The 71,317-nt window shown below is 49.0% G+C and overlaps 1 protein-coding gene across 1 annotated transcript; it reads right to left on the reverse strand.

The window, feature by feature from the left end:
- Positions 1–4,563: 4,563 nt before the first annotated feature.
- Positions 4,564–40,714, reverse strand: PHF24 (PHD finger protein 24). The gene is made up of 8 exons (XM_053408068.1): positions 39,923–40,714; positions 17,859–18,234; positions 16,114–16,299; positions 15,709–15,787; positions 13,613–13,803; positions 13,205–13,371; positions 11,918–12,010; positions 4,564–8,402 (listed from the first exon to the last, which is right to left on the reverse strand). The coding sequence occupies exons 2-8, from the start codon at positions 18,228–18,230 to the stop codon at positions 8,303–8,305; spliced, it is 1,188 nt and encodes a 395-aa protein (XP_053264043.1). The 5' UTR covers positions 18,231–18,234; positions 39,923–40,714; the 3' UTR covers positions 4,564–8,302.
- Positions 40,715–71,317: the final 30,603 nt, after the last annotated feature.

Below are 71,317 nucleotides of genomic sequence, written 5' to 3' on the forward strand. Positions count from 1 at the left end.
TGGGGAAGGGGCCCCTGGAAAAGTTTGGGGACCACTGAGCCAGAGGCTGTTTCATCACACCCCCACAGGCCACAAAAGCCTATGCTGCTATAAGTGAGTTAGTCCTGAAGGTGCCACAAGACAGATGGCCAAGCATGCAAAAGGAAGGGAGATAGTAGTAATGGGGGACTTCAATTACCCGGATATTTGTTGGATGTCAAACTCAGCCAAGAGCATAAGGTCAAACAGATTCCTCACTGGCCTTGCAGACAACTTCATTGTCCAGAAAGTGGGAGAAGCAACAAGAGGAACAGCCATTTTAGATCTGGTCCTAACCAATGTTGATGACCTGGTTAGTGGGGTAGAAGTGGAAGGATCATTAGGCGCGAGTGATCATGCTCTTCTGAAGTTTACTATACAGCGGAAAGGAGCAGCCAAGCATACTAAGACTCAATTTCTTGACTTTAAGAAAGCCGACTTCATAAAACTTAGGGAAGTGCTGGGTGAGATCCCATGGACAGTAATACTAAAAGGAAAGGGAGTTCATGATGGCTGGGAGTTTGTTAAGAGGGAGATAGTAAAAGCAATACCGATGAGACGGAAACATGGAAGGTGCCTAAAGAAGCCAGGGTGGCTATCTAAAGAACTTTTAACTGAGTTAAGATTAAAAAAGGATGTGTACAAAAAATGGAAAAGGGGGGAAACCACCAAAGAGGAATTCAAACAAATAGCCAGCATGTGTAGACACAAAGTCAGAAAAGCTAAAGCACAGAATGAACTCAGGCTTGCTAGAGAGGTTAAAAGCAACAAAAAAGGCTTTTATGGGTATGTTTGTAGCAAAAAGAAGAACAAAGAAACAGTGGGGTCACTCAGAGGAGAAGATGGTGAAATGCAAACAGGGGACACAAAAAGGGCTGAACTCCTCAATGCCTTCTTTGCCTCAGTCTTCTCCAATAAAGAAAACAATGCCCGACCTGAAGAATTTGGAGCAAATGATTCAGCAGAGGAAACACAGCCCAGAATAACTAAGGAGATAGTACAAGAATACTTGGCTAGTCTAGATGTATTCAAGTCTCCAGGGCCAGATGAACTGCATCCAAGAGTATTAAAAGAACTGGCAGATGTGATTTCAGAACCACTGGCAGTCATCTTTGAGAATTCCTGGAAAACAGGCGAAGTCCCGGCAGACTGGAGGAGGGCAAATGTTGTCCCTATTTTCAAAAAGGGGAAAAGAGAGGACCCAAATAATTACCGCCCAGTCAGTCTGACATCAATACCAGGGAAGATTCTGGAGCAGATCATTAAGCCAACAGTCTGTGAGCACCTAGAAAGGAATGCTGTGATCACCAATAGTCAGCATGGATTTCTGAAAAATAAGTCATGTCAGACTAACCTGATCTCGTTTTTTGACAGAATTACAAGCCTGGTAGATGAAGGGAACGCAGTGGATATAGCCTACCTTGATTTCAGCAAGGCATTTGACAAGGTGCCCCATGATATTCTTGTAAAGAAGCTGGTAAAATGCGGTCTTGACTATGCTACCACTCAGTGGATTTGTAACTGGCTGACTGACCGAACCCAAAGGGTGCTCATCAATGGTTCCTCTTCATCCTGGAGAAGAGTGACTAGTGGGGTGCCACAGGGTTCTGTCTTGGGCCCGGTCTTATTCAACATCTTTATCAACGACTTGGATGATGGACTCAAGGGCATCCTGATCAAATTTGCAGATGACACCAAACTGGGAGGGGTGGCTAACACCCCAGAGGACAGGATCACACTTCAAAATGACCTTGACAGATTAGAGAACTGGGCCAAAACAAACAAGATGAATTTTAACAGGGAGAAATGTAAAGTATTGCACTTGGGCAAAAAAAATGAGAGGCGCAAATACAAGATGGGTGACACCTGGCTTGAGAGCACTACATGTGAAAAGGATCTAGGAGTCTTGGTTGACCACAAACTTGACATGAGCCAACAGTGTGACGCGGCAGCTAAAAAAGCCAATGCAATTCTGGGCTGCATCAATAGGAGTATAGCATCTAGATCAAGAGAAGTAATAGTGCCACTGTATTCTGCTCTGGTAAGACCTCACCTGGAGTACTGTGTCCAGTTCTGGGCACCACAGTTCAAGAAGGACACTGACAAACTGGAACGTGTCCAGAGGAGGGCAACCAAAATGGTCAAAGGCCTGGAAACAATGCCTTATGAGGAACGGCTAAGGGAGCTGGGCATGTTTAGCCTGGAGAAGAGGAGGCTAAGGGGTGATATGATAGCCATGTTCAAATATATAAAAGGATGTCACATAGAGGAGGGAGAAAGGTTGTTTTCTGCTGCTCCAGAGAAGCGGACACGGAGCAATGGATCCAAACTACAAGAAAGAAGATTCCACCTAAACATTAGGAAGAACTTCCTGACAGTAAGATCTGTTTGACAGTGGAATTTGCTGCCAAGGAGTGTGGTGGAGTCTCCTTCTTTGGAGGTCTTTAAGCAGAGGCCTGACAACCATATGTCAGGAGTGCTCTGATGGTGTTTCCTGCTTGGCAGGGGGTTGGACTCGATGGCCCTTGTGGTCTCTTCCAACTCTATGATTCTATGATTCTATGTTTCCTCCTCCTCACACTGTACGTAACGTTATAGGCACGATATTGCTCTGAAATCAAGCAAACGTTGATATGGGGAACCCTCGCCACTTGAGTGAGCTTTCATCCCAGTCACCAAAGGCAGAGGGGAGACCTCTGCCACTATCCTAAAGGAGAAAGAGGCCCACGTCTCAACCAATAGCCCCCTTGGCAGGTCAGTTGTTCTCCAAAACCTAATCCCTGGTGTTCTGCATTCCTCTGGAAAAACCGCTTTCTGAATTGCAAAACCATGCATTCAGGCTAGAATTTGCTCAGTTCTGCTTCTGCCGGATGTTAATTTTTGCGTTTCTTCTCCAGACATCTGCTGCAAAGTCTCTTTCTGGCTGGGGGAGCTGCCCTATATTATCCTGCCTCTCTGAAGTGCCTTCTCAGGAAGGCCGCTGTTGAAATATTGACGTGTCTTCTGCAGCGCTTGAGAGTCCCTGGCGGGCCGTGATGGATGAGGCTGCCTTCCTGGTGCCCTCAATGGTCGTGCTTCTTGCTCGAAGGCTTTGGTGCCGGCCGGTCAAACCAGAAGCTCCCTTTCAGTCCTGAGTAGTGCCCCCCCCCGGGGTACGCATACCCCGAAACATTTTGTGAATCTAAGTTTGGCCTCATTGAGGGTGGTATTTCAATACGAGTAGGAAAATGAGAGTACCTCTAAACATTTTCCTTTTTTAAGAACAAAACCACTGGTCCTGAGCACGTGACATGGGATGTCAGGGAATAAATCTGGTTTCCCGGTGGAAGAAGGGGAGCCAACCGAGCTGTTTCTAGCTCTGGCTGTGCCTGAATTCGATATAGCCAAACAAAAACACCAGATGAGGGTGACTCCCAAGGGCCACATAAAGATGGTCAGAGGGCCTCATTTGAAGTTCTCAGCTTTCCCATGCCTGCTTTGGGTGCTCTCCACCCTTCCAGCAGGAGGGGTTGTGGGCCAGTTCTCAGGGCCAGTCCTACTGTTAGGCAGCTGCCTCAGGTGGCAGATGCTGAGAGATGGTGTGTGTGTGTGTGTGTGTGTGCTCGCTCGCTCGCTCACAACCTGTCCTGCACCCCCAGCCAGCCACCCATGTCCCACCACCCGCCTTGAAGTAATATTCAACTCAGCCACTTCCAGAACCATTCCCAGCTCTGTCTGCTGGCAGAGAGGAGAGTGTCAGGTTCTTTGTGGCCACAGGCTGGCGTTGCACATGAGTGTTCCTCTCTAGAGGATGACGGCGACGACATGAATGTGTGAATGAATCACGACAATGCCACCGCCTCAGACAGAGCTTCCTCGGCACCCATCATCACCTCAAATGCAAGGAGGCTGCCCCGTGGGGGCCAGTTCACACATTCGGCTGTGAGTCATCAAGCGATGAGCAATGGCGTGGGAGGTGCATTGATGTGGTGGTGCAGAGCTGCCTTTGGGAGGATGCTGGTCAGGAGCTGGCAAAAAGCTTTGGAGTGAGTCTGAAGATGGGACTCTTCGTGGAAGATCCTTGAGGGTGTGTGTGGGGAGAAATCACATCAGTCTGGACTGGAGTGGGGTGCATATTCTGCTCCCATGGGCAGAGGTCACAGCTGCACTGTGTGTCTGTCCATGTCTCAACTTCAGAGTTGCCTAGCACTGGGTATAAGGATTGCATGTGAGAATCACAGACCTGCATGCAAACCACACACACTTCAGAACAATGGTTATCTATCTCATCCAAATATCAATGTCCAAAATGTTAGCTTTCAAGTTTACCCTCCAATGCCAACTTTCTAGGCCTCATGGCAAGGAGAGGAGACTGAAAAGATATTGGGCCATACCAAGTGAAATCCCAGAAGCTGGAGGAGGGAGAGGATTTTTGGTGGTGGGCCAAAGTTTTGGATGGCTCCTACCCCACCAGAATAAATTGTGCAAAAACCCCTCAGGCTTAATGGTTCAACCCCCAGAATAACATTGCGAAAATCAGGAAAAACTATGCAAAAACCAAACGTGCTCAATGTACATCATTTATTCAGATCACAGAATTTGGGTTTCCTTGGTACAGAACTGAGCAGGAGCAGTGGGAGGGCAAAGGAAGAGAGAGGAGTCTAGACTTCCTGCAGTCCTGCTCATGGGTTTTCTCATCTTTGCAGAGTCCTCTGAAAAAGGCCCCCTAAAGATTATGGAACAAGTTTAAGAAACAGGTTCTGTGCAACTTGAGAGCTGTACGTCTGCACTGCACATGTTTGGCTGGTCCTTTGGCTTTGACCAATATGGCTACCTCTCTGGGATGCATTATGTGCAACATGGCAGATTCCTATCCTAAGGTGAGGCCATCCCCTCCAGTTGGCCTGGCCTGCTTTGGCTTGGGGAGGCTCTGCTGGGCAACCGTGGCAAAGTCCGAGTTGCCACCTTCTGTCAAGTGCAGAGGGGCCTCCTCTGCAGCCACTCTCTGTGGGAGACCCTCTCTCCCAATATTGGAACCCAACGGGGGCTCTCCATTCAACAAAACTGGAGGGCGTTGGGTTCAGAACAGACAAGAAAGACTTCTTCACACAACACAAAAGTTAAACCATGGATTTGGCTACCACAAGATGCAGCAATGGCCACCCACTTGGGTGGCCTTGAAAGCAGGTTGAGCAAATGAATGGAGGATAAGGCAATTGATGGCCACCAGTTCTGATAGTTCCCGATCCTGTATATAGATCACCTCCAGGATTAGAAGTCATCAGCCTCTGTCCCTTCCGCTGGGCTTCCTGTAATGGGCATCTGGTTGGTCGCTATGGGAGGACGATGGGGACTAGATGGGGCCCCCTTTGGCTTGATCCAGCTGCTCTTCTGAAGATGGAAGGGAGAGAGGCAGACACCTTGAGGGGTTTCATGCCCCAGGCCATATCTGGGTGCTGGGGGGGGGATTCAGGTGAGTTGGCCTGGAACAGCAGGAACGAGAGAGGGGCATCCCCAAAATACAGGGCAGATCCTCGTCACAAAAGGATGGGAAATCCTGGTCACTGTGCGTGTTGGATAAGGAGGGTTCTCTCTCAGTGGGTGCAGTTGCTTTGGCAGAGGGTGAAAGAGGGTGGGATGGGGGCCAAGGCTGACCACCTGTCTTGCTTTCCCCAAGGTACAGCACATTTCTCCAAGTGGGTGGGGAGACTGGGTTGGTTTAAAGCCCTTGCGAGACCGCTCCCTAGAGGGGGGAGGTCTCCCCCAGGCTCCTTCCTGGCGCTATTCAGCCATCGCTCTTCCACTGTAATCTACAAGTCATGTTGTGTTCTTGCTGCAAGTCTCTGCCCATGCTAGTAAGCCTGACTTGGCTGCTGTGTGAAGGGGTGGGGAAGGGCCAGGTCACCTGACCAGCCACTGAAGTGCAATGCACACTGGCTCTCACTTGGCAGGGATCCAGCAGGACCCTTCTTCCGGTCTTGCACGGCCAAGGATTGAGGCTGAGTTAAATAGGAACAGCCAACAGCGAGTCAACAACGTGATGCAGCAGCAGAAAAAGCGAATGCTGTTCTAGGCTGCATCTACAGAAGTCCAGTGTCCAGGTCAAGGGAAGTCACCGTCCTGTTCTATTCTGCCTCAGTCAGATCAGGCCACCCCTGGAGTCCTGTGTCCAACTCTGGGCACCACAATTTAAGAAGGATGTTGACAAGCTGGAAGGTGTGAAGAGCAGGGCAACCAGGGTGATTAAGGGGCTGGAAACCAAGCCTGATGAGGAACGGTTGAAAGAGCTGGGTATGTTTAGCCTGGAAAAGAGGAGACTGAGAGGAAACAGGATAGTCATCTTCAAATATCTCAAGGGCTGTCACATGGAGCAAGCTTGTTTTCTCCTGGTCTGGAGGGGAGGACCAGAAAGGATGGAATCAAGAGACAGGAAAGGAGATTCCGACTAAACATCAGGAAGAACTCCTTGACAGTGGAGTGGGCTTCCTCAGGAGGTGATGGAAGCTCCTTCATTGGAGGTAAAAGCAGAGGACAGGGCAGGATGGTCTCTTGTAAGGTTTCCCCAGAGGCCACTAGCTGCTCTAAGTTAACGGAGTACAAGAGCGGAAAATACATGGAGGCTCCACCTGCCTTCTGTTCTTACTTACTATCCCTCTGGGGAGCAGGCACAACCTGCCAGCTTCCTCCCTCTTCATCTCAGAGTTGCCCCTGTTAGAACTAGAATCAGCTACCTCTGGTGTCACCTGCTGTTGGTCCTCCTGCGTCCTGCCCTACCAGTCCCAATGGGCACCAATGGGCATCGCCGCTAGATGGACCCTCAGCCTGATGGACCCATGTCCCAGGTGGTTCATGTAATCTTCACTCTGTTCTCCAGGCTGAGCTATCAGGAGCCTTCCTGGGAGTAGAAATCACTCAAAAAGGGACAGGGGAAGCATGTTCAGCCTTGGCCAGAAGGTAGCTTCTCCCTGTTCTGCTGAAGTGCGCATCCTCTTCCTGGGGTCATCTCCTAGAGATGCAGAAATAGGTTTCTCTGGAATTCCCCTTGCAGGGTTCCAGGTCCTTAGGGGCCAGGATCCACCACAGTGGCTGTAAATATGATAAATTGGAAGGAGGGTGGTGGACAAAGAGTGGAGATTTGGGTTTGGCAAATGACTCTATTTTGTGGCAATGAGCCTGTGCTCTGTCTAGCTAGCACTTCCATTTGCAGTTTGCAAAGGCCACTACTGAGAGGTGAAACTGCAAGATCCTGCAGGCAGCCCATGAGCTCGGCACTCTCTCAGCTACTCAAGGGCCAAGTTGTCAGTTCCAGTTTCTCTCACTTTCTTGTTTTTCCAATCTTCTGTTCGGTTCGACACATTTCAAGAGCAGTTTGAGAATTGTTGACTTTCAGGCGTCCTCATGAAATTTCATCAGCATCAGCCTGCCTGCGCATATTACATGGCTGGGGAACTGCATGGCAAAAATTCAGAGAAGTGTGAATTTGGAGGAACAGCTGTCTTTTGATTCCTCATATTGTCTAGGAAAGCCAGGCAAGCTCAACTTTAAACGGGAACTGAACAGATTTCCTCCCTCCCTATTGAAAAACGAGTGTGTCCTCTGCCTGTAGCTGATTCCTCCCCTCCCCTTGCAATAGCTAATAACAAACTAGAATGCAACAGGGACTTTGTGGGGGGTTGGTTTGGATGACCCTTGGGGTACCAAGCCTACAATTCTATGATTCTGTGATTTCTTGACCAGGAGCCCAATGCTGAGGCTTTGATTTTGTCGGTGGCCATTCAGGAAGGTGCTGAGATGAGCAGATGCCCAGGAACCCTGGAACTTGGCTGCGATGCACAAGCTCTTTGGCCCTGCCTGCTGGATAATGAGAAGGCTGAGGAACGCTTGAGTTTTCTTTTGGCTCTAAGCAGGAGCTGTGAGGTGCAGCTGGAGGATCTGAACTGTTTTATGAACTGGCCAACCTGGAAGTGAAATGTCTACGTTTTAAACCGATTGATAAAAAAGGGGGTGTCCCTGCCCAATGATGTAGCCAGGGTCCTGCCTATAGGTCTCTGTGGGTGTGTGGGGAGAGATTCAGAGAAGGGGGTGAGGGGGGGGAAGTGATGGGCATAAGGGCCAAATGCTTTGCCCTCCATCATCACCAATCTCCTGGCTGTTTTCTGGCTTGTGTCGTTTGGCTGCTCCAGCAATCAAGAAGTTTTGCCCGTGTCAATCCAGATGGCTTGGCAGGAGTGTGGAGACTTTCCTGCTCTTCCCAGCGAGGCAAATCTGTTTGTCTCTGACCGCCCCCCCCTTGCCAAGCGTGCCCCTATGCCAACGGCTTCAGGTGGATGGCAGGGCTGTTGGGCCGGGCGGCAAGGATGTAGATGGTGCTCTCTCGCAGGAAAGTAGGCCAGTTGATGGTCCGGCTGTGAAGGAAACAGAGGGAGGGAAAAGCTTAGCAGGATGGAGCCCCCAGCAGATGCCGGCCCTAGAGCAAGGCTTAGCCTTCCCCTGGTCTGGTACCTCTGGCTGTTCTCAAAGACAGCTCCCAGCAGAAATTTAAAGAATATTTGGCTAAGTATTGTGATACAAGATAATTCGAAAATTCTTGGAAGTAAGAAATAGGCTTAGGGGTAGAATAAGAATATGTGGTAGTAAATATTAAGGATTAGAATATTAATAAAAGAGAGGAAGATAGTAAACGAAATGAGTGAATGTTATTAGAAATATGAATTTGGAGAACTGCTATACAGGGGTTATAATGAAATTCAGATAGAGGGGATTTGAGGAAGTCAGCTATCAATGTAACGAGAATTAGAGATTTGAAGTAAGAATTCTGTTTTGTGTGTTTTTCTTTTTCTTTTTCTTTTCTTGTTGTGTGTCTTGTAATGTTTTCTCTTTTTCTATGTGATAAATATGGAAACCAATAATTTATTTTTTTTAAAGACAGCTCCCAGAAGCCCCAGCCAGCATGGCTATATGATGCCGGGGATGATGGGAGTTGTGGTCCAAAATACTTGCCAGGCATGGGGAAGGCTGAGCCAGCGGCTTGGCTGGCCCAGAATGAAAAGGAGCTGGGCATGAGGCAGCCCAGTAAGCCAGCTTGCCCCCCAGGGCGGAGAGTCCAGTGCTGACCTCCTAGAGAAAGCCAAAGCCACGATTGCGTGACGTAACTGGTGTGGGGCAAGGGCTCCTGCCCACTCGGCTGTGAAGCTCACTGGGTGGCCCTGGGCCAGTCACCGCCTCTCAGCCTTACCTGCCTCGCAGGGTTGTTGTGGGGGGATTCTGGGAGGGTGGTGGGGAGTTTCCCTTTGACAAAGTGCAGGATCATGGCAATGAAAATAATGAATAGAGTTGGGGCAGTGACAGAACCCTGTTTAACACCTGATCCCACTGTGGATGGGTCACTTTGAGAGCCATTGTTATCTGCAGTAGAACTGGCCTCCATGGTCACTTACAGACTCATTGTTAAATCCGTGTTTATGGAAGGCAATCTTACTCGGCTATGAGTGACCGCAGAAGAAGAAGAAGAAGAAGAAGAAGAAGAAGAAGAAGAAGAAGAAGAAGAAGAAGAAGGAGAAGAAGGAGAAGAAGGAGAAGAAGAAGAAGAATGTGAGGATGGGGAGAACCATGTGCACCCCACTTTGAGCTCCTTGGAGGAAAAGGTGGGGCAGAAAGACAATTAAAAAAGAATAATAATGAAAGCCCCCAGCAAGGTGGGGCACCTTAACCTCCCTGGGGAGGGAGATGTGTGGCCACTGGCCTCTCAGCCAGCTCTTGTCTTCCCTCCTCTTTTTCCTCTTCCCATTTCCCCCCCCCCAATCATCCCAGTCCCGCCTCCCCCCCTCCCTTGACTCTCTCAGCAAGGAGAGAGTTGCTATTAAATTACTCTTCCCCTTCCACCCGTTTTCCCTTCAGAGGGTTCAAGGTGGCACACACGGTTCTCTGCCTTCCCATAGGACCCTCACGAGAACCCCGAGAGGCAGGCAGGCTGAGAGGCGGTGCCTGGCCCAAGGGAGCCAGCCTTATGTGGCTGAGTGGTGACTCAAACCCTGGGTTCTCTCTCGGGTTCTGTACTCATAGAATCAATCATAGGATTAGGTTGGAAGGGACCCTGAGGATCATCTAGTCCAGCCCCCTGCAATGCAGGAATGTGCAGCTGTCCCGTACGGGGATTGAACCCACAATGTTGATGTCATCAGCTCCAGGCTCTAAGCAACTGAGCTACTCTAGCCATTAGACCACACAGCCTTATTGTACTTTACTACCTCGCCCTACTCCAGGGAGGAGCGGTTCTTGAGAGTCAAGTTTGCTCGCCAGAGATGCCCGCCTTTGCTCTTATGCCAATCTGCTCCAGGCCTGAGTGACAGTACGTTGGCAGGCAGGCCTGGCGAGAGAGACGGCGACGGCAGAACCAGGCAGATGGCTGGGGAAACGTGTCGTTGCAGGATGGCTCCCCTCTCATTTTGGATCCCACCAAGGCCTCGGCTCACAAGCAGCCCCCCTCCCAGCTGCGCTTCTCCATCTCGCCCACCACTCCCCACCCGAACCGGGAGTCATCTCCCCCGAAACTGGAAGGATGCTTAGGGTTTGCCTTGCTGCCAACAGTCGCCATGGAAACCCGGGAGCCTGAGCGCGGCTCCTAATGAGGCAGAGCGATATTGCAAGTGTTGGCACATCTCTCCAACATTTAGGAAAGTCAGGAGTGACATTACGGCAGTGGAAACTGAGGCAGGAGTTGGCAGCAGCGATGCTTCCGAATACCAGTTGCTGGAAACAGCAGGAGGAGAGAGTTGTTCTTGTGCCTGGTTCCTGCTTGTGGGTTTTGCACATCTGGCTGGCCATTGTGAGAAAAAGTGGCTGGATTAGGTGGGCCAGTGGTCTGATCCTGCAGGCTCTTTCTAGGTTACTGTGTGAGGAGGGATCAGGCGAAGAACCTGGGGTGCCTGCAGAGAATTGCTCAAAGACTGGGGAACATAATCCAGGCTTCCTGAGCTCCAGAACCAGTATGTGACCCACAGACAGAGGATAATTCCTGGGTGCCGCCCCAGAGTCTGATGAGGAATGGCTGAAGGAATTGGGGATGTTTAGCCTGTAGAATAGAAGACTGAGAGGAGATATGATAGGTAAAGGGTAAAGGGACCCCTGACCATTAGGTCCAGTCGTGACCGACTCTGGGGTTGCAGCACTTATCTCGCTTTATTGGCAGAGGGAGCCGGCGTACAGCTTCCAGGTCATGTGGCCAGAATGACTAAGCCGCTTCTGGCGTACCAGAGCAGCGCACGGAAACGCCATTTACCTTCCCACTGAGCGGTACCTATTTATCTACTTGCACTTTGACGTGCTTTTGAACTGCTAGGCTGGCAGGGACCGAGCAATGGGAGCTCACCCCGTTGTGGGGATTCGAACCGCTGACCTTCTGATCGGCAAGTCCTAGGCTCAGTGGTTTAGACCCACAGCGCCACCCGCATCCCAGGAGATATGATAGCCATCTTCAAATATCTGAAGGGCTCTCATACGGAAGATGGAGCGAGGTGGTTTTCCCTTGCTCCAGAGTGGATCACCTGAACCAGTGGATTCAAATGAGAAGAAAGGAGATTCTGACTAAATATTAGGAAGAAATTTCTGGCGGCAAGAGCCAGTTGACAGTGGAATGGGCTCCCTTGGGAGGATGTAGAGGCTGAAGGGCCACCTCTCAGGGATTCTTTAGCTGCAATTCATGCATTTCAGGGGGTTGGACTAGATAGCCACTGGGGGGTCCCAGTACAGTTCTATAGATTCCTAGCCAGTGAGGCACCTGCAGTGGTTTCTTCATCTGAAACAGTCTAGTCTTAGCTGGACCCTGCCACATGGTTCTTCTGAACTTGCAGACTCTGCTGGAGGCCTCTCCCTGGCATCCTTTAAGGACAGACTACCTTTCTCTGTCAGGTAACCTGCTTACCTTGGTTCCTCTGGCTCTGGATTCAACAGCACCTGGTCCTGGCTTGTGTTGCTGGCTGGGCTGCTCTCTGAGATGGGGCCCACGTGGCTGATGCTGTAAGGGGGCAAAGGGCACCCCCAGGGTTACATCACCCTAATGAGCAGCCTGATGAAGGACTCTGGCCACAGGTGCCCCACAAACTGCACCCCAAGATCACCTGTGGCATTGCGAAGATCATTGCAAGGGTGGGGGAGGCCTGGCCCCTTCCCCCAGGCTGAGAAGACTTTGCAAAGGTGCCCCAAACTCCCAACAGGTTGGAGAAAAACTAGGCAGATGCCCAGAATTCTCAGGCCAAGGGGAAGAGCTTCTGCTTAATAATAATAATAATAATAATAATAATAATAATAATAATAATTTATTTTATCCCGCTCTCCCTGGCCAGAGCCAGGCTCAGGGCGGCTAACACCAGTAAAATTATAGTACAGTGGTACCTCTGGTTGTGAACGGGATCCGTTCCAGAGGCCCGTTCGCAACCTGAAAGGAACACAACCCACGTCTGCGGGTCGCGATTCACCGCTTCTGCGCATGTGCAAGCTGCGAAACCAGGAAGTAACCCTTTCCGGTACTTCCGGATTGTCGCAGGATGCAACCTGAATACGCTCAACCTGAAGCAAAGGTAACATGAGGTATGACTGTAAAAACATAATGGGGGGGGGAACCAATTTAAAATACAGGTTAAAATGCAATTTAAAATGCAGCCTCATTTTTTTTCTTTTCACGATGCATAATTTTTGCTTTAATTCTGTAGCATAGGGCAGCAAGATGAGAAAGCCAAACAGAGCCAAATTGGGAAGGGGATGAATTTGCCATCTCAAATATTCAATGCAGCCTCATTTTAAAAGTAGCCCATAAATCAAGACCATAAGGGGAGGGAAACATAAGGGTCAGACTGAGTCCAAGCCAAAGGCCAGGCGGAATACCTCTGTCTTGCAGGCCCTGCGGAAAGATGTCAAGTCCCGCAGGGCCCCAGTCTCTTGGGACAGAGCGTTCCACCAAGTCGGGGCCAGTGCTGAAAAGGCCCTGACCCTAGTTGAAACCAATGTAACCACCTTGCGACCTGGGACCTCCCAAATGTTGTCATTTATGGACCTCTCTGCAGGGCATACCAGGAGAGGCGGTCCCGTAGGTACGTGGGTCCTAGGCCCCATAGGGCTTTAAATGTGCCCATGTGCCCAGTGGCAAACGCAGGAGGGTTCCCAGCCAAGCCAGGGAGGCTGTGGCTCAGAGTGGGCAGGTGAGGACCTTTACCTGACGTTGCAAGAGGGCACCTCCTTGTGCCGCTTACGGAACCACGTGTGTTGGCTGCGCCGACTCTCTGCCTCGCTGATGAGCCCGTCCCCGTGCTGGTCCAGCGACAAGAAAGTGGATCGTGCCCGCTCTCTCTCCTTGCCCGTCAGCAGGCGCAGCAGGGCGTTCTGTGGGGGGGAAGCAGAGGAGGAGCGTGTGATTAGAGCAACGTCTTCGAAGGGGCTTTGGCTGTGAGGGGTGTGGAAGGGGCTTTGCACTCCTGAACTGGCTACCACAGCACTCAGGACTGATGCAATGTCTTGCCAGGGCTCAGAGAGTTGCTGCCAGCTGGGCTGGAGGCACCCATGGACTGAGTGACTCAACAGAAGGCACCTTCCTAGGTTCCTCATGGGAGTCACCTTCACCCACCTGTGTCCGTGATCTCTGCAGCTGCAGGACGGACTCGTGGGAGAGGAAATCCACCCATTCAACACGGCCTTTCTTCTCTGGATCCAGCGCTGAAAACTGCAGGGCGTCCTGGTCTTCCTGCTCCTCGCTGCTGGGCTGCTGGTTCGACAGCCGCTTGTAGCCCAAGAAGACATTCAAGGTCAGCGCACTGTCTGTGGAGCCACCAGATGGGAAAAGTCAGTGCCTGCTCCCTCTCTCTCTCTCTCTCTCTCTCTCTCTCTCTCTCTCTCTCTCTGCAGCGCCTTAACCCCTTGAGCTGTTAGCGCTGCCTGGCTCCCCTCATAAGAATACAAAAAGAGCCTGCAGGATCAGGCCAGTGGCCAACTAGTCCAGCATCCTGCTCTCACGGTGCCTGCAAGAAACCAGGAAGCAGGATTTGAGGGGTTTCCAGCAACTGAGACTCAGAAGCCTTGCTTCCTCCAGCTGTGGAGGCAGAGCAGTCATTGAAAGCCCTCTACTCCTCCATGCATTTGCCAAATCCTTTTTTAAAAGCCATCTAGTTTGGTGGCCATCACTGTGGCAGGGAGTTCCACAGTTTAACTAGGCGCTGTGTGAAGAAGGACTTGCTTTTCTCTGTGCTGAATCTTCCAACTTTCATGTCCGTGAGTTCTAGATTTCTAGTGGGGAGAAGGGAGAAGAACATTTCTCTGTCCACCCGCTCCATGCCATGTATAATTTTTATAAACATCTACCATGTCCATTTTTGCCTGCCTTTTCTCTAAACTAAAAAGTCCCAAATGCTGCAACCTTTCTTCAGCCGCTCAGCTGTTTCTGTTGCCCTTCTCTGAACTCCAACTCTGCAATATCCTTTTTGAGATGAGGCAACCAGAACTGGACCCAGTACTCCAAATGCGGTTGCACCACAGGTTTCCATAATGGCGTTACGATATGGCCAGTTTTTGTTTAGTTCCTTTCCTAATGATCCCTAGCGTGGAATTTGCCCCTCTTTTTTGCAGCTGCTTCACCCTCTCAGAGGGAGGGCCCCCAGTTAAGGGGAGGCCTCATCCTTGAACCCAGCGACGCACCTAGTCCCGCTCAAGACCCCCAGAATCACAGATGGCCCAAGACATTTTGCCGCCCGAGGCGAACTTCCCTCCTGGCTGTGTCTCATTCCCACAAACAACAACCCGGCTTTTGTTTCACAGGCACCCTCACTGAAGGGCTGGGCAGGACATGTGTGCAGTGGCAGAGCAAGCCGACTGGGCACCTGGGGCGGGGCCACCTGCTGGCGGGGGTAGGGCGAGCTGGTGTAGAACGCTCCCTGGGGCCTCCTCCCACTCAGTCGCCCTACAGCTGGGGGGGGGGAGCAGTGGGCAGACTGTTTGGGGCAGTGCGGAGCCTGCGGGCCCCCAAGCCGCCGTGTCACTCCCAGGAGAGACCCGTGGCTCAGGCACGCTGCAAGCCCCGCGGTGAGTGCCACCCTGCATTTTGTCACCCCCCCTCAGTGGTGACACCCACCCCCTTCCTCCACCCCTGCATGTGCGGAGTGGCAATTTAGGAGAATGCACCAGCAGCTAAATTAGGGGCAGGAGGGTGCAGAAAGCACAGCCAAGAGAACAGGTGTGGGGTTGTTTGGCGACCCCTTTTGGGGCCGCCAATTGCCTCTCCAGCAAGGGAAGTGAGCTAGGACCCGGATCCCAACCTGCCACCCTCTCCCATTCTGCCACCGAGGTGCCCACTCACTTATAGAGCCAGCCCTGCCCACAGCAGCCTCCTCTTCCGCTTGCTACCACGGCCCACCAGGCTCCCTCACCATTGCTTCGCCTTCCTCCATGGGGTGGTACGGAGGTCTGGAGTGGCCTCCTGCCCCCACAATGAAAGGCAAGACTCCCAAGACTAGGTCATGGCGAAGGCAAGGCCTGGTGGTGGTGGGATCATGGCCACTGGCCCTACTCCTTGCTCTCCAGGCATTCCCTGTCCAAAGTGCACTCTGCTCCCGCGGTTTGGGTGAAGGGGGCGAGAGACTGGCTGGCATGGGTCCTTCGCTTCACCCCTCTTTGCATGGATGGGTGCATGACCCAGGAGTCGAGTGTGGGTCCGCAGCACAGGAGGCTTACCTGGGGCGACCTTGCCTTGCTGGAAGGCCTGGAAGAGGCTGCTCATCTCCTCCTCAGTGAGGAGCAAGTTGAGATTGTCCTGGGGTGGGGGGAAGAAAGGAGGGTGGGTCAGTTGCTGGGAGGCTCCCAGGACCCAACTGGGTGGATTTGCAGATTCAGAGCCCCCTCCCCAATGCCCCCACTCCTTCAGTGCATGGTCCTCAAAGGTAGACTGCATTCAGAAATGGAGGCTTCCTTTCACCATCATGGTTATCTTTTCCCTTTCTGCATGGGTGCAATCCTCTCTTGGAAAGGGGAGGGTAAGTGACCGCCCCTCAGGCTAGGGACCCCCAGTTCTTCACACTGGAAGGGAAGATGTCTCCCTCCCCCTTCCCCAGCACCCCAGGGCCCCCACCCGCTGCTTACGCAAGAGTAGCAGCTCCAGCCGGTCTCCGAATGGGCCGCCTCAATGACCTCGCTGGTGTTGTCCTGGGGCAGGAAGCCCATCCGGCGGAGGCAGCCGTCGTGGTAGACCCTCGTGCAGACGCGGCAGGGCAGGAGGCTGTCCGCTGTCCACACTTCGCACACCTCGCACGTCTCGTCGTTGGTCACCTGCGTGGGGAGGGGAGGAAAGGCTGAAGCCCTGAGCAGCTGCAGGGACCCCCAGGAGAAGGAGGTCACCCTCAATATGCCCTCCTCAGTTCAGGAGAACCCATGGCATTGTCGACTTCTTCCCTACTCTTGCAGCAGCAGAAGAGGGTGGGCATCTGCCAGGGATCCTTTAGCTGTGATTCCTGCATTGCAGGAAATTGGACTTGATGACCCTTGGGTCCAGGGCAGCTGTTTACCAGCTCCATCTGGTACGCAGGATGAGACCCTACCTACCCTCGGACTGTTTCGTCAGAGTGGTGCATGCTCTAGTTATCTCTCTCTTGGACTCCTGCAATGCACTCTACCTGGGGCTACCTTTGAAGGTGACCCAGAAACTGCAACTAATCCAGAATGCAGCAGCTAGACTAGGGATTGGGAGTGACCGCCAAGACCATATAACACCAGTCTTGAAAGACCTACATTGGTTCCCAGTACGTTTCCGAGCACAATTCAAAGTGTTGGTGCTGACCTTTAAAGCCCTAAATGGCCTCAGCCCAGTATACCTGAAGGAGCGTCTCCACTCCCATCATTCTGCCCGGACACTGAGGTCCAGCTCCGAGGGCCTTCTGGCGGTTCCCTCTCTGCGAGAAGCCAAGTTACAGGGAACCAGGCAGAGAGCCTTCTTGGTGGTGGCACCCGCCCTGTGGAACGCCCTCCCACCAGATGTCAAAGAGAAAAACAACTACCAGACTTTTAGAAGACATCTAAAGGCAGCCCTGTTTAGGGATGTTTTTAATGTTTAATGCTGTATTGCATTTTTAATATTCGGTTGGGAGCTGCCCAGAGTGGCTGGGGAAACCCAGCCAGATGGGTGGGGTATAAATAATAAATTATTATTTTTATTGGGGCCCCTTCCTGGGGAGGATCTGCAGCCAAATCACAAATGCATGATTGCTAGAAAGTCACAAGCAGGTGACTCTATGATGTTATATCCTCTAAGCTTTTGTGGTAGAAGGGAGAACAAAAGGAACCTAATCTTTTTTCTGTCGCTGCTCCTTCTTCTTCTTACCTGCAATGGGCAGGGTTCGCTGTGAGCTCTCCTCCAGGGAGCGCCCTCCATTTTGAACTGGACTATGGACGTTTGTAACTTTTAAGGATTATCGCCTGCTTGATTTCCATCACTGAACATGCTGAATCCTGGCAAGACCTTTAAGTGAGTATATATTTTCCTGGTTTACTCAAACAGTTTGAGAGTGATTTCTTTGTTAAGAAGGAACCAGGAGATGACCCAAGTCTGCCTAAACAACCTTGGATAGTAAAGCTGCTCTAGAAAGTTGCGCAACCGTGTCCTAAAAGCTTCTAGAGATAAGCTGCCCACAGATGGTGGTATTACTCTGCTGAAATAGGTATTTGCATTCTACACCCGTGAGAAAAAGAGGAAGGATAATTAATAAGTAAAATATCCTCTCCTGCTCATCTAAATCCATCCAACGCGCCCAACTTTATTATTTGTCACGCCCCTCTGGTTTTCTTGCCCCTGCCCAGGGTGCTTCTGTTCCAGGGGTTTATCTTGTGCCCACCTGCTCCCTCTGCTCCAGGCTGATCTCAATGGGCTCGTCATCCTGCTCCCTCCGAGTGGGCCGGGCAAAGGCTGGCGGCGTGAAGAAGGTGGTGCGGTCAAACTCTTCGGGCTCCACCCCTCGCCCGTCCCGCAGCCTCTCCCAGGCCGCCCTGCGGAAGCGGGTCTCCTCTTTCTGCTGGAGCCCCGCCGAAGACCCTGCTTCCGACGCCTCCTCTTCTCTGAGTTCCTGCACCGTGTCCTCGATGGTGCCCCTCCGGCTGGTGCTGCCCTCCGACTTGCGTTCTCGCAGCCCGTCCTTGAAGGCCGACACAGCCAGGCTGACCTTCTGGACCTGCTCCACGGTCTGCCGCCTGGACATCAGCACCCCCATGGCTCTGAAAGAGAGGCAGCCGTGAGAAGGGCTTGGTACCAATTAGGGTTCTATGAGAGGGGCTAGCGAGGGGAGAGCTAGCTCACCCATGCAATAAACGAAAATCTGCCCTTATTCCCTTATGGAGGACAAAAGAGCCCTTTCAGGGTCCTTTGCAGGTTCTCCATCACTTGGAGAGAATAACAGAGGCCAACCAGAGAAAATTGAGAAGCAAAGCAGCTCATAAGCCTGATCTTTGTTGAACTGTTGCAACAGGGTGCTCCCCTCACTCGCAGGAAAAGAAGAGGAACCCAGAACCTAGGTGTGCCCGCCCTGGAGTCCAAGACCACACCCAGAAACATCATACCTACATCACAGAAAGGGCGGTCTACAACAGAAATTAGAGTGATTTCCTTACCTCCTGTCTGGCAAGTTACCTGTTAATGCTCCCTTGATTGGATACCCTGGGGAACCTGGCCAGTCTTTTGTAATGATAAATACTTACCGTATTTTTTGCTCTATAAGACGCACCCGACCATAACACGCACGTAGTTTTTAGTAGGCATGCCACCCGTAGGCATTCCCTCCATAACACGCACATACATTTCCCCTTACTTTCTAGGAGGAAAAAAGTGAGTGTTATGGTGCAAAAAATACGGTACTTCCTGAGCCAGGTCACAGGCTCACCCGATTCATACATAGACATACCCTTAAGACAGGAATTGTGAATGAAAAGACAATAGGGAGGACTTTCCATTTTCCTTTGACCTTTCAGAGAAAACATTTGGTCAGTCTGGGAGCCAAAATGGTTCCAGGACTGCTTTCCTGCGCTGCTTCAGACATGTGGTTTATACATTTATGTATGTGTTTGCTTGGTACATTTATGAACATTTATTATATATATAAAACCTTCATTTATTTATTTCACCCAGCAGGCAGGTGGGTGACTGTGGGGGAGAGGTGGGGCAGCTGTACATGCAAGCTCCTCTGGGGGGAAGAGGCGGAGGATATCACTGCCTCCATACCCCAATCCCAGAAATCCTAGAGTTGGAAGGCGCCACCAGGGTCATCTAGTCCAACCCCCTGCAACACAGAAATCTTTTGCCCAGTGTGGGACTCGAACCCATGACCTTGAGATTAAGAGTCACGAATGGATTATCTCAGAAGATGGTAGTCTCTCTTTTTTAAATGAAGGTTGAGTGGCTATCTGTCAGGGATTCTGTAGCTGTAATTTCTGCACTTAAGCAGCTTGGACTAGATGACCCTTGGGTACCTTCCAGCTGTGCCATTCTTAATATTCTAATGGGGCCAAAGACCTGGCTGAGTGCTGTGAGAACAGGATGCTGGACTAGGTGGGCCACTGGCCTGATCCAGAAGGCTCTTCTTACATTATCACGCTCTCTTTCAGTGGAAAACACCAGATAGCAGAATCGGGCCTCGGATACTGGTTGCAGAGTTCCCTTTGCATCCAGCAAGCTATCATTTGTGATTCCTTGGGGTCCTTTCCAACTCTACAGTTCTATGAGTCTATAAAGTTATATCAGCAGCTGCCTTCAGTCATAGTCCAGCGACTGCCCCCATTATCCCAACACAAGGGAGTCTTCTGGCATTTTAAAGACTTAGCGGATTTAAATCTCCTTTCCAATCGGCTGAAGGCGACTCTTATCCACAAAATCTGAGGCCGCAGTCGTCTGCTCGTCTTGCAGGTGCCACAAGGCTCTTGCTTGTTATTGAAGCAACACAGCTGATGTCTCCCTGCAAGGTCTTATCTTCCTGGCAAGGCAATTCCCTACAGCAAGGCTTGCTCTTTTGCAACTTCGCGTCCCTGTGACCTTAGAGGTCACCCCTGAATCCAGAGGACAATGCAGGCCCTGAGATATTCTCTGCTCAGCGCTGCCATCATCTCATGTTCCCTACTTCTTGAAACAAACAAACAAACAAACAAACGCCTTAAAAATTAAACAAGGAGTTCCTTCTCCAGACAATAGCAGCGTCACCCTAACCTGTTTTCGTTTTTGCCAAAATCACTGTCTTTGCTTTCAAAAGATCTGAGCATTGCCGTGACTCTATTCTTTTATGAAAAATTCCGAAAGGTGGGGGAAAGTCTAGTTTCTCACTAAACGACTGGGCAGAATTGTGGCCGAATGTTCTTCCCTGTACTTTGAATGCCACAAGGCCTAGAGAATTGGTTTTCTAAATGAAAGCAATTTATAAATTAATCCAATTTATTTATTGCATTTATACCCCACTTTTCCCTCCATGGAGCTCAGGATGCCAATAGTAATAATAATAATAATAATAATAATAATAATAATAATTTATACACCACCCTCCCCAGCCAAAACTGGGCTCAGAGTGGCTCTCCCACTCCTCTTTCAACCCCCACAACAGCCCTGTGAGGTAGGTTAGGCTAGGAGACAGTGACTTGCCCCCAAAGTTACCAAGTTGAAGAAATGATTGCCGTGTGTGGAGCACACTTCCGCCCTCAGACAAAGCCACAGCTGTCTGAACATCATGACCTTTGTTTCCTTTGTCATACATTGTGCAAGGGGAAAATGACGTGGTGGAAACAGGTACCAAAATAACTTTGTACCACCCCACGATCTCAGGATTGGAGGATGTGTAAAGTTCACAGTCCAAAATGGATCTGACTGGTTTTGAATATTGTGCTAATAAAAGGAGCCTCTACAGAGCTGGCCGGCAGCTTGTCTTGGAGCACACTTGCCAGCGTGCTTCTGCACAGCTCACCTGCATCCAACCTCCTGTCATCCTCCGTTATTCCTACACCAAGTGAGCTTCTTCGCAAGTGGGGATTCGAACACTGGTCTCCCACACCCTAGTCCAGCAACCATTATGCCACACTGGCTCTCTGGTTAGGATGGATCCTCCAGTTATTATGGGTCATTCAGAGGGGCAAGTGTCTCCCCTTTCCCCCTCCAGACACATGCTACAAGCCTGTCCCAGTCTCATCCCCCCTCCTTTTGGGTCTTTTTACTTCTAATTTAGTCATGAACTGGACATGACATGGACTTCTGTTCTTCTCTCCCCCCCCCATTCCAAGGCCACGGGGTGTGGGGCATGGACAAAACAAGGACAATGATCTTTGGGATACCAGAAAATAAGTTCTGTCCTTCCGATGGTGCAATGGCTCAGCGCATCCGGCAGTTAGCCAGAAGGTTGGGGGTTTGAGCCCACCAGGGATGGCTGTGGGCAGGATTACTGCAGGGCACGGGGTGGAACTAGATGCCCCTCGGGAATCCCTTTCAATTCTACAATTCTATGGTTCTATGAAATAGGGTGAATTATGGTGAATTCTGGTGCTGGAGGAGACTCTTGAGAGTCCCATGGACTGCAAGAAGATCCAACCTCTCCATTCTGAAGGAAATCAGCCCTGAGTGCTCACTGGAAGGACAGATCCTGAAGCTGAGGCTCCAGTACTTTGGCCACCTCATGAGAAGAGAAGACTCCCTGGAAAAGACCCTGATGCTGGGAAAGATGGCGGGCACAAGGAGAAGGGGGCGGCAGAGAACGAGATGGTGGGACAGTGTTCTCAAAGCTACCAGCATGAGGGAGGCAGTGGAAGACAGGAGTGCCTGGCGTGCTCTGGTCCAGGGGGTCATGAAGAGGAGGACACGACTAAACGATGCCTTATGAGGAACGGCTAAGGGAGCTGGGCATGTTTAGCTTGGAGAAAAGGAGGTTAAGGGGTGATATGATAGCCATGTTCAAATATATAAAAGGATGTCACATAGAGGAGGGAGAAAGGTTGTTTTCTGCTGCTCCAGAGAAGCGGACACAGAGCAATGGATCCAAACTACAAGAAAGAAGATTCCACCTAAACATTAGGAAGAACTTCCTGACAGTAAGAGCTGTTCGACAGTGGAATTTGCTGCCAAGGAGTGTGGTGGAGTCTCCTTCTTTGGAGGTCTTTAAACAGAGGCTTGACAACCATATGTCAGGAGTGCTCCGATGGTGTTTCCTGCTTGGCAGGGGGTTGGACTCGATGGCCCTTGTGGTCTCTTCCAACTCTATGATTCTATGATTCTATTCTATGACTAAACAACAACAACAACAACAACAATGAAATAGGGGTGGCTCTCCTGCCCAGCAAGGCACTGAAACCTGAAAACGGTGGTCCTCATTTGCTTGATGGCTCCCTGCCCTCCTTCCCATCATCGAGCTGGGATCGATCACACACACACACAAACACACCCAAGTGCAGGAGACACTTCCAATGATGGGAATAAAATCCGCATGGTTTAGGGTCCAATGCCAGGAAGCAGCTATCTTCCTGGTTAATGATCCACGATCGACCTGCCAATACGCAAATATACACCACACGCCAAACAAGGATGCATTTTGTGTTTTTGCTCTTGCTGGTTCCAGCCTTTCCCCCTCCTGGACTCTCATGCAAACCTGCAGAACTTCCACAGCACCCCCACCCCAACGGCAGCCTTATGGAAAGTTTCCGGGCTGAAATACTCCTCGATTCATTTGCAATCATGCAAACAGCTTGCACAAGATGCCCCTCCCACATTTGGCATTCCCAGACCCTCCCCACCCCCTCCTTCTCTGCTAGCTGCCTTGCATTTGGGTGTTATTGATTCCATCTCCTGTTGCCAGGGTAACCCCGGATCCCACCCCCGGGATTTGACAGGTGAACCATATGCCAGCTCTTGTCTCTGCTAAAAACCGCACCCCCTCCCCATTTATTATTATTATTATTATTATTGGGAGCTGATGCCTGTTATCGATCACTGGGGGAGCAAGGCAAACTCTCTGGCCTGATTCACCTGATTCAGCTGTGCATTTGCTGTCTGGCTTTGCCTTCCCTGTCTGGAACACAACCGACTTTCAACATGACCAGTGCCTTGTTCCAAAATGTCATGGAAAGTGAAAATGAGGTTGTAGATTAAACTCTCTCTCTCTGTCTCTCTCACTGCAAAGTCTACAATGGAGCTCCCAATAAATTGCACGATATTGTTTAAAAATCCTTGATCCTTGAACACTATTATACTGTTGTGGGTTTTGGAAGGGGGTCAGTCTGGATGATGCCCCGAGTCCCCTCCAATTCTTGGAGTCCTGTACCCAAGGAGGGTTAGAATCAAACAGAGGAAGGTGCCGAACTGCTCAGACCAATTTCTTTGTGAAGCATTGTAAGACAAATGACCTTAGCCCGCGACTTAGGTGTACTCATCACCATCACAAAAGTTTAAGCAAGAGTTACAACTAAATGGCAGTTTCCTCCAGGTGAATGGCAGGAATGGGCTTTCCTCCATCCCCATCTCCTAACTGCCAGGTAGGAGAACATTAGCCAGGGTGGGGTGTGAGAGCTGAGCTGGAAACAGGCTGGAAGCTGGAGACACTGAGACATGCTTGATCTCTGGTGGATCTGCTGGAGAAGATCTGCTGCAGTACTAATGCTGTGATCTCCTCCATCGGAGGATAGCTCAGATGTTAGAGCATGAGACTTAATCTCATGGGTCATGGGTTCGAGTCCCAACTTGGGCAACCCTCCCTGCATTTCATGGGGTTGGACTAGATGACCCACATGGTCCCTTTCAACTCTATGATTCTATTCTATTTTATGCTCAGATGGCACTGTGGGTTAAACCACAGGGCCTAGGACTTGCCGATCAGAAGGTCAGTGGTTTGAATCCCCACGACGGGGTGAGCTCCCGTTGCTCAGTCCCAGCTCCTGCCAACCTAGCAGTTCGAAAGCACACCAGTGCAAGTAGATAAATAGGTACCGCTCCGGCAGGAAGGTAAACGGCATTTCTGTGCATTGCTCTGGTTTGCCAGAAGCGGCTTAGTCCTGCTGGCCACATGACCCGGAAGCTGTACGCCGGCTTCCTCGGCCAATAAAGCGAGATGAGCGCCACAACCCCAGAGTCGGCCACGACTGGACCTAATGGTCAGGGGTCCCTTTACCTTTACCTTTTTAACTATGCATCTTAAAGACACCACAGTCTCTGCTGACCTTCATTCCAAGGAAACAGAGCCCAGGTAAGTGCCTGGAACACCTGAAGATTGAGGTGGTATGCAACAAGATTATTTCAGAACTCCAAACACCCTAAGAAAATTCCATATTTCTCATGCTAGTCTGACAATAAACAACCACAGTCAAAGCCAGATCAATGAAGTGAGTAGGTAGACAGGCTCCCCCCCCCCACGGAGTTGCTTACGGAGTAAATCTTACTTACTCAGATGCCAGCCCCGCTGTGTTCAGCGGGATTTACCCCATGGTAAAGGAATTGCAACTGCGGAGCGTTTCCATCACAGGCAGGAATGCAGGTGAACCACCAGTTGGAGGGTTTGCAAAGGATACAGGTGATGCTGAAACGGCAGGGCTGCTAGGCAAACTGAGCCGTGGGGGGGAGGGGGGGAGAATCTGGGCGGGTCCTGCCTGTGACTGGTGACTGTGCCTGCCAATCAAGTGAAGAGCTCCTCCCCTTGCTCCCAGGTTGGTTATAGAAAGAGAGGATGAAATCCACCCAAATGGAAACTGGGTAAGTGATGGCTGCTTTCATCAGTGCTCTCTACTTCGAAGGAGGGTGCTTTACTTAAGTGGCCCCAACAAGAACGTCTGGCACAGAAGATGGGAAAGTGTCACAGCACTGGGGGATTAGGAGAAAGGGGAATCAGAGGGAACATGATAGATGTTCTTGGAATTGGGCAAGGCATGGAATAGGTGGACAGAAAAGATTTTTCCTCTCCTAACACTAGAACTGGAGAACACCCAATGAAACGGAATGTTGGAAGATTCAGGACAGATGGAAGAACGTCCTGCATTAACTCAGCACATAGCTAACCTATGGAACTCCCTGCCACAAGAGGAAGGGACGCCCACCAATTGGATTTCAAAGAGGAAATTCGTGGAAGTAAAGTCTATCACTAAGGGTGGCTGTGTTCTGCTTCCGTGGTCGGTGGGAGGAAGCACTGCTTCTGAATACCAGTGGCTGGTAACCACCAGAGGGGAGAGTCCCGCTTTTGTGTTCGAATCCTGCTTGTGGGTTTCCCTTTGGGGCACCTGGAGGACCACGGTGAGAGCAGGAGGCTGGACTAGATGGGCTACAGGCCTGATCCAGCAGCCTCTGCTTATGTTCTTAAGTGGGAACCTCGCAGAAAAGCCTTGCAGGCAAACACTTACTTATTCATTTATTGCGTTGTAATTATACGCCGCTTGATTGTAAGAAAAGAAAAACCAACTCAAAGCGGTTTACAGAAAGATAAAACAAGAAAGAAAAGAAAAATTTACAAGATACTATAAAACATACAAAAAATATGAATAAATACAATAAGATACTGAAACAGATCAAAATTACCGCAGCTTTCTAAATGTCTGGGTAAGGTAAAGGGTAAACGGATCATTGACCATTAGGTCCAGTCGTGGACGACTCTGGGGTTGTGGCGCTCATCTCGCTTTGCTGGCCGAGGGAGCCGGTGTCCAGCTTCCGGGTCATGTGGCCAGCATGACTAAGCCACTTCTGGTGAACCAGAGCAGCGCACGGAAACGTCGTTTACCTTCCCGCCAGAGCGGTACCTATTTATCTACTTGAACTCTGACATGCTTTTGAACCACTAGGTTGGCAGGAGCAGGGACCGAGCAATGGGAGCTCACCCCGTCGCTGGGATTCGAACCTCCGACCTTCTGATCGGCAAGTACTAGGCTCTGTGGTTTAACCCACAGGTAGGCTTGTCTAAATAGGAAAGATTTTAGCAGGTGCCAGGAATCCAGTGAAGGCGCCTGCCTGATATCAAGTGGCAGGGAGTTCCAAAGTGCATGCTTACAAATGCAGAATGGGTATGATGTTATTATCACCTGTAGTAGTGCCAGTTCCTCCCATGCTCTTAAAAAACACTGCCTCCCCTCACTCTAAACCATGCCTGCAGCTTGCTTGGGTGGCTTCTGATCCCTTCCTATATTGGGGAAATGGGTGGCTGCAGAAGATGGAATAGATGTGTGCCAATTTTGGTGGAGGCATGGAAAGGCAGAAGTTTAGGCAGCTAGAAGAAGAAGAAGAGTTTGGATTTGATATCCCACTTTATCACTACCCTAGGGAGTCTCAAAGCGGCTAACATTCTCCTTTCCCTTCCTCCCCCACAACAAACATTCTGTGAGGTGAGTGGGGCTGAGAGACTTCAGAGAAGTGTGACTGGCCCAAGGTCACCCAGCAGCTGCACGTGGAGGAGTGGGGAATCGAACCCGGTTCACCAGATTATGAGTCTACCGCTCTTAACCACTACACCACACTGGCTCTCATTGCCATGCATTGAGAGATGCCAGGGAGCATTGGGGAAAGAAGCCCCCTTGCCAAGGAACCCAAGGGGCTGCAGCTCAGGGCCAGAGCACCCGCTTTGCAAGCTGAAGGATCCAGGTTCAGCCCCTTAAAGATGGAATTGTGAGGGGTGGACTAGATGGCCCCTGGGGTCCCTTCCAATTCTACGATTCTGTGATTGACTTCAGAGAAAGACCCTCCTCCGCCTGAGACCCTGGGGAGCTGCTGCCAGCCAGGGTAGACAACATTGGGCTGGATGAGCAAGGACTCTGAACCGGAGTAATCCAGGTCCCTGCGGGGTTGTTGCTCTGCCATCTCACAAAACCATGCGCTTCCAACCAGTTCATATAAGAACAGAAGCTTAGTTAAGTTGGGTGATGGATTCATATAGCATGTAAATCTAATTTCTCACCATTATAATCACAAGAGCATAAGGAGAGGCTGCTGGAACGGGCCAATGACTCGTCTAGTCCAGTATCCTGTTCTCACAGTGACCAAACAGATGCCTCTGGGAAACCCACAAGCAGGATTCGAACTCAAGAGCAACTCTCCCCTCCTGTGGTTTCCAGAAACTGGGAATCAGAAGCATCACTGCCTCGGGCAATAGTGCGCGTTGGAGCCGTGAGCGGACTCAAGACCCTTATCTTTCCCCAGCGCACAAAAAGTCAGCTGGAGGATTTTTGGGGGGCGAGTTTCTCATTCTCTGCTGGACCCCTATGAGCCCCACTCTGCCATGGGGTTTTTTTTGGGGGTGCGCTGAGCCCTGGCGATCACCCCTAAAGCTCTATTTGCCAGAACCGTGTCGCCCCTTAAGCAGACGGCACACAGCTCGCCGCCATAGCCTCTGCAGCGAACCAGAAGTTGCCTAATTCTCTTTTAAATCTATCCAAGATGGTGGCCCTTGCTGCCTCTTGTGGGAGGGAGTTCCGCAGTTTAATGACGCACTGCACGAAGAACTTTCTTTGTCCTAAATCTTCCAACACTCAGCTTCATTGATCTAGGACAAACTTCATTTTCCAGCTGTTTTTGGACTGCAATTCTCATCATCCCTGGAAACTGGTCCTGCTAGCTAGGGATGATGGAACTGTCTCCCTCAGAAGGTGGTGTCCTCTCCTTCCTTGGAGGTTGGATGGCCATCCGTCCCGGATGCTTTAGCTAACTTGACATGAGCCAACAGTGTGACGCGGCAGCTAAAAACGCCAATGCAATTCTGGGCTGCATCAATAGGAGTATAGCATCTAGATCAAGGGAAGTAATAGTGCCACTGTATTCTGCTCTGGTCAGACCTCACCTGGAGTACTGTGTCCAGTTCTGGGCACCACAGTTCAAGAAGGACACTGACAAACTGGAACGTGTCCAGAGGAGGGCAACCAAAATGGTCAAAGGCCTGGAAACAATGCCTTATGAGGAACGGCTAAGGGAGCTGGGCATGTTTAGCCTCGAGAAGAGGAGGCTAAGGGGTGATATGATAGCCATGTTCAAATATATAAAAGGATGTCACATAGAGGAGGGAAAAAGGTTGTTTTCTGCTGCTCCAGAGAAGCGGACACGGAGCAATGGATCCAAACTACAAGAAAGAAGATTCCACTTAAACATTAGGAAGAACTTCCTGACAGTAAGAGCTGTTCAACAGTGGAATTTGCTGCCAAGGAGTGTGGTGGAGTCTCCTTCTTTGGAGGTCTTTAAGCAGAGGCTTGACAACCATATGTCAGGAGTGCTCTGATGGTGTTTCCTGCTTGGCAGGGGGTTGGACTCGATGGCCCTTGTGGTCTCTTCCAACTCTATGATTCTATGATTCTATGATTCTAAGATTGCTGCATTTCGGGGGGGTTGGACTAGATGACCCTCAGGGTCCCTTCCAGCTCTCCAATTCTATGATTCTATAATTCACTGGATGTCCACATGCACTGCTGTTGAGAGCAAGCAAAGCTCTTCTCTCTCCAGTCGGTGCACAATTTTATAAACTTCTATCATATTGTCTCTTATTCAGCTCTAAAAGGCACTTCGGTTCAACATCACACTGTTCTGCTGGAAGCAGGAAGAGTGCATAATCCGCATCTCCCTTCCAGAGATTCTGTGCGCTGGATAAACAGGTCCCCCGCTGGGATGGGGGGACAACCTGATCTCTCTTCCTTCCCTAATTAATGCATTTCTTGTCTCTCGGTGGAGCTCTAGCTGCGAGCTTAATCTGGGTCTCAAAAGCAGGTCTGCAGTCAGAACAAAGCGAAGACCACAATTATTAATAATGGAGCTCCAATAAGTGGAGTTTGTCATCCAGGCGCTCTCTGTGGTAGCTTCAAAGAAAAGGTTGGGGATTTTGTGACGTCGTGATACAGGAGCATCATATGAGTCCTGCTGAGTTTGACGAAAGATCCCCGTAGCCTGCCGGCCGATGACGAAAAATCCAAGAAGCTGGGATGGGAGACAGCCACAGCAGCCCACTCTGCTGGCAGGCCCCAGCAGCCAGTACTGGGAGGTAGACTGCCACTGAACATGGAGTTTCCATCTAGCACCGGGTTTAGTAGCCATCGATAAACCAATCTTATTCCACAGACTGGCCGCCTAAGTCATTGGCTGCCCCCACATCTTGAAGAAGTGAGTTCCAGAGGTTACCTGTGCAGAGTGAGGAGGCGGTTTTCCTTTGACCTGCCCTAATCAGCTGCTGTTGTTTTTGTCCATGGAGCTTTCTTGGCAGGGATACTGGAGTGGCTTGCCGGTTCCTGCTCCAGGTGGATCATGTTTGGTCAAAACTCTCCACTATGACCTGTGCATCTTGGGTGGTCCTGCATGGCATGGCTCATAGCTTCTCTGAGTTATTCAAGCCCCTTCGCCATGGCGAGGCAGTGATCCATGAAGGGGCAATGACAAATCTAGACAGCATCTTAAAAAGCAGAGACATCACCTTGATGACAAAGGTCCGTCTAGTTCAAGCTCTGGTTTTCCCAGTCGTGATGTATGGAAGTGAGAGCTGGACCATAAAGAAGGCTGATCGCAGAAGAATGGATGCTTTTGAATTCTGGTGCTGGAGGAGACTCTGGAGAGTCCCATGGACTGCAAGAAGATCAAAGCTATCCATTCGGAAGGAAATCAGCCCTGAGTGCTCACTGGAAGGACAGATCCTGAAGCTGAGGCTCCAAGACTTTGGCCACCTCATGAGAAGAGAAGACTCCCTGGAAAAGACCCTGATGTTGGGAAAGATGGAGGGCACAAGGAGCAGGGGACAACAGAGGACGAGATGGTGGGACAGTGTTCTTGAAGCTACCAGCATGAGTTTGACCAAACTGCGGGAGGCAGTGGAAGACAGGAGGGCCTGGCGTGCTCTGGTCCAGGGGGTCACGAAGAGTTGGACACGACTAAACAACAACAACAGCTCGGACTGCGCAAGGAAGGAAATGGCAGGGCCAAGAGAGGAGTTTGCCTGAAATTCGGCGCCAGCTCTGGTCCAGGGGGTCACGAAGAGTCGGACACGACTAAACGACTAAACAACAACAACAATCAGCTGCTGACCTGCTGAGACAGTGCAAAACAGGACATCTTTGTCCGCTGGGGCATCTCTGACCATGCAGGAAACAGGCAAGGCCAAAGTGGTTGCGAAATTGCTCAGCTTGGGGCCATTAGGCAGTCACTCAAAGGGAAAACTGGTTTTAGGAAACAAGGAAGGGAGGCCAGGTGCGTGAGGGGTCTGCAGGTGCTGGCCTGGAGCTGGGCATGCAGAGAGGAAGTGCTGCAGGCAGCCTGTGGGCGAAATCAGTTTCAAGTCAGCTGTGGCCCTGTGTAAATTCATAAAGGATGGAGGCCGCCAGACACCCAGTCAGCCTGCAAGCTTGGCTGAGTCACCGATGAGATGATAATTACATCAGACACCTGTAGGGCACTTGGGGGGAGGGGAGGGGGGGCTTGTTACAAGGCAAGGAGAGAACAAAGAGAGTCCGTCACTGTTTAAAACTGGATCAGAGAGGAGGTTTTGTGCAGACATAGATCCCCCCCATGCTGGTTTTATATACTGGAAGGACAGAGGAAGGTACAATTAGGGGAAGGGCTGAAACTCAGTGGTAGAGCACCTGCTTGGCATGCAGAATCATGGAATTGTAGAGTTGGGAGGGATTCCCAAGGGTCATCTAGTCCAACCCCCTGCAATGCAGGAATCACAGCAAAAGAATCTCTGGCTGGTGAACATCAAACGTCTGGATGAAGCATCCTTATGCATGGCAAGGAGAAAGTGGCTAGAGAAACCTTTTTTTCCTTCTCCTAGAACTCTTGGATTTCCAACAAAGCTGAATGTTGCAGGATCCAGACAGACTTCTTCACGTGATGCAGTTAACCTGCGAAATTCTCTGCCGCAGGCTGCCAAGCTGGACAGCTTGAAAAGGAGAGAGAGAAATCCATGTGGAACAAGGCTATCAAAGGCTGTGATGAATATCTGCTATCTACAGTTTTGGAGGCCATGTGACACTCAGTACCAGTTGCTGGGGAATTTATTTATTTTTATAGGGCTTCTTTCATAAAATTTATCCACCGCTTGACTGTGAAAAAGAAAACACACCCTCAAAGCAGTTTACAAAAAGATGAAACAACGAAACCAAGAAAGAATTACAACAGTACTTAAAAATGAAACACAACTTAAAATGCTGTACTAAATCAGATGAAAATGACGCCCATTTTCTAAGCACATGGGTGGGCTTCTCTAAACAAGAAGGATTTCAGCAGGTGCCCAAAAGACTGCAGTGAAGGAACTTGCTTGGTATCAATAGGCAGGGAGTTCCAAAGGGCAGGCGCTGCCATACTAAATGGAATGCCGCTGGGAGAGTTGGTGCCCTGTCCTGCTTGAGGGAGCCTCATATTGGGGATCTTAGTTGACCGCTTTGCCAAAGAGGATGCCCCATTTGTACCGATGCAGGAATCTCTTCTGAGGTGATTACGCTTTTCATAGAGAAGGTCATGCAAAACCAGGGGGTGGGGGTGGGGGTGGGGAGGGAGACCTTTTAACCCAAGAGTCATGTTCCCTGGTGGGCTACTTTCTTGTGTTTGTGCATCTCATGCCAGGGATGGGAAGGGCGAGAGGCAAGAGGCAGTGGAGCCACAGAGGTGGCCCGGAACATTAAACAGGAGGCTGCATCTCGCTCATACCAAAAGTTGAGAGATTTTTTTGCCTGCTCCACCCCAATGTCACAACTTCCCCTCTGTCTGTCCAGGCAGGAAAGTGTTAGGATTACAGGTCAAGTACACCTCCCAGCTGGGCCAAAGCGCTTGAGAAGGGCGTGAAGAGGAAAGAGGATAATCCCAAGGGTCAAGCGCAGAGCCCTCCTCCCTCTGTGTTAAAAGGATCTCTGGCAGCCAGGGTGCAAAAGACATGCCAGTCAGAGCAGACAACACCAGCTGCCTTTGAGTGAGAAACAGACCCCTGGGACCCATCTATCGCAGCCTTGCCTCCTCTGACAGACAACTGTTCCTCAGTGCCTGAAGCCAAGAGAGGCAACCGTCTTTCACGGTAGATTGTAAGCTCTTTGCGGGCAGGGGACTTTCCTTTTCGCTGCCATTGTTTGAAGCGCCATGGGCACATTGGTGGCTGTCTGTATACCAGTTCCACGGCTATTTACCACTGCATACACCAACAGTGGTGTACAACCTGCATTGTAGGGGGTTGGACTAGATGACCCCTGGGTCCCTTCCAGCTCTACAGTTCTACGATTCTACTACTGCTAAAAGTAACTTTCTAGTCAAAACGAGCATGCAGCCCCCTTCTGGGCTGGAGATGCAGGAGGGCAGAAAGGCTTTGCCGTCTGCTGAGATGCTTTTGGTTTCGCAGGTCCTGCCAGGCTGTGCCCCTTTCCCCCTTCTCCCTTGCCTAGAAGTATTATGATGAACGACCCCCAGGAAATTACAGCAGTCCAAAGCCGTGCTGGGAGACTGCCAGCTGGGCTGCGCTTGGCGTGTGCCTACACTCCTTAATTCATAAATCGCAGTGGCTGGCGAAAGGCGTGCCAGCCAGGGCGAGTTCCTGGGGGATGGCATGTGGCTGTGCGGGTGTGTGGCTGTGCTGTGTGTTGGCACACAAACAGGAGGGGGCATGCACAGAAGCCCAAGCAGATAGAGCCCTCCTTGCTCCAGCCAGCTAGTCACAGACTCCAAGGGGAAACCCAGGACGCAGGTGTGCTGTGGGCATCAAGGTCACCTGCATTTCATTTCTACCTGCAGTTGCAAAACAATTCTAGAGGCTGATGCCTGTAAGGTGAGAAACAGGGCGAGGAGTTTCCTTTGAGCCCAGTGACTGCAGTGCACCAGAATGGACTGGGTGCAAGAGAGCTTAAAACTCTGGAGAGGCCTGCCAAGCAGGGTTAACCCAACTCAGCTACCTTCCTGTTGTGGTTTTTTAACCAACAACCAAAACACAAACAGTGAAACCCCCAGGCGGCTGATACATTGGGTATACATAATCAATAGTAACATATTCAAATCAACCACATGTACAATTCTATATACCTTAACACTCCTCCCTCCACAAGGTTTATTTAACTTTTAACATTTTAATTGCCCCAAATTGTTCAAACCTGCCCAAATAATTCAATATCTTCTCAAACCAATCCCCCTCCTCCTCACTGACCTTAAACCCTTTCATTTTGTGTATCCTCACAGTTAGATATTCTAAGATTATAATATTTTTCAGCTTTTCCCTCCATTGATTCACCCCTAGCTCTTCTGCATTTTTCCAGTTACTCGCTATAACCTTTCTGGCTGCAATTACCCTCAATTTTACCCATTTACATTCCTCTTTTGTTTCTAACTTGGTGCTACTCAGGCTAATAAGAACCATTAATTTAGATATTTCCACCTTCCTACCCACAATTCCCGATATTTCTATACCAATCTGTTTCCAGAATTCATTAACTAACGGACAATCCCACCACATATGACTGTACGTTCCCATCACTCCACATTTCCTCCAACAATTCTTACTTCCAGATTTCGTAATATGATATAACCTTACAGGTGTGTAATACCATTTTTGTACAAACTTCAACCCTTGTTCCTGGATTATCCTAGAGGTCGCAACAAAGGGTGGATGCCGAAAGATTCTTTCCCAATCTTCATCTAAAATCTGCTCCTGAATATCTAGCTTCCAATATTCTTTCAAACTTTCCTTTGGTGCCTTCGTATATTTCTGTGAAAGTCCCAGGAATCTCTCTGTGTGTGACTAGAGACAAAACTGTCGCCCTTTCCTTGGCATGACTCTGGAACCAGATCAACCAGAAGGGCAATTGAAGCTGAAAGTGTCCCCGGATTCATTGAAAAGAATCTGGTAACTTTACTATATGTAGCCTTTAGAATCTGTGATATATTGCTTAGGGGGGTGGGGTCAGGAAAAGAGAAGAGGAAAGCAAGTCTTCAGTCACCAGTTATGTCTATGTCTCATCCAGAAAGTATAGCCAGAGTAAAGGTAAAGGTAAAGGTACCCCTGCCCGTGCGGGCCAGTCTTGCCAGACTCTAGGGTTGTGCGCCCATCTCACTTAAGAGGCCAGGGGCCAGCGCTGTCCGGAGATACTTCCGGGTCACGTGGCCAGCGTGACAAAGCTGCATCTGGCGAGCCAGAGCTGCACACGGAAACGCCTTTTACCTTCCCGCCAGTAAGCGGTCCCTATTTATCTACTTGCACCCGGGGGTGCTTTCAAACTGCTAGGTTGGCAGGCGCTGGGACCAAGCAACGGGTGCGCACCCCGCCGCGGGGATTCGAACCGCCGACCTTTCGATCGGCAGGCCCTAGGCGCTGAGGCTTTTACCCACAGCGCCACCCGCATCCCTACAGCGCCACCCATGGCAAATTTAAAAAATCCACCTGGACAGAAATTTTACCCTTGAAAATGAGCATGTGTCCTGGAAAAAGAGGACACATGGCAACTGTACCATCCAACCTCTGCTTAAAAACCTCCAGTGAAGTAAATTCCATGCCTGACCTCTCTGCTGCTCCAACGCCCTCCTTGCCCATCCGAAGAACTCCTTCTCCTTCAAGCAATTCCATCCTTCTCCCCTTGCTGCCCCACATGCTTCTGTGACAGGTGCCTCCCCCTCCCCTTAAATCCATCCTCAAAAGTCCCCTTTGTTGAGACACCTTTGGCTCACATTCTGGGCTGTATCTGGTGCTAGTGCTGCTCAAAACAGACCCACCAAAGTGAATGAGCACGACTAATGTAGGTCCATTCATTCCAATGGGTCTACTTCTCAAATTATACTGGAGTGAAGCAGGAGGCTGTGCAAACACCACACACCCTCCCCAAATAATCTTGGGAGTTGTAGTTCACCCCCAACAGAGCCACAGTTCCCAGAATACGTGTGTGTGTGTGTGTGTGTGTGTGTGTGTGTGTGTTGGAATGGGCTTTAGAAGTACAGTATGATGTTTGTGCAGCCAAAGTATATGGAATGGAAAAGGACCCAGGTTTTATTTGCTAGTCTCTCCTCTTCCTCTACTGCCTGACCAAGTGGACTGTAAGCTCCTTGGGGGCAGGGACCGGTCCTCTTGGGCTCTGTGAAGTGCCCGGCACTCTAATGGTGCTGTGTAAATAATACCCCATAATGAAGGCAGCACTTTGGGGTTAGCCATTTGGGAGCACATTCAATTGCATCACACATTTGAATAATGTTAGGGCAAAAACCGAGAGACGATGAATGGGATCCTCCCATGAATTGTCGACCAGGAAGCTGGAGATGAATGGACCGTTAATTTCAGAGGCAGCCGAGGGAGCTTGATTCATGGCCTGCTTTTATTCCAGAGCTTCCATTGTCTTTGCAAACTGACGTTTTGCTGCAAGAAGCCAGCTGGCACACAAAGGGACAGAGCCGTCTGCAGTTTGGCTCCTGACACATCCAAAAAACCCAGCGGCAATATCTCACCCACAACAATTCTAGGTCTCTGCCTTCCCAAGGGATGGAGCTGGCACCTTGCCCTTGGCCCCGTGGCAGCTTCCCGGCCACACAGGTGTACTGACGCATGCCGTACCTGTTTGATTTCTGCCCGCCGTGGAGCTGTCCAAAGCGTAGAGCTTCACTTGGCAGCCTTATTGAGAAGGAGGCGTGTTTCCTGGCACTGCTGGGTGACTTGGGAATAAAGCCAATGGGGTCATCCCTGGTTCTTAGAGGTGTCTCATCTCAGCAGGCTCCTGCCTGCCAGATGCGATCCAGGTTTCCCTCAAACCAAGGTTTGTGCAGCTTGGTCACTTGGTTGGACAAACTGCCTGATCAGCAGGCCAAGGGGACTGGGAGGTCAGCAGGGAAACAGACCAATTATAGGGGGCAGCAGAGCCAGTAGCGGGCAGAGGAACATAATTCCATAAGGCTGACCAAAGTGAGTAGAGCCCTCCTAATGAAGCTGCCAGGTGGGCAGGGTATAAATAATAAATTATTTTATATTATTATTTAAATGATATGCCTCCACTGCCACAGGTCCCTGCCTGGGATTCAGACTGCAGTAGTATTTTAACTTGTGTTGAGGGATCTCATGTATGAATGAGCCACTGGGTCACTTGGGAATGTGTGTGGCCTGTTCTGATCCCTGAATTGGAGGGGGTTGGGCTGGGCGATCACTGGGCATTGCTGTCAACTTTTTCTTTTTCTTGTGAGGAATCCTATTCAGAAGAAGGGAATTTCCCTTTTAAAAAGGGAAACATTGACAGCTATGGCACTGGGGTCCCTTCCAACTCTACTGTTCCGTGATTCTATGGCCAACCCATAGAGGCAAAAGACAAAAACTCACATCTAGTTCAGGAATGAGAGGTGGTTTAGGACACCCTGTCTGCCTCACCGTCACCCAACATCTTGATTTGACTCAGAGCTTGAACCCGAGAACGTGTGAAATTAGTTTTGTTGAGGTTCCTTTAATTCCTATTAAGGAAAATCTGGTGAATGGGCTTCCTTTATCTAGCACCTACACGTCTTGTATTTAAGGTTTGAAGGTCACTGACCTGGCCTCCAGCCAAGTAGGTCACTGTGATCTGGCCACTGGCCAAGGGTGTGGTCATTCTTGGGTCTATTAAGAGGGGGCTGAACACAGCCTCTTTGCTTCGCTGAGAGAAAGCTCTGCCAGATTGGTGCTGAGCTCTGTGCTGTATGTGTGCTTTGAGTTGTACTTGCTTTGCATTTGTAGCCTGAAGCTTCCACTAGGGATCATGCGGAATCCTGTATATAGTGAAACTGCCTTAATGATTTGGACCTGCCAGTAAAGGACTGAACGGTCTGATGATTTGGAGTCTGACTGAATTTCTTCCAGCACAAAATGGCACTGCCACAAACCTACACGCTTGGGGAGCTGCACACACCATAGGCCAACGAGTTTATTATCAAGGGGCCTCTGAGCATGAGCAGAGTCCTTTTCTCTCTCAGCTGAGAAACCACGGCATCTGAGATTAAGATGGTGGGCCTCGCCACCTCCTGTGGGAGGGAGTTCCATAGTCTAACTACGTCTTGCAGGGAGAAGAGCTTTCTTTTAGCCAACCTGAACCTTCCAACCTAAAAGACTTGCAGCTGAATCTGATCACATTTCAAACCTCCCCTTGAAATTGATAGCAAGCGTCTCCTCCTGTCCTCTTTCCAACGCCCACTGGAAGATAACAAAATTGATCGCTGCAAATGTGATCGACTCAAGTGCCTCAGTTCTGTCACCTAGGAGCCATATCCTGAGATATGGGAAGTGATAGGTGCTCTGCACATGCTCTGGTGCTCTCTCTTAAGACCACTCCCCTTCTCTATTCGTTCTTCTCTGTTTTTATTTTTCCCACCACAAGCCTGATGAGAGTCCTGATGCCCCAAACTGGCCTAGCTCTGATAAGGTTTACCTGAGGTTCAGCTCTCCAACCAAGCCAAGAAAAATCCCTCTGGAGCCAGTGTTCTTTAGTGCAGCAAATGTCCTGAGATGAATAAACTTTGGGGTCGATGGAAAACTGTTAGCTCTTTTAAACACCTCTTTTTAAAAATAGGCAGCCCTGTCTGTTTTCTCTGGCTGGCTGCCTAGAACGGAACACAGTTTTCCAAATGGGATTTTACCTGTGCTGGAGAGAGCAAGGTGGTTACGTCCTGTACCTTGAAGCATCTATTTCTGAGGCTGCAACTTAAAACACCCTTGGCCTTTTGAGCTGCAGGATCACATTGCTGGCTCCTGTTCCGTTTGTTCTGCACCAGCCCCTTCCCACTTTCCTTGCAAGTGCTGCTGCACAGACGGCGATCTCTCCCGTTATCCTTGGGCACCTGGCTCTCCTCTGTAGCACAACAGACTTCACAAGTGTCTCTGGTGCACGTCACGTTCTGCTGTCTGCACAGCTGTCCTGTTGGGTGATATCATCTATTCTCACAAAGGAATCCCACACAAACCGTCTATGGACCAATATGGTGCCTTTTCCTCCAACATCCTGCTTCTGTCACCACTCTTTGGTTTATTAAAATTATTATTCTTTATTAAATGCATATACCAGTCTTAGGTCTCAGGTCAGTTCACAGGATAAAATACAGAACAAAAACAACCCAATAAATTTTTCAACACATTTTAAAAGGGCATAGGATGCCAATCAACCACAGGCCTCGTTTGCTCCATCTGGCTAAGCTCCTTGCATCCTCTTTACCCAAACGTGTGTGGCACCCAGTTATCTTTCCCTGACCTCCTGGTGACATTGATACCCTCACTGGTAACCAGGACCCTGTCTTGGCTCCTCTACTGGCCCCCACTCCACCCGGCCACCAACACAGCGTTAATTCCTGGGGTTTTTTTTTCTTCAGGCACAAATATATTTGGATCCCCTGTACCTACTGGATGCAGAATTAAATTATTTCCATCTCCCTGAATTCTTCATTCACCAGACAATGAGAGACATGCCTTTTGGTGAGTCTGCAGTTCAGAGAGATCGCTGCAGAAGTGTGTGTGTGTTGTGTGGGGTGGTATTCTGTGCTTCTGTTCTCAAAACAAGCAACTGCCCCTTCAGAATAGAATGATGGGGTTTTCATTGATTTTTTTTGGCCACCAACGTGAAGTATGGGAAGGAAAAGATAAATCTGAAGTGCTGCAGACTCAGGTCAGAAGGCTGCTTGGCTGGGATGCTGCCCACAGATCTGTGTATTCCGGATGTCAAGGAGCAGAGTTAAGGCACTGCACCCATTCACACAGAATTAAGGTGTTGCGCCCACTCCTACCTCCACCCCCTGAACTTCGCGTTCCCCGGCTGTGTAGCTTTTACACCCAGAATTTGTTTTCTTTTGATGTCTTTCCTGTGGACCAGACAAAATGCAATGGGTAGCGAGAGAGAGGCAGGCGTCAACTCAGGCTGAAGCTTTTGCTCTGCTCGGTGTCCTCTCCTGTGTGGGCACTTGCCTTTTGGGGAAGGGCCATGGCTCAGTGGTTAGAGCACCTGCCTTGCATGCAGAAGGGCCCAGGATCAATCCCCAATAGCATCTCTAGGTATTGGGGGGGGGGGAGGAATACTCCTTGTCTGAAACCATGGAGAGCTGCTGCCAGCCAGTGCAGTCAAAATGAGCTAGATAGATGAATGATCCGACTCAGTGTAAGGCAGCTTCCTATGAACCTCTTGCACCTGCCCAGGATGCCCAAGGCCACCTGGCATGGAAGGTTGCCCACACGGGCACCACTCTGGTGCCCTCTTTTCTTTCAAACCAAGCAGCCCTATGACCTGGGAGGCTTTGAGGGGGTGGGGAGTAGTGGTTAGCGGCAGTGGAAAGTGGATTTGGGTCTTTTCTAGGCGAGTGGCCTTGCGGGGAGGGCTTTGAGAAGGGCTTCATTCCTGATGGCAAAAGGCAGGCAGCCCCAGCTTCTCAATTCTGCCCATGGCCAGGAGCGCTGCAGTGCCCGCCCGACCAAGAGAGCCTGCTTGTGAAACCGGCAGCCGGCCCCTCGCTCACCTTGACCAGCCGCTCTTGCGTCACAAGAAGGGATCCTCCACCCCTTTCGCACGACACATTGCAGGGGGCATGTTCGTGCCACTTCCCTCTCGCAGCATGATGCCAGCCTCAGGCCAGAGATGCATCTCAATGATGCAGCCCAGCCAAAACTCAGCCACGTCTCTCCACGACCCACCCAGACTGTGTTGCCCCTTCCTAGGAGGGTCTCTGCTTATGCAGTCTGTGCGACACCCAGCATGCAAAAGAACCCGCTTTCCTGTTACGATTTATTACTTTGGAAGTGTCAGGCGGGGGCAAATGCAGTTTTTTTTTAAAGGTCTCAATCCAGGTCAGTCCCTGGAGCCAGGACAGCATCCATCGCACCTCCCACCTCAGCCGAAGCATCCTTAATCCCGGGGGTCCTCTTTGGACCAAGACTCTCCTTAGGTAGCCCTGCCCCCTCACCTGCCTGCCAGAGACCCCGGACCAGCGCTTTCCCACCCTGTCTGCAGAGGGCAGGGCTCCGCAAAACGACCCTCCCCCCCTGCCCTGTTGCGATCCGCTCACCTGAGGTGGTCTGCCTCGGTTCCACACCTAACAAGCTGCCCACTGCAAGCCCATCACCGTGGTCACCCTTGCATCGAGAGAGGCGCCGCCGCTGCACTCCTCGGAGATGCGGGATGGGATGCCGAGGCTGGTACCCAGGAGGAGGGATGCTGCGCGCTCTCTCCAGGAGATGCAGGGCGGAGAGAGAGAGGGCAGGGCGGTACCCCGGAGGAAGAGCCCGGAGCGCTCTCCGAGGATGGGAACAGCAGCAGGAGAGGACAGCCCAGGAAAGGAGCCGCGGCGGGCAGGCTCCGAGGACGCTGGTACCCAAGGACCGCTCTCTCTCCAGGGATGCAGGAGGGATGCAGCGGCGGGCGGGCGGGCGAGAGGGATGCGCAAGGAAGGGAAGGGAGCCAGACCACCAACTCCGCCTGCTCCGGGCTCCCTGCACCAGTCAGTCCCCAGCCTGCCTCTCTCTCCTCCCCGCCTGGAAAGGAAGCTGCTTTTGCTGGGAAGCACTAATGACACCCGCCCCCCTCCCAGTCTCAACCCAGCCCCTCCCTGAGCTCCCTCATTCGCTGAGAACTGAGGATTCTGCGCCAGTTCCCTGCCCGCCGCCGGAGAGGGAAAGGCAGCTTCGGGCGGGCTCCGCTTCCCGCAGGACAAACACTCCCCCGCCCCACTCCGCCCCACCACGCCCCACGCCCCCTCCTCCTCCTCCAGCCCCAGATCTGTCTAGGCTGTTGCCCCAGTCTGGAGGGGGCTGGGGCGGGGAGGGGATGGAGCTACATCCCAACTCCCACCCGCGTGTTGACAGTCAGGCTCTGGCGGAACTGTGGCCTGGGTGGCGGGAGGGGGGCGGCAGACTGCAGCGCGCGGCGCCATGTGGCAAGAGGAGCCCCCCCCCCGCTCCGTGGAAGGCACAGCTCCATCCTCCTGCGTGCCTGACTGGACCATTTCTGCAGCCCTGGCCTTGGGAGAGGGAGGTGTCCCTGCGATTTCGGAAAGGGACACTCAAAGCCCATGCAAGCAGCCCCAGGAAGTCTCTCCAGGCCACTTTGCACACAGAGTTTGATTTGCAGAATGCCACCCTTTCTCATACCCCCCTCTCGGCCAAAAAGTTTTTTGTTTTTTTTAGGGAAATGCAGTGGCAGCGATGGGGAACATCTATGTGTGGGGCAGCCTCCTGATGTGGCTGGACTCCAGTTTCCACTCTCCCCCAGCAGCCAGCATGGTCAGGGGATGATGGGTGTTGTAGTTCAGTAACACCTGGGGAGCCCCTGCAGATCCCCCACCCCAGGGACTTGGGCTTAAGTCAGTCTCAACAGCTGCCCATTCTAGTTGCGTGTGCATTTGGTGGCGAGGGACTCACACGTTGCACATGGTCAGCTGTGTGGCATTTTAATAGCTAGCTCTGGCATCAATAAAATATTCTGGGACCAAAACCTGGCTAAGATCAAGCCCCTTCCTTCTGGCTCCCCTCTGACCTAGATTTCATTTTTAATAACCCAGCCTTTCTCCAAGGGTCTAATGATTCCACCTTCCCTCACAGCAGCCCTGTGAGGTAGGCTGAGGCGAGAAGGAGTGCCTGGCTCAAGGTCTCCTCGTGAGCCTCATAATGGAGAGAGAACATGGACTCAGGTCCCTGCAGAACTAGGCTGACATCACCCTCCACTTCCATTCTGGGTGTGATCCTGTCCTCTCTGAGCTCAGAATGAAAATGTTTCTGTCCCTAATTCTGGGTGAGGTGCATGGCAGCTTCACATTTGGCTAGAGGACGAGGTGGGGCTGGAGTTTGAAAGCTTAGAGGTTCCCTTAATGCCACATATATGTAGCAGAATTACAACGATCTAATGCTTTGCTGCAGCTGAGAGGAGACGTAGCAGATGTTGAAAGAATATGAGTGATCTGTAGCACGGGTAATTATAATATTAGTCACTTACAAAGAACGAAATCGATACGCAGCAGGATTTGTTCTAGAAGACAATGGTTCAACAATGGATGTGTATATAAATATTGTCATCTGTTTTGTATGCTAGAATAAGAAACCTGCTGGATTAGGCCAGTGGCCCATCTAGGCCAGGATCCTGTTCCCACAATGGCCAACCAGACCACCCTTTGGGAAGCCCAGATTGTGAGAGCGGCACTCTCTCCAGCTGAAACTGCCCGCAAGTGGTATGCAGAAGCATTATGGCTTGTGGCTGCGGAGTAAAGGCAGGAAGGAAAGAGCCAACATGGAATGCCTCATGGATCAGTATCTCGGCCTTTGCCGTGTTTTGTTCCTGGGGATTTTATACCCAGTTGCCCTGGGTTTGTCATCGGCAAACACAACTTTCATAGAACTGCAGAGTTGAAAGGGACCCCGCCCACGTTGAAAGAACCCCGACAGATGGACACCCAACTTTTCGGGGTTTTTTAAAACCCTCCAATGAAGGGGAGTCCACCCACTTTGAAGGGAATCTATTTCATGGTTTAGTTGCAGTCTCCTTTCTTGTAACTTGAATCCCTTGGTTTGAATTCATCCTATTCTCCAGAGCAGTTGGAAACAAGCTTGCTCCATCAGCCCCATGACTCTTATATCATCTATCAGCCTTCTCTTCTCAAGGCAAAACATACCCAACTGCCTCAACCATTCCTCATACGGCTTGGTTTCCAGACCCTTGGTCATCTTGGTTGCCCTCCTCTGCACACCTTCCAGTCTGAAGCTCCCAGTCCCAGAATGGTTTGGGGCAGTGGAGAATGAGACGGTCCCTCTACCAAAGGCATGCATCATGCCTATAAATGGGCAACTGAAGACTCCAGCAAAGTATCTCTGTGCAACACAGTGAAGTTTTAATAATTTCTTTCAGCCCTCTGTTCGTAACCGCATGAGGCAGCTGTTTCCTCTGCTGACAGTTCTCTGGAGGCCCTTATTAGCAATATCTCTCTTGCCACAGCTTTGCTTGTTTTATCCCCTCCCTCCCCAACTAAAATATCCCCTGACATCTCCTGCCTTTTTTGCCATTTAATTAAGATTATGATGAGGGAGGCAGCAGTCCCCTTTTGGTTCAGCCGGGCAACTCTCATCTGGTTTGCAGAATCTCTGCTCCAGCGTCTTGCCACTGCCCGTCATCACAGCAGACAGGCAGCTACAGATGAAGGCAAGCTGTGGGCAAAGATCAGCCTCACTGATGTAAAATCTGCCCCCCCCACTCATTCCGGCTGTGAATGAAACAGGGACTATTAATTAGTTTACTTTATCTTGCTTCCTCACCATGTTCCTGCTTGCTGTGACTCTCGCTCTCTTGACGACGACAGGGTGCTTTGCTTGTTGGCCAAAGGGGACCTCAGAGCCCAACTCAAACTGGCGATGTGAGGAACAGCAAAACACATCGCCAGCCCATCTGGGCTGCGCCTCTTTCTCTCCAGGCTGAATGCTCAGGTGATGGGCAGGGAGCAGGTCTGGGGTGGGGAAGGGACAAAGTTATACGGCCCTTTTTGGGATGGGTCACAGCAGCCCAGTGGCAGGACACCTGTCTGGCATGCAGAAGGTTCCGAGACCATTGCGCAGCATCGTCTCCAGGTAGGGCATGTTTAGCCTGGACAAGAGGAGGTGGAGAGGTGACTTGATTGTCATCTTCAAGCACCTGAAGGGCTGTGAACTGGAAGATGGAGCAAGCTTCATTTTCTGCTGTTCCAGAAGGGAGGACCAATGGATTCAAATGACAAAAAAATAGACATTAGGAATCTTTTTTTTCTGGTGGTAAGAGCAGTTCAACAGTGGAATGGACTTCCCTGCAAGGGGGCACACTCTTCTTTGCAGGAGGTTTACAGACAGAGGTTGGACGGTCCTCTGTTGGGGATCCTCTAGCTGTGATTGCAGGGGGTTGGGCTAGATGACCCCTGAGTTCCCTCCTAACTATGATGGTATTAAAAAACCCCAAACTTTTACTGGTTTCTGGTTTGTTTCTGGGCCCAAGGCAGGGAGCTTGTCTTGACTTACAAAACCCTAAGGGGTCTGGGTGTGGAAGACAGGAGTGCCTGGCGTGCTCTGGTCCAGGGGGTCATGAAGAGTCGGACACGACTAAACAACAGTAAAGGGGTCTGGGAGAGAGGGAGCGAAAGGCCTTCCTCTTCATCCGAAATTGCAAAGGTCATTAATGTCCTTTTCTCTTCCTTTCACCACATCTTAGCTGGTGTTTTATTATTTCTCACTGGCATATTTGCTCTCCTGCTTTCTTTCTGTTTTTTTTTTTAAAAAAGGATCCTTACCGTCTTCGTTGAATCTGCTGCCAGCTGCCCTGAGGACCCTTTGCATTGAAAGCGAGGGTCAAACATTTCTTAAGGAAAACAGAGACTGAGAGCCAATGGCAGCCTCCTGCCCTGCAAAGCGAGACCAACCTTTCTTTAGGAATTGCAGAACCAGCTGGCCTTTGGCTGCGGGTGACTGGCACGCGCGAGATCCGTTGCCTGTTTGTTTACAAGAAAACGTCTGTGCCAACAGCTTGAGGGGCACAGGGGGCTCGCTGTGTTGCTTGCTGCTTTGGATTTTATTAAAATGCAGCTTGAGGGTTTGAGACAAGGTGCAGTCCCTGAACTTATTCTCAGCCTGAAGAAGAAAGCACATTTGAAATGTATCCTGTGTGTGTGCATCTTTTCCGGGCCCAATTCAAAGTGCTGGTTTTGACCTATAAAGCCTTAAATGGCTCAGGACCGCAATACCTCAAGGACTGCCTCTTTCCATATGAACCTTTCCGGACCCTGAGATCATCTTTTGAGGCCATCCTTCGTGTGCCTCCTCCTCGAGAGGTCTGAAGGGTGGCAACACAAGAACGGGGCCTTATCTGCAGTGGCTCCTAATCTATGGAATGTCTTCCCCAGGGAAGTTCGACTGGCGCCTTCATTATACACCTTTAGGTGCCAGGCAAAAATGTTCCTTTTTAACCAGGCCTTTGGATGATCTTACTGACATCCAACACCCTTTTAGAATGTGTTTTTTTTTGGGGGGGGGTTATTGAGTTACTGCTTTTGGTTTGATTTTATATGTTGTGGTCTTGTTGTGAACCGCCCTGAGACCTCTGGGTATAGGGCAGTGTAGAAGTTGAATTAGCAGCAGCAGCAGCAACAACAACAACAAGGTACCCCCCACCCTCAAAATCTTGGCTTTAACAAGGGAGGTGAGCTGCAGGGAACTGTGGCTGTCTGGTGACAGAAATGCACCTCCAGGCTCTTGCAGAGAGTGGGCTACGCCAGTTGGGAACTTGCAAGCCAGGGTTAAGTGCATCCTTTAGCTTTCCTTTTGCAAACCCTTCGACGCAGGGTGATTTTTAATTTTTACTTCCCTTATTTCCATGTATCCCTCTGTGATATTTTCCAGTGTATGGACAAGATTCTGTTCAAGGTTGTGCCCCAGACAATCTGCTCCTTTGGGGCCTTCGAACTGTTCCTTGTTTCCTGGACACTTTCCTCCATAACTCTGCCGAACCTTTGATGTTCAAAGTCAGGTAAACAGCAGATCCTCTGGTGGCGAGGCTGGCAACTAGGGAAGCATCTATGCCACTGTTTGGAAGTGTTAACTGCTGCATCATGCCTGCTTAGAGAAAGGCCTCTCTCCCCTGCCTGCCATCCCTTTCTTTGCAAACAGCTATTCCTCCACCTGTACCAGAGGCTTTGAAGTGACTGTCGGCACAGAAGGTTTTCATAGCCCGCAGTCCTGCCTGTGAGCTGAGGCCCTCCCTCCTGCCCCTTCTCCCTGCCAGTGTGATCCTCTGAAATCTTTATCTGGCGAAAAAGCTTCCTACCAGCAGACTGTGCCTAATGAATGTAGAATTAGCTTTGGAGCTTGCTGGCTCAGCAGGGCCCAAGAATCTGCAATCAGGCCTCACTTTTGGTCAGCCAAGAAATGGAAGCTGCAGAATGCCAAGAAGCCAGACAAGGTGGAGAATGGTGGGCTGTTTTGGGGGTGGGGGCTGCAGTTTGAACCACAGGGTGTTCTGAATTCTTTTGTCACAAGAGACATGGATTATAACAAGCAGGGGCAAGCGTACAGGAAGACACCTTTTTCCCCAAATGCACAAATGCATTCAGTCGCCAGACAAAATCTTCCGTTGGAAATGTATGCGACCACAAGCCCTGTCTCTACATACAAAATATATAGAAAATTGTAATAGCTGTTGCAGCCGATAGTGGCAGAGAGGCTGGAACTGGGGGTCAGGAAGCTACCGCTGGTCCATCATTGAATTGGTGGCCATAGACAAGCTGTTCTCTCAGCCTCAGTCTTTTCTTCTGCAAAATGGGGGATAACAATACCGGCTGCTTGTATGACTTGCAACCAGATAATGAATGTGCAGCACTGTGAATACCCTAAAGCATGATACAAACATTCCGTTGTTATTTAACAAAAGTGTATAGTAGGCCAGCTTTGCAATAAGAAACAACGTGTGTGCAATTTTGATATTTGGTCACTGGAAATTCAGTGGGAAGCTGGTCAACTTGCCCGTTTCATAGAGAAACTGACTAATGAATTGGAGGATTCATGTACATCCCATGCATGAATCTGGAGGTGTTTCCAGGCGAGTCTGAAAGAGCGGCAAACTACACAGGCCTTTCCTTTCCTGCTAGCACCATGGACAGATCCTCCTTCAGGTTTCACTAGAAGTGGAAAAGTGGACCTCTCTATCTTACAATGTAATTTCATCAGACTCACAGACTTGACTCAGGATTTGAACTCTTACTGCAGATAGAACATTCCAGGCACACTTGGGGGGCAACCAACCCCCCCTTTCAAAATACAAACTTAGCACCCTAGGAATTTTTTTTCTACAGAATGACTGTTACAGTCTTTTCAAAGTCTTCCACCCAAAATCTTCTAGGGAGAGCAATTATACCTGCAGTGTTACAATCCCTTCCTAAAAGAAAGAGAACTCTGCATTTTTTGGGGAGGGGGCAGTAGCCATTGACAACTGTCTCCTCCATGAATTTGTCTAATCCTCTTTTAAAGCAGTCTAGTGTTGAAGAATTGATGCTTTTGAATTATGGTGCTGGAGGAGACTCTTGAGAGTCCCATGGACTGCAAGAAGATCAAAGCTATCCATTCTGAAGGAAATCAGCCCTGAGTGCTCACTGGAAGGACAGATCGTGAAGCTGGCCACCTCAGGAGAAGAGAAGACTCCCTGGAAAAGACCCTGATGTTGGGAAAGATGGAGGGCACAAGGAGAAGGGGATGACAGAGGACGAGATGGTTGGACAGTGTTCTCGAAGCTACCAACATGAGTTTGACCAAATTGCGGGAGGCAGTGGAAGACAGGAGTGCCTGGCGTTCTCTGGTCCAGGGGGTCACGAAGAGTCGGACACGACTAAACGTCTAAACAACAACAACAAGAACAAGTCTTGTATACAGTGTTAGGTTAGGAAGAAAAGGGGGGAAAGAGGAGGAGAGGGGAATGGTGAGTGGGGTGGGGTCGGGTGGCAATGGTTCAGTTCTTCTACTGGAACTCCTGTGGGAGGGAGTTCCATAGTTTGGCCACGCTGCCTGGTCCCTTGCTGAGGTGGGGCTGCTGTGGTGGTGGTGGCAACACATGGTGGGATCTCATCCTTTTGGAAGCACCCCAAATAAGAAGACGGCTGGGTGGGTGGCTGTTGGGCTAGATTTGGGTCTGGAAGAAACCCGTCTTTGGGAAGAGAAATGATCCTGGAGATACTGTGGGTCCCAGCACCATGAAGAAGAGAAGATGGTGGCCATCTTCAAATAACTGAAGATGGAAGATCTTCCACATGGAAGATGGAGCAAGTTTGTTTTGCTTCTCCAGAGGGGAGGACCTGAACCAGTGGATTCAAATTCAAAGGAGATTCCAACTAAACATTAGCAAGAACTTTCTGATGCCAAGAGTTCTTTGGCGGTGGAGTGGACTCCCTCCGAAGGTGGTGGACTTCATGGCAGGTTTATAAGCAGAGGTTGGATGGTCTTCTGTTAGGAATTCTTCTGCTCCTATTCCTACTTTTTGGGGGTGGGACTAGATGACTCTTGGGGGTCCCTACCATCTCTAATATTCTGTGATTCTCCCACCCTAAGAGCTCCAGCCTGGCAAAGCCTCTTGCTTCTTCCCGGGCACCCAGTGCCATGGAAACGCCTGCAGGCAGTGGGTGGTGAGGAAGAGAAGCATCAATTCGTGGCAAGACGGGGCTGTTTTTTTTGCAAGTGCTCCTAATGCATCAAAGCCACAAGCTTCCTGGTGTCCGGCTGCACAGCTACTCCAGAGTGAGCCAACTGGCTGGAGATGCAGAAACCCCTCCCTTCAATCATGCTGCGAGCACTTAGGAAGGAGGTTGGCGCCAGCTGGATAGGAGTCAGGGGAGAGCGATAAAGATGATCAAAGGACCGAGGATGGGATGGACAGGGCTGGCTGGGATATCTGGCCCAGGGACAATAAGCAGGGTGGGTGGAATGGGCCAGGTAGGGAGATGGAGCCTGAATTCCTTGGTCCCCATGAGCAATCTATGCTGAGGCAGACCTTTGGCTTTTCCTAGCACATCACTAGCAACTCTGGCTGGCAGCTGCTCTCCAGGGTCTCGGACCAAATAATAATAATAATAATAATAATAATTTATTATTTGTACCCCGCCCATCTGGCTGGGTTTCCCCAGCCACTCTGGGCGGCTTCCAACAAAGATGAAAAATACACTAAAATGTCACATATTAAAAACTTCCCTGAACAGGGCTGCCTTCAGATGTCTTCTGAATGTCAGGTAGATGTTTATCGCTTTGACATCTGATGGGAGGGCGTTCCACAGGGCAGGTGCCACTACCGAAAAGGCCCTCTGCCTGGTTCCCTGTAACTTGGCCTCTCACAGTGAGGGAACCGCCAGAAGGCCCTCAGAGCTGGACCTCAGTGTCCGGGCAGAACGATGGGGGAGGAGACGCTCCTTCAGATATACTGGACCGAGGCCGTTTAGGGCTTTAAAGGTCAGCACCAACACTTTGAATTGTGCTCGGAAACATACTGGGAGCCAATGTAGGTCTTTCAAGACCGGTGTTATATGGTCTCAGCGGCCACTCCCAGTCACCAGTCTAGCTGCCGCATTCTGGATTAAGCATTTCCAAGGCCTGTCCCCTCTCCTATATGCTAACAGCAAATTGGTTCTCCGCTCCAAATGGGGCCCCCAATGCAGTTAAGATGGCACCAACAAAGGAATACAATGAACGAATAGTAAAGAGGACCCACACAGGTGATGCTGACACAAAACCCCACACATACACTAAGGAGAAGAATTGAAGCATTGCCACCCAAGCCCACCCCACTCACCATTCCCCTCTCCTCCTCTTCCCCCCCTTTTCTTCCTAACCTAACATTGTATACAACACTAATGACTCACAAATAATAATAATAATAATAATAATAATAATAATAATAATAATTTATTTATATCCTGCCCTCCCCAGCTGAAGCAGGGCTCAGAGCGGCTAACAACAGTAAAATATTACAGCATGAAACTGATCTGCAAAAGACACAACTTGAAAAAAGAGACAATACATGTAGTTTTGTAAATTAAGAAATCTTTAATAAAATTATATATATATTTTAAAAAGATGGTGCTTCTTCGCATAGTGTATATTTATACCCTGGGACTCCCTGCCACAGGAGGCAGGAAATCAGCCCTGAGTGCTCACTGGAAGGACAGATCCTGAAGCTGAGGCTCCAAGACTTTGGCCACCTCACGAGAAGAGAAGACTCCCTGGAAAAGACCCTGATGTTGGGAAAGATGGAGGGCCCAAGGAGAAGGGGACGACAGAGGACGAGATGGTGGGACAGTGTTCTCGAAGCTACCAGCATGAGTTTGACCAAACTGGGAGGCAGTGGAAGACAGGAGTGCCTGGCGTGCTCTGGTCCAGGGGGTCACGAAGAGTCAGGCACGACTAAATGACTAAACAACAACAACTTTGATGTTAGCCGCCCTGAGCCTGGTCCTGGCCGAGAAGGGCAGGGTACAAATAACATATTATTATTATTACACTTGCTTGATTGTGGGGACAAAGCCCACAAGATGATGATCACCTCTGGGAAAGTTGGGCAGGAACACATATCTCTTGTTTGGCAGCCTGATCCATCAGGGTGCTTGCTCTGAAGTTTCCATTCCCTCCCAAGAAGCGTTTGCCCTGGCCCCTGCTGGAATAGGGAAAGAAATGGCAGTGGGTTCGTATTACACAGAAGGGACATTTCTACAGCATCAGGAAAAATATTTCCAAACTGTAAGAGCATTTCAGGAATGAAGTAGATCAGCAGAGCAAGTGAGAAACAGAGAATCTCTTCTCCCTTGGGCGTTTTGTGGCTCTTTGGTGCAATATTTTCCCAGCTGAGAAATATGTGGGGAAAGCTGCTTCTAGGAGAGACATTTGCCTTGGTATTATTGGGGTACCTCTGCACTGAAGACATCTTTCCTTGCCCCTGAAGAATAAACCCACACCATGGTTACCGCAAGCTGAATTATGCCAACCGTAGGTATTGTGCAAATTACACATAACCACAGGTACATTTTCTCATTTTGTATCACTTCTTCTGCTTCGTGGAATACATTAGGGGTCTGTCTGCTGACCCCCTGAAAATGACTCTCAGTGCTAGCTTTGAGATATATAGATATATAGATATACAGTCATACCTTGGGTTGAAGTTGCTTCAGGTTGAGCGCTTTTGGATTGCGCTTCACAGCGACCCGGAAGTAACAGAATGCGTTACTTCGGGGTTTCGCCACTCGCACATGCGCAGATGGTCAAAATTATGTCACGCACATGCGCGGAAGTGGCAAATTGCGACCTGCGCACGTGCAGACGTGGGTTGCGTTCGCTTCAGGATGCGAACGGGGCTCTGGAACGGATTCCGTTCGTATCCAGAGGTACCACTGTATAGATTATAGATGATATAGATATATAGATATAGATATAGATATAGATTTACCATGTATTACCCGCACACTTTCAAGAATATCCCCTCCATTATAAGGACTAGAAACTTAGCTTCCCCCCTTTAAATAGAATTGAACTTCAGATGCTGAATTCTGTGCCCAGTCCCAGCTTTTCCTGCTCTTACAAAACACCCCCAGCCTTGGTTTGTTGCTGCTGGTGCCAGGCGTGTGTGTGTGTGTGTGTGTGTGTGTGAGAGAGAGAGAGAGAGAGAGAGAGAGAGAGAGAGAGAGAGAGAGAGAGATTTCATCCTTTCCACATGATCCCCTCCCCGTGCCCAGAATGGAGCGGTTTATGCTCCTGCTTGTAAATGTTGCATGCGCTCTGTAATGACACGTTCCAGCTTTGCCTCTCCGGCCGGAAGGAATGGAAATGAACTCCCAGCAATGAACATCATTAATGTTCCCATCTTCACTGGAGGGTGGGAAGGTCTACGGAGATAAATGGGGTCACCCCTGTCCGGAGCACCCGAGCGTGTTAATGCAAGCCTTGGCACAGAAAGCAACCCGTGGCTGCCGGCGGGAGTGGGACGTGGCAGACGCGCACCGGGGGTGCTTGCATGATCCCCCGGGGGCGCCGCTGAACCTTTCTTGCTCTCTCCAGGGGGCCGGAGAGGCAGCCTTCTGCCGCTGTTGTTGCTCCCAGGAATTGCATTGTATGCGCGGTCTGTTTGTCTGAGGGAGGAGGTGATAGCTGCTGATGTACAGACAATGACACTGCTGAGCCGGAGAGATCCATCGCAGAGCTTCCCTCCCGCTTAACATATTGTGGAGAGCTGTGCCTGGTGTTATGCAAAGGGAAGCGCGTGCCCTCCCTCCCTCCCTCTCTCTCGCTAGCAAAATGTGTTATGAATATAGCTTTGAATACAGGCCAAAATCGCAGGAGCCCGTGCGGTGCCCTTTAGATGTCATTGGGCTGCAGTTTCCACCCACCCAAGACAGCATGGCCTGTGCTCAGAGATGAAGGTTGCTGTCGCTTAGCAGCCTCTGGGGGGCACCATGTTGGCAGCCCCTGAGAGAACCATTTCTTTGCTACACTTCAAGTGGCTGCTGTTAATCGATATGGTCCCCACAGGCCTTGGACTTGTCTGGCTTAGGGGATGTGCCCCCTCCCCCTAATAAGCATAGGTAAAGGTCAAGGGACCCCTGACCATTAGGTCCAGTCGTGGCCGACTCTGGGGTTGCGGCGCTCATCTCACTTTATTGGCCGAGGGAGCCAGCATACAGCTTCCGGGTCATGTGGCCAGCAGGACTGAGCCACTTCTGGCGAACCAGAGCAGTGCACGGAAACGCTGTTTACCTTCCCACCGGAGCGGTACCTCTTTATCTACTTGCACTTTGATGTGCTTTTGAACTTCTAGGTTGGCAGGAACAGGGACCGAGCAACAGGAGTTCAACCCATCACAGGGATTTGAACCGCCAACCTTCTGACTGGCAAGTCCTAGGCTCTGTGGTTTAACCCACAGTGCCACCTGCATCCCTCCTAATAAGCATAGAATTGTAGAATTGAAAGAACCAAAGCTAAATGATCCCTGACAGGAGGGTAGCCAACTTCTGCTTAGAAACCCCCTAGGAAGGAAAGTCCACCACCTTCTGAAGGAGTCTGCTCTGTTGTAGAAATCTCTTCCTAATGTTTAGTCTAAAACTCTCTGGCGGAGTGGGGAGGAGCCAAGATGGCGCTGAGGCAAGTCACGCTCTCCGGCGCTCACTTTTATTCTTTTAAAACCTTATCTTAATTGCCCTCCGGATGCCAATTTTTAACAAACGGAAAACATTTTAAAGACTCTGAGCACTTTATAATTCCTGTTGGCTCTGCGAGCTTGTCTTCAGCTTGTCCCAGCCTGCTCCCTCCCTCCTTATCAGCTGCCCGGTCAAGGTTACCAGAGAGGAGAGAACGCTGCTGCCTGAACTGAGAGCAGAGAGAGAAGAGGTCTAAAGACAGAACTGTGAACTGCTTACCCGACCAACGGTGCCTGGAGAAGGAGGGTAAGGAGAGACACGACTGTGAGCCCTGCTTTGAGACTGGCCCATAGACACCCAGCTCTGCTGAACACAGAGAAAGATAAAGCTTGGAGATTCGGGGGTTAATTGAACTGACTGACCCCCACCCAGCTGGGGGGCTGTGTGAACTAGCTGGGGACAGCATTCCTGCTTCGCAGCTGAAGAGGAAGTGCAGTAGCTGGAAAGACTCTTCATTTTAACAAACTGTTTTCTGAGGAGACCAGCATTTATACTCTCAGAGACTCCTGGTGAAGGCATCCTGAGTTTTTTACAGGAAGTTTTTAATCTACACAATAACTCTACAACAGTGTATCGGATAGGACCCTCTGGAGGTTTGGAATACCGGCTTCAGCAAGATATCGCTCTGTGCCCTGCCTTATGTGGTAGGCCTCTGAAAGACTGTTTAGAAGGAATCAGTGAACCAGCCCACAGAAAGTTTCCCTTCTGGGGCTCTTGGATATCCTTCGTTCAGTATAGGGCGGTGGGAGATGGCCTCTAAAGACTAAGCTAGGGCCCGAAATACAAGGTTATCATAGCTGTACATGCGCTATAGCCAAACTCCACTATTATCCTTTTCCAGCTGCACATAAATTGCCTAAATAAGGCAATTTTAATTTTAATGTAGTTTTTAGCCGTTTTATTACTGCTGTCCCTTTGGCAGCATTGTTTTATTATTATACTCTGACTAGGTTGCAGCATCTGTGAAACAGCGCTGGTCACATGATTGAGGTGAAAACTACAGGCTTAGGACAATCGCCAAGATCTAAAAGCAGAGAACGCAAAATAGAGAAATATACTGAGGCTGTTGATGAGTACATCAGGAAGCTGCTGCAGAGAGCAGGTGGGAATATAGATTGATACCCCCACTTGCCCCCCAATTTAAGGCAGTCGCACCTGGGGTAAACTGCCCTCTCTCTATATCAAGACAACTTTTACCATGGTTTTTACTAGAAGAACATATAAGGAGTTGGGTATACTGCCTGACTCGGCAATCAGCCCCCCGGGCCCTGGTAAAAGACAAAGCAAAATCACAAATTACTTTCCTAAGATGGAGGAGGGTAAGAGTCCACAAAAAGAGTTAATTCTTGATGAAGTAATACCCCCCTCTCTTACTGTTCTTGATTGGACGTCTCATTTTAAAGAGATATATCAAGATACTGGAAATATTAACTCCCCATGCAGCCTAGCGCAAGAACTAGCTTTAGCCGAGGAACTTCAGGAGGGAAATACCTCTATCACTAAGGAACAGCTGCCCACGGAAGAAATTACATCAACCCATCAAAACCAGATACCTATTCCAAAATACTCTCAAACGGAATTGAGTGACGGCCGCCCTTTGGATTATTCCTTAGCAATAAGTACTGATCTAGCCAACATAAAAAATTATCTAACAATAACGAATGGGCTACTGCTGACGTTAGTAGAAAACTTCATACCTCAATTAAAAGAGATGAAATTAAATGATAAGCCCCAAGAACATAAAACAGTTGAGCTAGTGGGGACGAACAAACCAGTAATAAATAAGAATTTGCAAAGACATAACTCAAGGGCAAACGTGAAGAAAAGTAAAAATATCAAAACAACAAGGAAAGCCAAGTATACCTGCAGTAATCGAAGCATACATTGGCAGAAATTGTTTAAACTTCTTCCCTCGGCCCCAAATAAATCGACCACACGGGGCAGCAAAAAGAAGGGTAAAAAGAGAGAAACAAAGATAGTTACACAGCAACCGGCTAAGGAGGACTCGCCAAGGCTGACTCCAGTAGCAAGTGAGAAGGCAGAAGTAACAGTTCAGTCCCTGGATAACCAACTATTTAACAAACCTGATGCTGCGGAAGTTGAGGCCTCTACCTATGAAGGCAATAAAACACTTAGCAAATCGAACAGCGGGGAGGAGGAAGTGTTCAGTAGAGATGATACCCCCCTTCAGACCTGGCAAGCCTCCAGTCAGGAAAGAGATTGGAATTTGATCCTAAATCCCCACAAATTGGTACTCACGAACTTCCCGAAGCCTAAGGGCTTCCTTACAGGGAAACAGCGAATAATGAACTTTGTATCTAGCCTAAATGACATACTGCCAGGAATGGTTAATTCTAATGATATCATCTCGGTGGAATATCTACATTATGATGGTCACTCAGTGAGAGCACTGACCACTTTTAGGGATCAGAACCTGGCCAAGTTTATTTTTAGGTCAAGACCTGCCTTTTCAAAAGCACGGATAACAATACTTAGGCTCTTTGAAAATAAGGCTCCTTTGAGCCCCCTTTTGAGAACTAAGCAGGCAAATCTTAGAAAGGGGAAACAACTCTCAAAATTCTGGCCTGACAAACAGAATCCGCAATGCCTTGTGAGCAAAGGTGAGGATTTCTTTACTATGGAAGAAAATATCCTAATTGACCAATTCTGGATGTTCCCACCATTAATACAAACTGACATCTTGGGAAGACTAGACAAGCTAAGAGATAAGCTGGCCGAGAGAGTTTCTGGCAACGAGGTTATTAAGGGGGACCAAAAAAGACCACAACACGCAACCTTCAGATCAAAGCGGAGATTAACTTTCCACCAAGAGAGAATGTGCCACCCTTCAAGGAGAGCACTACATCACCCCCTCGAAGGAGAAATATCCCTAAGGTGACCCCACCAGACGTATGGGACAAAATGAGATACCTAGATGAAACAGAATTGGGCCAAAATCAGGCCGCAACAGAATATCCACAGAAGGAATTTATGCACAATAAAGATCCAGTGTTCACAAACGTGAGCACTTTGCATCCACCTATTGAAATCATAGAGCGGCTGGATAGCCCGCCATACAAAGTCGATAGGCGACCGATACATAAAGCGATAAACCCTAAAAGTACATTAGCTAATAATTGACAAAGACTCGACTGTGATAAAGCCAATCTTAAATTTTTATCATGGAACATTGCTGGTTGGCTCAACAAGGCGACTGACCAATCATTTGTCAATTTTATTCAAGATCATGATATAGTCTTCCTGCAAGAGACATGGCTAACAGGGGATTTAGATGTAAATGGTTTTGCCTCATTTTCGCTCGCAGGTTCACCAAGCAACAAAGGGGGACGAGTTAAGGGTGGGCTAGGCATTCTAATATCCACAAGGCTGAGAGCATCTTTCGTCGAGCTGGAGCCTCTGAGCAGTGTGGCCATGGCATTATTAATGAAATGCAGATATTGCACACTTCTATTGATTAATATATATGCCCCTCCCCAAAGAGGCAAGCAGCTTATCAAAAATATCTGGCATAGACTAGAATCATATGTCGATGAGCTAATGAATCAAACTCCTGCAGCGGCAGTGCTGCTGGCTGGGGATTTAAATGCCAGAATTGGCCAATCAGACGAAGCGTTATATGCTCATTTCCATGACGTACCTCCCATTTCTGAAGAAGCCCTTTCTATTCCCCCAAGGCTCTCAAAAGACAAGGGCTGCAACTACGCAGGCCTATGCCTCCTACGTTTTTCCAACAATCTGGATCTGACTGTATTAAATGGTCGTGTCGACAGAGAACCCAGTGGGGAATTTACATTTATATCCAACATGGGAGCCTCCACTATCGATTACGTCCTGGTGTCATCTAACCTTTTGAGCAGAGCACGGGAATGTAAAGTGGTGGAGAGGGTTGACAGCGACCATCTACCGCTCTGTTTAATACTGGATGTAAGAAAAGATCTATTCTGCTCTGATAAACTTGTAGCCCCATGTTTCGAAAACATGGAGCTAAGATATTCACGTATTAAATGGTCCAGCAAATTGAGTGATGAAATATCGGAAAGACTTCACTCAGATACTTTTCTTGCTAAAAAGGAGAACCTCGTTAATTCCCCAACTCCTGAGGCTAGATTAGACATGTTCCGGGAACTGATTTCGTCTCTACAACCTTATCTGACCAACAAAAAAACGCCATGGCAATCTCTACACTCTAATAAATCCAAACCTTGGTTTGACCAAGAATGCATGGCTATGAAACGCCTCCTGCTGGACAAGTACAGGAACTATAGATCAGCGAACTTACCTTCGCTTCCATTAGACTGGTTTGAGTTAAAACGCAGCTATAAAGCTTTGATTAACAGGAAAAAGCTCCAGTCACAAAGGGAGGAATGGCAGTGCCTAGTGGAGGCCTCCCGAAGGAAAGATTCTGCCACGTTTTGGAAAACAATCGCAAAGGGCTGGAGAGACTCCCCGATCGAAGTCGAATATTCTATACCCGCTGGAGCATGGGAGGCCTATTTCCTCTCATTATATTCATCAAATCAGCTGGTCCCAGTTCTGCTTCCTGCTTCTAGTGAATTTGGCACGGAATGGCCCCCTGTAACCACAGAAGAAATTACTGGCCTTATTCAATCTCTTAAATCAGGGAAAGCCCCGGGTGCTGACAATATCCCACCAGAAATTCTTAAGGCAAATGTTGAATGGTGGGCCCCTGTGCTAGCCGCCTTGTTCACTAGTATAAATCAAACGGCTATTATCCCCGAGGACTGGGGTTTAGCCATCATCATTCCAATATTCAAGAAAGGAAGCAGAACTGAGCCAGCTAACTACAGACCAATCAGTCTATTAAGTATTATTAGTAAACTATACGCTGCTCATTTATGTGATAAATTAGTGGAGTGGATGGAAAGAGAGCATATTCTATCAGAAGCACAAGCAGGTTTTAGAGCAAAGCGCTCAACTATAGACCAGGCCCTTATCCTTCAACACCTGGCAGACAAATACTCTAGAAAAGGGGGGTCTTTATATGCAGCTTTTGTGGATTTTAAATCGGCTTTTGATCTAATACCAAGGGACAGACTCTGGGAAAAGCTTGGCGCTACAAACATAGATAAACGCTTATTATGCCTTATCCGTGGTCTATATGAAAACACCAGGGTGAGGGTAAGATGCGATCGGTCAGGCCATCTAACTAAAGAAATTCAAACGCACTATGGGGTTAAACAAGGATGTGTCCTCGCGCCAACGCTATTTAATTTTTATATTAACTCTCTAGCAGTAAATATGGCGAAAGAAAATGCCCACCCTCCCAATCTGGCAGGCATGCCCCTCCCGGTGCTTCTGTATGCGGACGACGCAGTCCTACTCTCCTTTTCCTGCGTTGGCTTGAGGAAGCTTTTGAGATCACTTGCTGACTATTGTCAAGCGGAACAACTATCAATAAATTACAGCAAATCTAAAATTATGGTGTTTTCAAAGAAAAGAAGGAAACACATATGGAGAATTAATGGTCAACCTATTGACCAGGTAGCAACTTTCAAATACCTGGGAATAACTTTTCAGGAAAGGGTCTCGTGGCACCAACAGATGAAAAACGCCATTGCCAATGCAGGAAGGGCCAATAAAGCCCTTACAAGATTTTTTCACGGGAAAGGGGGTAAATACGTTCCGGCGGCCTCCCAGGTTTTTGCTGCAAAAATACTCCCACAACTCACTTATGGATCCCAGGTTTGCAGTTTTAAAAATTTTGCGCCTATGGAGGCATTTCAAACAAAATTCTATCGGTGTTTATTGGGGATCCCCCCCTGTGTATCTAATATAGCTGTCCGCTTAGAAGTTGGACAACCACCCGTTAACGCGCGGTTGTGGATTCTAAAGATACACTACTGGTTAAAACTTATTTTTTCCCCGGCCGGTTTGGCTCCTTTAACACTCTTAGACACCTTTCATTCTACCTGGAAAGCTTCCCTGTTTGAAAAGATAAGAAGCTTGGGATTCTCCCCGCAGATCTTGATAGCGGCAGGATATGAGAGAGCCAGAAGTCAAGTGCTTCAACGCATTAGGGACATAGAACTGCAATGTCATATGGGCAAAATGGATAAATATGCCACAATTAGAGACTTTGGGAGAGGGTTCTCACCCGCAAATTATCTGGCTGATTTACAAATACCTAAGTACAGACACTCCTTTACCCTGGCCAGATTTAACGTTCTGCCCTCTGCCCTGCTGCTAGGCAGATATGAGGGCAAACCATATGAGTCACGTGTTTGCCCATGTGGCTCATCGGAAGTGGAAACAAATCTGCATGTATTGCTGCACTGTAGTTACTATGAGGACCTATGCCTGACCTTTATTGCCCCAGTTCTACAAAAGCTTAAAAATGAACCAGAACTCCAACGTATGAGAGCCTTGGTAGAAGATAAGGTTCCTGAAATTACGATCAATGTTGCCAAATTCTGTGTAGCCGCTATTAGGCGCAGGAAACAAGAGCTTTCCAATGCCAATATGCAGGCGAAGGCAAATACTTAATTTTACTTATGCTGTCTAATTTTAAATTGCTGTTATGGCCTAATCTGTATTGAAATTGTCCTTTGTTTTTTCCGGTGTTATGCTTTGCTGACTAGCTGTACGAGTTAATCTGGTCTGTGACCGTTTTTAATAAATTTGATTTGATTTGATTTGAACTCTCTGGCTGGTAAGCTGAATCCATTGGTTTGGGTTCTACCCTCTGGAGTAATTGTAAAGGAAAAGGAAAAGGAAAAGGTAAAGGGACCCCTGACCATTAGGTCCAGTCGTGGTCAACTCTGGGGTTGCTGCGCTCATCTCGCTTTATTGGCCGAGGGAGCCGGCGTACTGCTTCCGGGTCATGTGGCCAGCATGACTGAGCCGCTTCTGGCGAACCAGAGCAGCGCATGGAAACGCCGTTTACCTTCCCGCTGGAGCGGTGCCTATTTATCTACTTGCACTTTGACGTGCTTTCGAACTGCTAGGTTGGCAGGAGCAGGGACTGAGCAACGGGAGCTCACCCCGTCATGGGGATTTGAACCACCGACCTTCTGATTGGCAAGCCCTAGGCTCTGTGGTTTAACCCACAGCACCACCCATGTCCCTAATTGTAATTGTAGTGGTCCCTAATTCCTACAGACCCCCGTCATATGGCATTTGCTCCTGAACTCAGCCCCAAACAGCTCTGTGGGGTTGCTGCTGCTGTTGTTTTTAGAAAGCAAGCAATTTTTAAAAAAGCACAATAGGCAAATTGTTTAGAGAGCTGTTGAGCAGTTAAATATGGCATTTTAGCATCTAATTGCCTTCCAAGCTTTTATTAGTACTATTGTTTCTGGGGTGCCCTCGTGACTTTTAATGCACCATGAGCTGTCTTTATTTGTGGGCACAGTTGAGTCTTTTCCTTGCCCAACCTGGTGCCCTCTGGATGGGCACCAGGTAGGGCAAGGCTGTCCTATAACCATTTCGGACTGCCCCCTGATTCACATCAGGCGAGGGGAGAAAGCTCCACTCTGAGCTTCAGATTTTGGTGCACGCATCAGGGAATTGTGTGTGCAACCCTGCACTGTCTGCTCCCAGGCCTGGATGATATGTTTAGCCTGGATAAGAGGGGACTGACATGAGATATGATAGCCATCTTCAAATATCAAAAGGGCTGTCACATGGAGGATGGAGCAATCTTCTTTTCTGCTGCTCGGGAGAGTAGGACTCAAACCAATGGCTTCAAGTGACAAGACAGGAGATTCTGGCTCAACATCAGGGAAAACTTTCTGACAGCAAGAGCTCTCTCAGGAAGCTGTGGACTCTCTTTCATTGGAGGTTTTTAAGCGGAGGTCAAATGGTCACCTGTCATGGATGCTTTAGCTGAGATTCTTGCATTGTGGGGTTGGACTAAGACAGGGGTCGGCAACCTAAGGCCCATGGGCCAAAAGCAGCCCATGGAGGTCATTTAACCAGCCCCCAAACCACCTCCGAACCGAGCTGCCTGCTCGGCGAGTCCCTGTGTGCTGTGCTAAACCGGCACAGTACGGAGCGGGGTGTCACTTTTGCGGTGCCGGAAATCATCTCTGCGCAGACACAGATGCCAGAAATCATATCTGCACAGACGCAGATGCCGGAAAATGTGGGCGCGCACTCTCACATGTGCACACGATCCGGCCCACGGAGAGATCTCTGCTGGAGTGAACCGGTCCAGGCAGGGTAAACCTTGCTGACTCCTGGACTCAGCTGACCCTCAGGGTCCCTTCCAACTCTACAATTCTATGATGCTCCAAAGAAGAGCCTGCGGGATCAGGCCAATGGCCCACCTAGTGCAGGATTCTGTTGTCAGATTGGCTTACCAGATGTTGAGGGAAACCCACAAGTAGGATTGAGCGCAAGAGCCCTGCCCTCCCCCCTTGTGGTTTCCAGCAGCTGGGGTTCAGACGCATTGATGTTGCTGACAGTGAAGGGCAGAGCATTGCCACTGTGACCAGTGGTCTTTGATAGCCCACTCTTCCGTGAATTCATCAACTTCTTTTGGGGTTTGTCTAATCCCACAGGAGGCAGTCATGGCCACAAACTTGGAAGGCTCTAAAACAGGATTCATGGGATTCATGGAGGAAAGGACTCCTGATGTCTACTAACCACAATGGCTACACTCTGCTTCCACAGCTGGGGTCAGCAATGCTTCTGAATCCCAGTTGTGGGGAATTCCAAGAGGGGAGAGGTCTCTCGTGCTTGAATCCTGCTTATGGGGTTCCCACTCTGGTCAGCCACTGTGAAGAAGAAGAAGAGTTTGGATTTGATATCCCACTTTATCACTACCCTAAGGAGTCTCAAGCAGGGATGTGCGGGTGGCGCTGTGGGTTAAACCACAGAGCTTAGGACTTGCTGATCAGAAGGTCGGCGGTTCGAATCCCCGCAATGGGGTGAACTCCCGGTGCTCAGTCCCTGCTCCTGCCAACCTAGCAGTTCGAAAGCACGTCAAAGTGCAAGTAGATAAATAGGTACCACTCTGGCGGGAAGGTAAATGGTGTTTCCGCGCGCTGCTCTGGTTCGCCAAAAGCGTCTTAGTCATGACCTGGAAGCTGTACGCCGGCTCCCTCAGCCAGTAAAGCGAGATGAGCGCCGCAACCCCAAAGTCGGCAACGACTGGACCTAATGGTCAGGGGTCCCTTTACCTTTACCTTTAAGGAGTCTCAAAGCGGCTAACATTCTCCTTTCCCTTCCTCCCCCACAACAAACACTCTGTGAGATGAGTAAGGCTGAGAGACTTCAGAGAAGTGCGAGTGGCCCAAGGTCACCCAGCAGCTGCATGTGGAGGAGCGGAGACGCGAACCCGGTTCACCAGATTACAAGTCCACCGCTCTTAACGACTGCACCATTAGTGGTCCATTAACCTGTTCCAGCAGGGCTCTTGTTTTCTTATGTTTGCTCCATCTTACTGCATTGGCTACCGATTAGTTTCTGGGCCCAATTCAAAGTGCTGGTTTTGACCTATAAAGCCTTAAGCATCTCAGGATTGCAATACCTCAAGGACCGCCTCTTCCCATATGAACCTACCCGGACCCTGAGATGATCTTCTGTGCGCCTCCTTCGTGTGCCTCCTCCTCGAGAAGTCCAGAGTGTGGCAACATGAGAACGGGGCCTTCTCTGCAGTGGCTCCCCATCTGTGGAATGCTCTCCCTAAGGAAGTTCAACTGGCGCCTTCATTATACACCTTTAGGCACCAGGCAAAAATGCTCCTTTTTAACCAGGCCTTTGGTTGACATGAGTGACATCCTATACCCTTTTAAAATGTGGCTCTTTTGGGGGGTGTTATTGTTCTTATTTTGATTTTATATATTGCGATCTTTTCTGTGAACCAGTCTGACACCTCTGAGTATAGGGCGGTACATAAATTCAATAAATAAGTAAATAAATAAATCTTCCCATAAAGGATTTGAGAACCAGATCTTTCAAAGATCACTGATAGAGGTGTGGGAGAGGTACAAAAATTTGTTGGAACTGAGACTCCCCTGCTGGATTTCACCGTTAGAAGTGCTGAGTGTGAAAAAGATTAATATGAGGGGGAGGTGGATAACATATGGAGAATTGACAGTAAGAGAGGGGGGGAAATGGAAAATGAAAACTTATGAGGAAGTGAAAGAATTTGTTTATGATTGGTTGCATTATTACCAAGTTAATGAAATGTTTAGAAAAGATTGTAAAATGTGCGGGCATGAAGGAAAAGAATCAACATTTCAGACAGAGCTATTGAATAATGAGTATAAAAACTTGTCTAAAATGTACAAAATGTTACTAGAATGGCACACAAAAGATGAAGAGGTGAAATCGGTAATGATACATTGGGCTAGAGACTTTGGTTATAACATACAATATGATGACTGGATGAAGTTATGGAATGAAAAGCTAAAATTCACAGCATGTTCTGCATTCAAGGAAAATGTAATGAAAATGGTTTACAGATGGTATATAACACCAGTTAAACTGGCTAAAATGTATAAAACATGTAATAAGTGTTGGAAATGTAAAGAAAAAGAAGGAACTTTCTATCATATGTGGTGGGAGTGTAAAAGGGTGAAAGGCTTCTGGGAAAAGATATATAATGAACTGAAAAAGATGTTGAAATATACATTTGTTAAAAAACCAGAGGCCTCCTATTAGGTTTGGTAGGAAATGAAATTAATAAGAAAGACTGTAAACTTTTTCAATATGCAGTGACAGCAGCAAGGATACTTCTGGCCCAAAGATGGAAGCAGGAAGAAATTCCAACAGTGGAAGAATGGAGAAGGAAATTGACTGAATATGCAGAATTGGATAAATTGACTGGGAAAATTCGATATCAGAAAGACCAAAAGTTTATCGAGGACTGGGGAAGATTTACAGAATATCTGAAAAATATATGTGATGTACAGACAACGCTTGTTGGTTTTGAAGAGACTCTGTGAAAAATTAAGAAATATTGTAAAAAAGAGTGTATATGGGAAAAGGAGTTTTTAAAGGCAATATTAAGTTCAGAAATGCGTTAATAATAGAAACTTTACGAAAGATTGGCAGAGAAACTGAGGGAAGTCAAAAATTGATAAATGAGTGATAAAATGTGTGTTGATTGTATAAAAATGTTTGGAAAATGAATAAAAATTATTATAAAAAAATATAAATAAATAAATCTTCCATGTGTCTTCCCTTCAGATATTTGAAAGTATCTATAATATTGCCCTTTAATATTTTCTAGTCTAGTGTGTTGGTATGTATATGATTTGGGGGGGGGGAATTGTTTTTGTTTTTTTCTCTTTGTTCTTTTTTGTTTGTTTGTTTCATTCTCTTTCTAGGACCGGGTATATGAAATTTGTATATAATTTATGTATACATGTTGGAAATTATATTATAGTAAGTCCTGTAATGTAATATGACAATGTTTACCGACGTAATATAAGAATGTTAACAAATAAATAAAATGCAAACTAAAAAAGAAAAAAAGAAAGTATCTATAATATTGCCTGTCAGTCTTCTCCTGAGTCTTCATTTCCCCTGTGCAGCCCTGGGCCTTCTGCTCTGACGGTGACCTTGCAAGGACTGTGAAGTTCTCCTCCACCTTCCTGGTCTCTGAGCAGGAATCTCAGCCCCTTAGATAAATGCTGCAGACCAGACATGTGAACCCAACGTGATGCGTCCAATAAATCAACAGCCGTTCAACCGGCCCATCCGACTGCCAGCTCCTTGATCCATCATCCATCACCCCCCCACCAATTAATTAGCCTTCGTCAGCCTTCGATTCTTCCCTACTCAGGGCTAATAACAATAATCCTAATGGATGCTATGAAATTTGTGCTGCCTCAAGGCAAATAAAAGCCTGGCAGCCTTGACTGTGGAGCAGAGCAAGTCAGGGTCAGTGCAGAGAGAGAGGCCATATATTCAGATGACGCTTCTGGGCGCATCTGGGCAAGGACCTGCCTGGTGAGAAGGGAGTGCCTCTCATGACTGCAGGTGTCTGGGATGGTTCTGGGCAGACCTTTGCCCAAGTGTCCCCTAAAGTACCCTGGAGAGCAACTGTCCTTCAGAGCTGGACGAACACCATAAGCACACCACAATGCCTAGAGGAAACTAGGGACTTTTCATTGTTAGATCAGAGGCTCCAAAAACCCTTCTCCAGCGACACACCCTGCTTTAAAAGCAGCTGGTTCTCCTGCTCTGGTTAAAATCAGCTCCAGATATATGCTCCACATTCCCTGGGATTCTTACTTCAGTTGAAAAACACCATTGCTCTGCCACACCCTCCTTGTCCAGCCTGTGCATCTTGCATCCGTCCACAGAAGTCTCATGTCCAGATCAAGGGAAGTCATAGTCCCACTCTATTCTGCCTTGGTCATTCCCCACCTGGAGCCCAGTGTCCAGTTCTGGGCACCACAATTTAAGAAGGAGATTGACAAGCTGGGAGGTGTGCAGAGGAGGGCAACCAAGATGATCCAGGGCAGGGGTTGGCAAACTAAGGGCCGCGGGCTGGATCAGGCCCAATTGCCTTGACGATCTGGCCCACGGACTGTCTGTGGATCGGCATAGGGATTCTGTTCATTTGGGCTGCACCATTCTTTTTGCGTCATTCCATTCCCCCCTTCCTCACACAAACAGCCACGGCACTCTTCCCTTTCTCCTCCTGGCTTCTCCCCGCCCTGCCTAGAGGAGGAAGGGGGCTGGGCTGAGCTGGCTGAGCGCCATTTTAAGCAGCCCCTCTCCAGAGCCAGCCCTTTCGTGCCACTCATCTTCCCTCCGCCACTGATGCCGCTGCCGCCCTGGTGCTCCTGTGCTCCAGAAAGCAGAACACATGAGCTCCCTTTGCCTGCCCTGCATTTTAATGTTGTATTTTAATCTTGTTTTTAAGTTGTATTTTAATCAATTGTTTTTATATCTGGTGTTAGCCGCCCTGAACCTGGTCTTTGCTGGGGAGGGCGGGGTATAAATAAAATTTATTTTTATTATTGATGCTTTTCAATTGTGGTGCTGGAGGAGACTCTTGAGAATCCCATGGACTGCAAGAAGATCAAACCTATCCATTCTGAAGGAAATCAGCCCTGAGTGCTCACTGGAAGGACAGATCCTGAAGCTGAGGCTCCAAGACTTTGGCCACCTCAGGAGAAGAGAAGACTCCCTGGAAAAGACCCTGATGTTGGGAAAGATGGAGGGCGCAAGGAAAAGGGGACGACAGAGGACGAGATGGTGGGATAGTGTTCTCAAAGCTACCAGCATGAGTTTGACCAAACTGCGGAAGGCAGTGGAAGACAGGAGGGCCTGGCGTGCTCTGGTCCAGGGGGTCACGAAGAGTTGGACACGACTAAATGACTAAACAACAACAACAACAAAAATATTATTATTATTATTATTACCCACGAGAAGCAGCAGCAGCGGTGGTGGTGGTGGCAGCGGCAGCCCCTGGGGAGGTAAGCGCAGTAGCTGCGGCTAGTGGTGGGTGATGGGGAGGAAGACTACTTGCCCCCCTCGCCTCTTCTTCTAGCTCCCCTCCCCCAGTGCCTGCCACAAGGTCTGACGGACAGTGGACTGGCCTGTGGCTAAAAATTTTTGCCGACCCCTGATCCAGGGTCTGTAAACTAAGCCTTATGAGGAATGGTTGAGGGAGAAGACGAAACTGAGAGGTGATAGGACAGCCACCTTCAAATATCTGAAGGGTTGTCCCATGGAAGATGGAGCAAGCTTGTTTCCTCCTGCTCTGGAGGGTGGGAATTAGATTCTGACTCCACCTTAGAAATAAGTTTCTGAAGGTAAGAACCATTCAACAGTGGGACGGAAGGTGGTGGACTCTCCTTCAATGGGGTGTTTTGAAACAGAGCTTGGATGGACATTGGTCAGGGATTCTTAAGCTGTGATTCCTTCATTGCAAGGGGCTGGACTAGATGACCCTCTTGAGCATCTTTCAGCTCTACCATTCTATGAAACTGTTTCTGTTCAGTCAGGATGGGATGACATCCCAGGCCAGTCCCACAGTCTGCTGCTCAAGGCTTCCCTTTCCCATGCTGACTGTACCGTAGCTGAGCCTGGGTCTCCCCGTCTGTGAAGCACAGCTGTGGTGGGTCAGAGGGGCAAAGTGCAACCCTAGCAGGACCACCTTAGCTACCTTTCCAAGCACAATTCAAAGTGCTGGTGCTGACCTTGAAAGCCCTAAATGGCCTCGGCTCAGTAGACCTGAAGGAGCGTCTCCACCCCCATCGTCCAGCCCATACACTGAGGTCCAGCGCTGAGGGCCTTCTGGCAGTTCCCTCCCTGCAAGAAGCAAGGTTATGGATATGAGAAATTGAAGTCAAAAGTAAGAGACTGGCTTCATTATCATCAGATAAATGAAGTCTTTAAACAGGACAGGAAAATTGGCTTCCAGGTGGAGAGGTCAAAATTAGAAACAGAGCTATTGGAACCCAACACTAAGAACCTGTCAAGAATGTATAACTTGCTGTTGAAATGGAATACACAGGATGAGACGGTCAAATCAGCTATGATTAAATGGGCACAAGACATTGGTCATAACATTATGTTTGCTGACTGGGAACAGTTATGGACCACCGGTATAAAGTTCACGGCATGTAATGCCTTGAGAGAGAACATTATGAAAATGATTTATAGGTGGTACATGACCCCAGTCAAGCTTGCAAAAATTTATCATATGCCCGATAATAAATGTTGGAAATGTAAGGAAACTGAAGGTACTTTCTACCACCTTTGGTGGACGTGCCCAAGGATCAAGGCATTCTGGGAAATGATTTATAATGAAATGAAAAAGGTGCTTAAATGCACGTTCGTGAAGAAACCAGAAGCCTTCCTCCTGGGCATGGTAGGCCAATTGGTGTCAAGGAAAGATAGGACGTTTTTTATGTACGCTACAACAGCAGCAAGAGTATTATTAGCGAAGTATTGGAAGACACAAGAACTACCCACACTGGAAGAATGGCAGACTAAGGTAATAGACTATATGGGACTGGCTGAGATGACCGGCAGAATCCGTGACCAAGGGAAAGAGACGGTGGAAGAGGACTGGAAGAAGTTTAAAATCTATCTTAAGAACTGTTGTAAAATTAATGAATGCTAAAATGTTTTTGGGTAACGTAAAATAGAATTGCAGCGATTAGCAATTGGATATGAGAAATAAGACCTAAAGAAAGTATTATATTGATATTAGGGGATGCTGAAAAGATTGTTAACAGGGATGCAGAAAGGGGAGGTATGGGGAAGTCGCTGAAAGAAGGCTTAAGAAATGAAAGGTCAAGAAATTATACGTGTTTGTATGTTTGTTTGTCTTGTATTGTGTTGTATTGTCTTATATTATGTGTGGAAAAAACCAATAAAAAATTAAAAAAAAAAAAAGCAAGGTTATGGGGAACCAGGCAGAGGGCCTTCTCGGTGGTGGCACCCGCCCTGTGGACCGCCCTCCCACCAAATGTCAAGGAAAGAAACAACTATCTGACTTTTAGAAGACATCTGAAGGCAGCCCTGTTTAGGGAAGCTTTTAATGTCTGATGTTTTATTGTATTTTTAATATTTTGTTGGAAGCCACCCAGAGTGGCTGGGGAAACCCAGCCAGATGGGTGGGGTATAAATTAATTATTATTATTATTATTATTATTATTATTATTATTATTATTACACCATGGAGACTTTTCACTGCTCTTATTTTTTATTTATTACTTTTATAACAGTTCTACATCCTCCCCAGTTGTTTTTCAACTCTCCTTTTTAAAGCAGCAGGTTGGGCGAGATATTATCTCCAACGCTGCCATTCCAAAAGCTCCTTTTCAATAAATCTTCCCTCCAGCTCCTGCCCAGTATGTTGGCTTGAGTGCCCAGGCCATTTGCCTTATAGTTCCTAACCATTCTGACATATATCTCTCAGAAAGAGCAGCTGGAAAGAGGGTCTTTGTGGTCACGTCCCTCTCCAGGTAATGGAAGCAATAAAAAGAGAAAGCCGGCAGTCATGTGAGAGCCCCTAAGTCACGGGGTGTCCCTGCAAACGGGAAACTCAGCCTGTAAATAACCAACTTGGCTCCTGCACTTCAAGGAGACAGCACAGCCAGCCATCCCAACCCAGAAATAGCCCCAGAAGTTCTTAATTGCTTTCAATATGTTTTTTACAATTCTGTTCTTTGCCCCTCTCCCAGCATCTTTAGGTTCACAACCTAGATGGTTTCGAAAGAGGATTAGGCAAACTCATAGAGGAGGAGAGGGCTATCTTTTTCTTTCTTCTTAATAACCTTTATTATACATCAATTAATATTAATTTAAGGGACGCGGGTGGTGCTGTGGGTTAAACCACAGAGCCTAAGGCTTGCCGATCAGAAGGTCAGCGGTTCGAATCCCCGCGACGGGGTGAGCTCCCGTTGCTCGGTCCCTGCTCCTGCCAACCTAGCAGTTCAAAAGCACGTCAAAGTGCAAGTAGATAAATAGGTACCGCTCCGGCGGGAAGGTAAACGGCATTTCCATGCGCTACTCTGGTTCGCCAGAAATTCCTTGAAATGCTAGAGAAGACACGCAAGGGAATGTTTGGTCCAGCCAATCAAAACTTCCTGTTCCTCCTGGCTGGAGTATCCTTCCTTTTGCATGTGCCAGAAGATGGGCGTGACCTAACCTGTCCAGGTAACAAAATGAAGAGTCACGCAGCACACCTCTCTCTTTTTGACTTCCTTCTTCATTTGACCAGCTTCTAGCTAAGACTGCTCTGCTGGCTCTAAGCTAGCAGAAGCACTGGGATCATTTACCCATATGGGGTAGATCCACGTGAACATATTTGTAACCAAGTTTGCCTTCAGGAATCCAACTGTGATCTGATGTAACTTAACTTCTTTTATTGACTTTGAATAAGATTCTGGCATCTTTATTCTTTTAAGAAGCATTCAAGGGAACTTACCAGGAACGTACAATTCTATCTGAGACAGACTGAATTGTATAATAGTGAGAGGCTTACACGAGCCTGCAACCAGCTATCTGCTGTGCATGGAAAAGGGGAATATAACTCTGCTAAGTAAAGGAACTTGCTAGTGCAAGTTAGGAAGGATATTAATAAACACTATATCCTCTCCTGCCACCCTGAACATTCCCACACTGATTCCCACCCCCAAGCATGACATGAGTGCCTGCGTTCCAAGGAGTCCTTCCCAGGCTGGCACGGAGGAGAAAGCCACCCCCTTCAGGCTGCCTCCAGGGTTGACTGCCTCTGGGTGTGGAAGCCACATAGTGACCATGAAGAACATGTGCCTCTCTTCCTCTTCCTCTCTCCACCTGCCTGATCTCTTTTAGAAGCCATCAGTGCTAGAGGTTGTCACCACATCTTGTGTTAGGAGAGGCTCAGAACTTACAGGGTTAAGAGTTCTGAGTGATGACGCCTCACATTCTGAGGGCAGGTTTAGAACACTGAAGGGAGGGTTTTACTGTGTTCTTTCAGTGTGCGTGTTAGCTCCATGGAGAAAGGAGCAAGATGTGTGCTCTGTCGCCAGGCAGGAGATTTATAGCTGTTGTGTTTTGCTAAGGAATAAAGACTTTAAGATAAGGAGACTGCTGCGTTTCAGCCTGAATTATTGCCTTCACACGAAGAACGTTCCTGCTTCTGTTCCGCTGTGTTTTACGCTCTGCTGAGTCAAAGGTCCCAGGGGGGAAGACCAGAGCCGCGCAAGAGAAGTGTGCCGGACCCCCGGACGTCATTGACCTCCAAATCTTGTGATGGGGAACACCAGGTGCTGATTCTGCGCTTTCTTCTCTCTTTGTCTCAAGCACTCTGCCAATCAATTCCCTTAAATAGCACCCTCGAAGTTTTGGCATTTTGGAAGAACCTCTGCAGTTGATTTTTCCACACCACTTTTCATTATGGAAAAACCTCTCCTTTAATTGAGCATTTTCCAAAAAAGAATAATAATGAAAGGGCCTTTTAACATCTTAACCCTTTAATGGTAAGGAAAGTCTCCCATTCTGAACAGATCTTCTCTCTGAGAACATTCCTGGGCTCACAGTGGCATAGCATGGCTTGCCAGTGCCCGGGGCGACATGGAGGGAGGTTGAGAGGGAGGGAAACCGGTGGAGTCTACAAGTGCATTCAACTGCCTAGTGGTGTCCACATCACCCATGAGATCACAGCCACAGAGATAAGAAAAGAAGAGTTGTTCCGTTGTCTGGAGGGGTCACTTCTTGGTTCACAAAGAGTACCCATTTTCAACGGAGCCCAGAAACAGAAGGACACAGCTGTATTGAGGCAGCACTGCATGTTGAAATTTTGAACCCCCTAACAATTTTGCACCTCCCTCCGCTATGCCACTTCATGCTCAACAACACCAATTTTGAGGTCATGTCTGCGCTACCAGCCAGGGAATGCTCTATGCTTCTTGCCACCAACTCTTGCCTCAGAGCAATCTTTCCCAACCTGGTGCCCTCCAGATGTTTTGGACTCCCATCAGTCCCAGCCAACACAGCCATGCAAGACTCTTGCAAAATTCAGCTATTGGAGAGGACCAAGGGGTCTTGTAGTCCATAGCATTTGGAGAGCACCAGGTTAGGGGACTTAGCCAATCTGTGATCCACAAGAGGACCTCTCCTCTTATTCCTTGACTACTAGGCTTACTCAGGAATCTTTGGTGAGGCACCTTCTCAAAAGCTTTTTGAAAGCACTAGCATGCCATATATATTCACTTTCAAAGAACTCTAATGCAGGGGTCAGCAAACCTTTTCAACAGGGGGCTGGTCCACTGTCCCTCAGACCTTGTGGGGGGCCAGACTATA

The sequence above is a fragment of the Podarcis raffonei genome, chromosome 11 (assembly GCF_027172205.1).
Source record: "Podarcis raffonei isolate rPodRaf1 chromosome 11, rPodRaf1.pri, whole genome shotgun sequence".
Taxonomy (NCBI): domain Eukaryota; kingdom Metazoa; phylum Chordata; class Lepidosauria; order Squamata; family Lacertidae; genus Podarcis; species Podarcis raffonei.

Excerpts from the sequence above, each read along its gene's own strand:
- PHF24 (XM_053408068.1), bottom strand. The coding sequence starts at position 18,230 with ATGGGGGTGCTGATGTCCAGGCGGCAGACCGTGGAGCAGGTCCAGAAG. Across the intron at positions 12,011-13,204 it reads GTGCCCTCTTGCAACGTCAG|CATCAGCCACGTGGGCCCCA; the intron begins GTAAAGGTCCTC and ends GCCCCCTTACAG. Across the intron at positions 8,403-11,917 it reads CCAGAGCCAGAGGAACCAAG|CCGGACCATCAACTGGCCTA; the intron begins GTAAGCAGGTTA and ends TTTCCTTCACAG.